At 36.7% G+C, this 72,089-nt stretch overlaps 3 protein-coding genes across 3 annotated transcripts in view; all 3 read left to right on the top strand.

The window, feature by feature from the left end:
- The window catches only part of LOC132549896 (kinesin-like protein KIF27), a 31,995-nt gene extending 4,160 nt beyond the window's left edge, over positions 1–27,835 (top strand). The window contains exons 8-36 of the mRNA XM_060213871.1: positions 2,545–2,640; positions 3,012–3,133; positions 3,860–3,961; positions 4,244–4,324; positions 7,316–7,446; positions 7,844–7,979; positions 8,434–8,517; positions 11,060–11,146; positions 11,354–11,489; positions 13,752–13,897; positions 14,340–14,521; positions 14,846–14,967; positions 15,308–15,470; positions 16,036–16,132; positions 16,496–16,599; positions 16,830–16,937; positions 17,400–17,499; positions 18,822–18,964; positions 19,264–19,360; positions 20,227–20,331; positions 20,470–20,684; positions 20,881–20,992; positions 21,114–21,251; positions 21,904–22,094; positions 24,282–24,376; positions 25,823–25,928; positions 26,788–26,969; positions 27,328–27,462; positions 27,795–27,835. Coding sequence (XP_060069854.1) covers positions 2,545–2,640; positions 3,012–3,133; positions 3,860–3,961; positions 4,244–4,324; positions 7,316–7,446; positions 7,844–7,979; positions 8,434–8,517; positions 11,060–11,146; positions 11,354–11,489; positions 13,752–13,897; positions 14,340–14,521; positions 14,846–14,967; positions 15,308–15,470; positions 16,036–16,132; positions 16,496–16,599; positions 16,830–16,937; positions 17,400–17,499; positions 18,822–18,964; positions 19,264–19,360; positions 20,227–20,331; positions 20,470–20,684; positions 20,881–20,992; positions 21,114–21,251; positions 21,904–22,094; positions 24,282–24,376; positions 25,823–25,928; positions 26,788–26,969; positions 27,328–27,462; positions 27,795–27,835 — 3,557 coding nt within the window. The remainder of the gene's footprint in view (positions 1–2,544; positions 2,641–3,011; positions 3,134–3,859; positions 3,962–4,243; positions 4,325–7,315; positions 7,447–7,843; positions 7,980–8,433; positions 8,518–11,059; positions 11,147–11,353; positions 11,490–13,751; positions 13,898–14,339; positions 14,522–14,845; positions 14,968–15,307; positions 15,471–16,035; positions 16,133–16,495; positions 16,600–16,829; positions 16,938–17,399; positions 17,500–18,821; positions 18,965–19,263; positions 19,361–20,226; positions 20,332–20,469; positions 20,685–20,880; positions 20,993–21,113; positions 21,252–21,903; positions 22,095–24,281; positions 24,377–25,822; positions 25,929–26,787; positions 26,970–27,327; positions 27,463–27,794) is intronic.
- Positions 27,836–39,921: 12,086 nt separating this feature from the next.
- LOC132549895 (toxin CaTX-A-like) lies at positions 39,922–41,917 on the top strand. The gene has a single exon (XM_060213869.1). It carries the CDS (start codon positions 39,922–39,924, stop codon positions 41,371–41,373), a length of 1,452 nt encoding a protein of 483 aa, XP_060069852.1. The 3' UTR covers positions 41,374–41,917.
- A 4,135-nt stretch (positions 41,918–46,052) lies between these two features.
- LOC132549894 (toxin CrTX-A-like) lies at positions 46,053–66,663 on the top strand. The gene is made up of 2 exons (XM_060213868.1): positions 46,053–46,115; positions 61,530–66,663. Exon 2 carries the CDS (start codon positions 61,540–61,542, stop codon positions 62,896–62,898), a length of 1,359 nt encoding a protein of 452 aa, XP_060069851.1. The 5' UTR covers positions 46,053–46,115; positions 61,530–61,539; the 3' UTR covers positions 62,899–66,663.
- The last annotated feature ends 5,426 nt before the right edge of the window (positions 66,664–72,089 follow it).

Genomic DNA, 72,089 nt, shown 5'->3' with positions numbered 1-72,089 from the left:
AATGAAGGGCTATCAAATTTGTTCAAATTCATTATCTTGACCTCATATAGAAAAACATTGGAGTCAAATATGTCAAAATTAAGTGTAGAGTCATGATTGTGGAAATAAAGATATCTTAATTTGGTAGTAACTTGCTCTGATGTTCATGATATTGAGATGAGCAATACAGGCCCATTGAGCCTCCTCTTAAACATGTCACACTTTTTGGAGATAAAATATATTTATTTGAAATCTGTTGATACGAGGGATTGAACATTTTGCATGACTTTTTGAAAATATCATTGTTCTTTAACATGTGCTGAACAACAGCAATAATGATATTTTATCATTTTGGTGTGAATGCTGGTATGGCTATTATCACTGTATACAAACATTATATACACACAATATTAACTCGGAATGTTACGGCTGTCTGTATTTCAGCTGTCAAACTACCACAAGGTTTGTGATTTAGATGCTTCTATTTTGATTTGTGTTGCACATGTGTATGATGTGTATGTTTTAATTTTATTACTTTGTTTCTTTTAGATAATTTCTTGCTTGAGAAATTAACAGTGTGTTTGCACATTTTTGATAGATAGTTAAAATGTTGTCTCCTTGTCAGGTTATTTATGTGTTCTGGCTCTGATACTTGTGAAGCTTAAATTTAAATTTATTAACTTTCTGATTTTTAAAAAGAGATTCAACTTTCAATTTCCAGATATCGTTGTTTATTTATGAACTTCCATTTCCTGATATTTGAGATGATTCTATTTTTATTTCCCTGAATGGCTGTAGAAATTCAATAGGTAACTTTCTGTAAATTTCTGTAGAGATTGTGTATGAATCTTGATTGGTTCCTGTACTATTGTAGTCATGTGACCATTGTTCCCTCAACCTTTCCTTTGCACTTCTCCCATGTTATTCACAGAGTTGACTACCGGCTACTACGTAGGAGATCATCTCAAAATTTCCTTGCTGTTGGCAGGGCAATTAAGTTGGCATACAAAAAATAGTGAATTTTTTATGATATTGATAAAACTTTTAGACTTTCATTTGAGAAAAAAAGTGATAGGTGTTGAAGAAAGTTTAGGTTACATGAGAAGGATGGATCATCCAGGAGCAAGTGAAACATGTGTAAATTAATTTGGAATCTGAATGATAATACCAATTATGTTGTATTGTTTACCATGAAAAGGATACAAGTGGTCACAATCCTAATTTGTTTCTCACTGGTAAAACCATTAAAAGATACAAGTGGTCACAATCCTAATATGATCCTTCGCTGGTAAAACCATTAAAGGATACAGGTGGTGACAATCCTAATTTGTTTTCTCACTGATAAAACCATTAAAGGATACAAGTGGTCACAATCCTAATTTGTTTCTCACTGGTAAAACCATTAAAGGATACAAGTGGTCAAAATCCTAATTTGATCCTTCACTGGTAAAACCATAAAAGGATACAAGTGGTCACAATCCTAAATTGATTTAGTGCACTAGTTTGACTAATAATCCAATTTTTTCTTTTTCTTTGCTCTGAACTAACAAAAATAAGTTAATACTTTGAATGCAGGATCATCACATCATTTTAATCTCTTTGTGATTCTTTTTCTTCTTGAAATTTCTTAGAAAGGCTAGTCAGTTGTTCAAATTAAAGAAACTTTTGATTTGATAGAAGATATTGAAGTATAGATAAATATACTATGTAGTTGAAAATACTTCCTGATTACATAATTTGGCGATATTCATGGTAATTGAAGATAGCACAAACCTGAAAACCCAGTAAGTATTTTACAGAGAATCAAATCACAGACAATGCTTTTTTAATGCCTGTTTACATGGATTCCAATCTAAAGATATTTAATCGCTGTGAATTAGAAAAAACTGGGACAAACATGAAATGTTAGCCTCACAAAATTAACTTCTTATAAATATATAGGGTAACATTTGGCTTCTAAAATTTTGATATATGTACTTTTTGATGGTTTTGACATTAAAGTTTACTGGCCATGTTGCATGTTCTGATTCCAAACAAAAACAGAATAAAGTAAAAAGGAATTCCATGTTCTAGGAACATATCCTGACAATAGGGATTCCTATGGTATGTTAAGGTGCCTTTTGTCTAAGAGATTGAAATGGTTGAACCAACTTAACCTATAAGATAAATAATGGGTACAGATCAGGATGGACTGCTGAATGTTTAACACCTGCAGTCTGACGAGGGCAGTTGAAAGATCTGAAACTAACTGGGTGACTGTCTCTTAATTTCAAAATCACTGCATGGCCCAAGGTTGATGTAAAAATTCCTAAACTGTGCATTATGAGCTTTACATATGAAACATTTCAACATTTGGTACAGGTATCATTGAATACCGCTTGGATCATTTCAACTTGTTTATGTAAAAGCAAGCAGGAACAGGTTATAGAATATGAAAGAGGTGTCCCAAGAAAGGCCATGCTTTATTTTGGTTTCTCATGATTAAACATTCTTGTTTTTTTTCAGTTGGATTATTTTTACCTATGATAACAATTTCTTCAAAAATCTATCCCTCATTCTTTTCAGATATTACTCACTGCATGTCAGGAAAGTTCCACTTTGTGGATCTGGCAGGATCTGAACGTGCACACAGGACTGGCAACGTTGGGGACAGGTTCAAAGGTAGAAATTGAAAATCAGCACAGTTTTCATATATTGCATAAAAAAAGAGATACTGTAATCATGAGACATTTAACAAATTTAAGGTCAGTTTTAGTAACAGCAATTTTTAGGCAAGTGTTCAAATAAGGTAATAGTCATGTAGGTATAATAGTTTGGTCAGTAGGATGAGTATAGAGACCTCTTCAAAACAAGAGGATGCCACTGTGTATTTATTTTTTCTCTAACATAATCCAACGAGATAACACAAGCTGTATGCTAAGTTTATAATCTTTGAAATTGTTTAAATGAATTAGATATTGTCCACATTGTATTGGTTGTTCTATATACATGTAATTACATTGTATTTATTGGCCTGTAAAACTAATACTCAGAGTCTGTACACATCAACTCGGGTCTGCTGGCCCTGGGCAATGTGATAAGTGCTTTGGGAGATCCGAAGAAGAAATCAAGCCACATTCCTTACCGAGAATCAAAGATCACCAGGCTCCTCAAGGTAATCCTTGATATAGTCACTCAGAAGTGTTCTTCTTTAACAATTTTATATTACAAGTGAATAATGAAGTTTAAGTAAACTGAGAATATGAACAAGTCAAATTTTTTGTTTCTCACTACAACAGAAACCTTAAGGCTGAAGTTTATGCTTTATTTAAATATTACAAATGCAATCAACTTTAATCCTAATGCTAAAGACTGTCTTGTGTTGTCAATGGTGTAATATTTTATGTACTGAATATGGGAAAACCTATACCCAGAAGTATTTTTATTCTGAAAATGTATAACAGCATTTATTTCAGTTTAGCTTATACTTTAACTGAAACCTACAAAAAGGTGAAATGGATCCGACTTAAATTATGATGAAGGTTTCCCAATGTACTGTACTCAACTATGATGTAAAGAGTCTGTGTGACACAAACGTCATTTGTCTGATGAAGATGACAATGTAATCATCTGACTGAGTGTATTTTAAGAGTTGATACTTGTTAAATGGTACACTCCATTCTTATCGGGACAGTTTTAGATAAGTCAGTTAGGTACAGAACTGTTTTTAGATAGGTAAGTTTGTCATAGGTTCTGGCAAGGACTGATAAGACAGGTTCTGACTGGGACTGGTAAGACAGGTTCTGACACAAACATTGAGAAGAAGAGGCATTTTGGACTGGTTGATTATTTAAGTGTATTAATGTTAACATTTCATTTTCTTGTGATGTTGCTGTTTCAGGACTCCTTAGGGGGAAATGCACAAACCCTGATGGTGTGCTGTATCAGTCCTGCCACAGCAAACTTTGATGAATCCCTGAATGCCCTTAAGTATGCCAATAGGGTGAGTAAAGCAGATGTTACAACAGACCAAAGTTATTTTGTCTCAAAAGTAATGTTCAATAAATAATGTTTTGATTCAGGTGAAGACAGTTTAAATGAATTGTTTTGAAGGCAAGATCTAACTCTGCTAATTTTATTGAATCAATTTAAGTACTTTATTCAGTGGTTTTAGACATGATCACACCAGGAAAATTTTGCTCTCTACTAATCATGTAGTCTAGTTTTATGTTGACAGGTACAATCTGATTTATTGAAGATTACAAGTCTAGGTTTATGTTGACAGGCACGGAACATCAAGAACAAACCCATTGTAAACAGAGATGTTCAGGCTCTGAGGTTTGAGGAGATGCAGTGTGAAATCAAGGTACCTTCATATACTCCATCACATAGTAACTTCTACATAATTTGCATTCTCATATTACACTCATAAACTTTTCACATAATACTGTAATATTATTATACAGTATATACTATCTTCCATTATGTTACGACAAAACAGTCACATAGCAATACTGCCACACAGCACTGTAACACAGCACTGTCACACAGCACTGCCACACAGCACTGCCCCATTACACTGTCACACAGCACTGCCTCATTACACTGCCACACAGCACTGCCCCATTACACTGTCACACAGCACTGCCTCATTACACTGCCACACAGCACTGCCCCATTACACTGTCACACAGCACTGCCTCATTACACTGTCACATTACACTGCCACACAACACTGCCCCATTACACTGTCACACAGCACTGCCTCATTACACTGCCACACAGCACTGCCCCATTACACTGTCACACAGCACTGCCCCATTACACTGTCACACAGCACTGCCTCATTACACTGTCACATTACACTATCACACAGCACTGCCCCATTACACTGCCACACAGCACTGCCCCATTACACTGCCACACAGCACTGCCCCATTACACCGTCACACAGCACTGCCTCATTACACTGCCACACAGCACTGCCTCATTACACTATCACACAGCACTGCCCCATTACACTGCCCCATTACACTGCCACACAGCACTGCCCCATTACACCGTCACACAGCACTGCCTCATTACACTGCCACACAGCACTGCCTCATTACACTATCACACAGCACTGCCCCATTACACTGCCACACATCACTGCCCCATTACACTGCCCCATTACACTGCCCCATTACACTGCCACACAGCACTGCTCCATTACTCTGTCACATTACACTATCACACAGCACTTACTCATTACACCGTCACACAGCACTGCCTCATTACACTGTCATACAGCACTGCCTCATGACACTGTCACACAGCACTGCCTCATTACACTATCACACAGCACTGCCCCATTACACTGTCACACAGCACTGCCTCATTACACTGCCACACAGCACTGCCCCATTACACTGTCACACAGCACTGCCTCATTACACTGTCACATTACACTGCCACACAACACTGCCCCATTACACTGTCCCACAGCACTGCCTCATTACTCTGTCACAAAGCACTGCCCCATTACACTGTCACACAGCACTGCCTCATTACACTGTCACACAGCACTGTCTCACTACACTGTCATATTACACTGTCACACAACACTGCCTCTTTACACTGTCATATTACACTGTCACACAGCACTGCCCCATGACACTGTCACACAGCACTGCCTAATTACACTGTCATATTACACTGTCACACAACACTGCCTCATTACACCGTCACACAGCACTGCCTCATTACACTGTCACATTACACTGTTACACAGCACTGTCTCATTACACTGTCACATTACACTGTTACACAGCACTGCCTCATTACACTGTCTCATTACACTGTCATATTACACTGTCACACAGCACTGTCTCATTACACTGTCACATTACACTGTTACACAGCACTGCCTCATTACACTTTCACATTACACTGTCACACAGCACTGCCTCATTACACTGTCACATTACACTGTCACACAGCACTGCCTCATTACACTGTCACATTACATTGTCACACAGCATTATCACATAACATTGTCATAATACAATGTCACACAGCATTATCACATAACATGGTCTAATTACACTGTCACAATACACTCACACAACATTACAATGTCACGCAGCATTATCACATAACATGGTCTAATTACACTGTCACAATACACTCACAAATAACATTGTCATATTACAATGTCACACAGCACTGTCACATAACATGCTCTCATAACACTGTCATGTTACACTCACATACAAATTATTAATTAAAATTATTATTTTTGTTTTATACACAACTTTGCAGTTTTACTTGGTTCCATGGCTGTGTCATGAGCTACAAGTTCCTTCCAGGTTCACAAGTTCACACTAAGGTCAATCAGTGTAGACACCCAGGCATATTTCACTATTAATATACAGTAACTTTCCAGGGTAAGAAATTCTTTGAGCCAATCAGTATGTATGTTCAATTGAACTTTGGAGGAGGTCATCTGTATTTTTCCCAAGAACCTACAGCTCTAAAGGACTAACTAAAAATAGTGTAATTAGTATACATACAGGACCAGATGAATGCATTTGCATTGCATGACACCAGATGTTTGTCTGTCCTAGATTTTCAGCATCAGTTTGGGCGAATTTTTTGGGGTGGTCCTATCAATCTTTATCTACTCAAGACTTCATTCATTTGCAAGCTAACCCACCTCCATTCCCGAATCTTTCCCGTCTCTAGTTTTGTTTTGCATAGTTCTTGAATATGTTAGATGTATATAGTCAGGCAGTGGAAAGGAATCATGTACTTTCATTGTAAAAGTTCTCTAGTATGTTAGCAGTTCTAGAGTGTTTTACCTGAAAAGAGGTTGTTTCTGTAGTTAGGCATGGCACAGGGCATTTTACTCCCTATCAGATCATTACATCTTGATTTCATGTCAATAGATTATAACAGATCTTTATATTTCACTAGGACCTACAGCCCCTACATGGGCTCTGAGACCCCTAATTCCCACATAGGTCACAGCGCTGTCACATTACACAAAATATTGTCACATCATACTGTCCTGTTTCAGTATTACATAATATTGACTCAAATCATCACCACTCAGTTTCAGTATTCATTATCATAAACTTTATCAGTTGAATTATACAAGATGCACATTGTACCTAGTAGTTTCATCCTGCCACAACTCTATCCTTTTTTATATATAAGAGTCACTTTCATGTGAATTAATTTTTTTGACCTTCACACACTTTTAAAAAGTGATCAGTTTCTTGTCTTTTTTTTTTTTTTTTACTTCATTATGACTATGCTATGCTCTTGTTGACAATGATTAGTTTGTTCCTACTTTTTGCTTTTTTGTTGTTAGGCCTTACGTGAGGAACTTGTACGCCAGCGAACATCTATACTGAGTAATGGCGGAGCAGGAGACATGGTTCATGCAGAGAAGGCGATACAGGATGCTGCCAATATGAAACACTTAGAGGATCAAGTCAGCAGGTATTTATAGTATACAGTTATAATTTTACTTAAATATCCAAATAAATGTCAGCAGGTGTTTATAGCATACAGTTGTTAATCTACTCATATATTCAAGTAAACACAGCAGATGTCTATAGACTGAAGATGTTATTTAAACTACTAACAAATTGAAATAAAAGTTTTTGTTTTTTTTTATAATTTGTTTAACCTCTGTTAATATTTAGATATCAGTGTAACTGTGTTATGTTCTTGCATGATTTTTAAACAATAGTACATAGTGTATTGATTATTGTGTTAGCCAAGGATCTTAAAGCATTACATTAAACGTCAGCAGAATTCCCTTGTTACACTATACTCAATACTGCTCACTTAAGCTGTTTGTTGACATGCCTGTAGTCAGGGTTTCGGACTTTAGATTACAGACGGAGTGCTCCCATTACAAGATGGTAGCTGATGAGGCATACAAACAGCTGATGGAGATTCAGGACCGTGACATTTTATCTCAGAGTCAAGATTTCCGTCTTAAGGATTGGTTAGATCTCATGGAGGAGGTAGGTAGAATAAAGTTGATTGGGAGAAATCAGCTTATCTGCTTACTGTGTACTTGGAAAGTTTTGTCTCTGTTTAATTTCTTCCTTTTCGTCCATGAGTCAAGATGGCAAATATATGTTTCACTCATTTAATTTTATGTAAGCCACAGATTGTGAAATGAACAGGAGGCAAATTTGTATATAATGGTACCAGGGGAAAAATAAACTGGGGCAAAAATATCCCAGTTTACAGTAATCAATATACTCACAAATTGTCATTGTTTTAAACTAACTGTGTTCATGTCTGCTGATGTTCCCCATCATCAAATGTAGAATGATAGGCCCACTTTTTGATTGTTTGTTGTATGAAGATGATGAGGTACTGAAAGTCAAAACAGAGAAAAAAAAAATCATATTTCATAGTTCTAATGAAGATCCTTACGTTGATATTGTTTAATGTTATCTTGTTCACCAGATAAAAAATAAAGTGCCATCTACCCTGACAAGAGAGGAAGTAGAGAATGAAACCATCAAAGACTTACAGACACAGCTCTCTAAGGTGAGACAGTACTATATTTTATCAGACACAGCTGTCTAAAGTGAGACCTTACTATATTTTATCAGACACAGCTCTCTAAGGTGAAATAGTACTATATTTTATCAGACACAGCTGTTTAAGGTGAGGTAGGACTATAGTTGATCAAACACAGCTCTCTAAGGTGGGACCGTACTATAGTTTATCAGACACAGCTGTCTAAGGTGAGACAGTACTATATTTTATCAGACTCAGCTCTCTATGGTGAGACCGTACTATATTTTATCAGACACAGCTGTCTAAGGTAAGGTAGGACTATAGTTTATCAAACACAGCTCTCTATGGTGAGACCTTACTATATTTTATCAGACACAGCTCTCTAAGGTGAGACAGTACTATAGTTTATCAAACACAGCTCTCTATGGTGAGACCGTACTATATTTTATCAGACACAGCTGTATAAGGTGAAACAGTACTATAGTTTATCAGACACAGCTGTCTGAGGTGAGACAGTACTATATTTTATCAGACATATCTGTTTTAAAGTGAGACCTTACTATATTTTATCGGACTCAGCTGTCTAAGGTGAGGTAGGACTATAGTTTATCAAACACAGCTCTCTATGGTGAGACCTTACTATATTTTATCAGACACAGCTGTATAAGGTGAGACCGTGCTATAGTTTATCAGACACAGCTGTTTAAGATGAGACAGTACTATATTTTATCAGACACAGCTCTCTAAGGTGAGACAGTACTATAGTTTATCAGACACAGCTCTCTAAGGTGAGACAGTACTATAGTTTATCAGACACAGCTCTCTAAGGTGAGACAGTACTATAGTTTATCAGACACAGCTGTCTGAGGTGAAACAGTACTATATTTTATCAGACACAGCTCTCTAAGGTGAGACAGTACTATAGTTTATCAGACACAGCTCTCTAAGGTGAGACAGTACTATAGTTTATCAGACACAGCTGTCTGAGGTGAAACAGTACTATATTTTATCAGACACAGCTGTCTAAGGTGAGACAGTACTATAGTTTATCAGACACAGCTGTCTGAGGTGAAACAGTACTATATTTTATCAGACACAGCTCTCTAAGGTGAGACAGTACTATAGTTTATCAGACACAGCTCTCTAAGGTGAGACAGTACTATAGTTTATCAGACACAGCTGTCTGAGGTGAGACAATACTCTATTTTATCAGACACAGCTCTCTAAGGTGAGACAGTACTATAGTTTATCAGACACAGCTCTCTAAGGTGAGACAGTACTATAGTTTATCAGACACAGCTGTCTGAGGTGAGACAATACTCTATTTTATCAGACACAGCTCTCTAAGGTGAGACAGTACTATAGTTTATCAGACACAGCTCTCTAAGGTGAGACAGTACTATAGTTTATCAGACACAGCTGTCTGAGGTGAAACAGTACTATATTTTATCAGACACAGCTGTATAAGGTGAGACAGTACTATAATTTATCAGACTCAGCTGTCTGAGGTGAGACAGTACTATCTTTTATCAGACATAGCTGTTTTAAAGTGAGACCTTACTATATTTTATCAGACTCAGCTGTCTAAGGTGAGACAGTACTATAGTTTATCAGACACAGCTGTCTAAGGTGAGACCGTACTATATTTTATCAGACACAGCTGTATAAGGTGAGACAGTACTATAGTTTATCAGACACAGCTGTCTGAGGTGAAACAGTACTATATTTTATCAAACACAGCTCTCTAAGATGAGATAGTACTATAGTTTATCAGACACAGCTGTCTAAGGTGAGGTAGGACTATAGTTTATCAAACACAGCTCTCTATGGTGAGACCTTACTATATTTTATCAGACACAGCTTTATAAGGTGAGACAATACTATAGTTTATCAGACACAGCTGTCTGAGGTGAAACAGTACTATCTTTTATCAGACATAGCTGTTTTAAAGTGAGACCTTACTATATTTTATCAGACTCAGCTGTCTAAGGTGAGACAGTACTATAGTTTATCAGACACAGCTGTCTAAGGTGAGACAGTACTATAGTTTATCAGACTCAGCTGTCTAAGGTGAGACAGTACTATATTTTATCAGACTCAGCTCTCTATGGTGAGACAGTACTATAGTTTATCAAACACAGCTGTCTAAGATGAGACAGTACTATAGGTTATCAGACACACCTCACTAAGGTGAGACAGAATATTCTCAAAATACAGACTATACTTTATCATACACAGATGAGATAGGCCCAGAATACAGACTATACTTTATCATACACAGCTGAGATAGGCCCAGAATACAGACTATACTTTATCATACACAGCTGGGATAGGCCCAGAATACAGACTATACTTTATCATACACAGCTGGGATAGGCCCAGAATACAGACTATACTTTATCATACACAGCTGAGATAGGCCCAGAATACAGACTATACTTTATCATACACAGCTGGGATAGGCCCAGAATACAGACTATACTTTATCATACACAGCTGGGATAGGCCCAAAATATGGACTATCATTAAAAGCCATGGGTTTTTATTGCGAATGAATAATTAATTTCAGTGTAAGGAAGACCTAAAGAGTGATGAGGAAATCTTTGCTGAGAAAAGTAGAGACCACACTCAGATGATGGACCGACTGGAGGAGTTTGTACGTATGCCACAATATTTGGGTCTATATTGTTTACCCTTTAGTTCTACTATCTAAATATTTGCAATTTTTTATTTTAAAATTAAATATAGAATTCTTTTTTTTATGTTATAATTCAAGTCCAGTATATACTTTCAAATAAATTAAACTTTAGTCTACATTTAATATGATAATTACAGTGAAGTACAATTGTATGCTGTTTTACAGGAGAACATCCTAGAGCAGCGGGATCAGGAATTGTTAGATGCAGATGAACGGATCAAACAGCAACAACAACAGTTACTGGAACAGCAAATGAGGATTGAGGAACTTCAACGAGCTCTCAAGGTAAACGTCAGGCAGACAAAATAAAAAAACTCCAAGGATAAAATAGATGGAAAACTACTAACAGCTTTACTCTGAAAAAAAAAACTGAAAAATTAACATGTTATTATCCAGATAAACCTGTTTTAAAAAAAAAATCCATGAGAAGATTATATTATCCTTTATCTGTTCTTAAAATTTTATTTACCAAGTGTAGTATTTAATTTTTTAATTTAACTATAAATCTGAAATCTAAAATCATGCTTTCAGTTTTAATCATTTTTAATTTGCAAAAACCAGCTTGAAAAAAACCGCTTGATGATGATGATATTTACTAACTTCTACTTCTTCCAAGTTTGACTTACATTTTTGCTTTTTTTTTGTTTACAGACAGAGGTAAACCACTTTTATGTATCATAGTATGTAGTTTTGACACACACTAATTTTTCAACTAAATTTCTGCATCATTCCTAGATATTGTATTCCATAATTTCATTAAGAACTAGTTAAACTTTAGGGTTAATTAAAGGTAATACCTACTTATTTCAGTTTGAATTAGGATAATTTATTTTCAGGTTTACCATTTCTCATGTACACACAATTTTTTAGATAGTTTGTACATTTGATATTATTTATATGTTAAAAATTGCCATATTGATAGAGTACAGTCACGTCTCAATTCCTGCTAGCTAGCTCATTATAACTGGTTTAAAGTCGCACCTCTTTTGCTGCCAAGTGGCTCATTAGAACCAGTGTAAAGTCTCGCCTCTCTCTCTGCTAGCTGGCTCATACGACCGGTGTTGAAATATCAGTCCTTGAAAACAAGGGGCAGAAGTTGCTGAATAGTTCATGCATCTGATTGTCTTTATCACTAACCCTCCACCTCTGGGTTGTGGGGTCAAGGCCTATGTGAGGCAGTTGCCAGGTACTGGCCGCAGGTCGGTGATTTTTCTATGGGAACTCAGACTTTCCTCTACCATCCAAACCTGACAAATCCGTCGTGATCCTGTTTGTTAATAGGACATAAAGAAATTGGAAGCTCAACCAAACCTTGAACATAATTTTCACTTTTTAAAATGTAACTCTGAAGTGATGCGTCTGTTGTCTATAATACACTGTGGTACTCTTGTCTTTTAAATTAAATTTCTATACGTTTAGATATTTCATGAGGAAAATTTTCAGGGAGTATCAGAGGATAAATATATTGGATGGCTCTATCTAGAAATTAGTCTTAACTTTGATACTTCTATCACTTCCTTGTATGAGATATTTAAATATGTAGACAAACCTTGCCTTATACCACTAATCTATTAGACCTAATCTGATAATTTAGTTTCTGCTGACAAATATTTCTTTTCTACACCTTTCATTTGCTTTCTTTATAGGTATGCTACACTGTCTCACACAAATTATTGAAAGTTCAAAGGATTACACTTAAAGTGATGTTGGTTAATTTTTATTATCATTGAACATCATCAGCTCACCTGTCAGGAGAGCAAGCAAGCTTAAACATGGTGTGGCGTCCGTTGTTCAGTGTCAGCTATTCCCTTAAAACAACATCTTCTCAATAGCCAAAAGGCCTAGTTTCATGATATTAGGCCTACTGTTCTACCAGTAGCATTCCGGGGCATGGGCAACCAATTTCCTTCAAATGAATTACCTTGAGCCACTTTAAAATTCTCTCAGGTCAGATGCCTTAAATTCTTTACCAGGTACTCCACAAATTCTTCTCAAACACATGGGAGCTATATATGCCCATTGAGCCTCTTGTTTTTAAACACTTATTGATTACTATGCACATTATGAACTGTTCTTTATTTGATGTTTCATCTCTAGTTTCTAATCTCTTTAACAGCTTTGTTATTGTTTCACAAGTGAATGTCATAAAAATGTCTGAAGATTTCTCTTCCCACATTATGCTTTAACACCCTATGGAAAATTCAGTTGATACAGGAAAAATCTGAACTTAACACAAACGCTCAGTCCCAAAATATGGTTAAATCAGAATAAAATGGGGTTATCTGCCCTTAAAACTTTACAACAACCACCTTAGATTACTTGCCATGATTCAATAATCTTCTTGGTGAATATAATGAACTCTTTAGATATATTAAATAGAGGGCTGTTAACAGAGTACAGGTATATCATGTTGTGATCACAGCTCCCATTTTATTTTTTTTTTACAGATTTAAAGTTCAGATATTGAATGATAAAATTTGGAATTAAGAATAAAAGCTGGAAACATTTGTTTTATAATCCATGTTCATCAAAATGTTAGTCTTAACAGTGAAAATTTGGTTACCTATCTTTGTCTATTCTCAGGACACCTTCCTCAGCGAGAGCAGTGTTCTGGATGATGATGCTGTCTCAGCTAGTGCACCGCCAGCTCCTTTGTCTGGTCGAAGGCCAAAATCTGTTCCTGCCCACATGCATCGGCAACCTGATACTGTTAGTATACAGATAATATTCAGCAATGTTTAGTGTTCTATCTGCTGACAGTAATATTGGATGAAGTGCCCTATAATACCTTGTTTTGATACTTAGTGCCTACTTTTTATCTTTTATTGTTCACAGCACTTTGGAATATACATCAAAAATAAGATCTCTCATACAAAATGATAATATTGTTGCATTTCATTTCACAGCATCAGATACATGTCTCTTTGTAAAAGGCTTTTCTTGTATTTCAAAGAAGTACATTGCAATCTTTCAGCTAGTGATTAAGCATTGATATTTCAAAATATATATACTCATATATTGATATGGTAGGCCAAGCTGATCATTAGTGACTATATATGCCAAACAACAATTGAAATTGACATGTCAGGTAAAAATATGTTCAGAAGAAATTTTATGTACATTGTTTTGAGTTTTATCATTCATAATCCAGATCAACTCTGGTCTGCGACCCCCTTCAAGAAACATCAAGACAAGTCCTGCCCTGTTCACTCTTGAGCGAGTGATGAAGAGTTTCCGGGCACGGAGTCAGCTGTTGGTGAGCCGTTTAGAGGACACTGATGAAGTCCTACATCCAGATTTTGGCGAGCCACCAGAGGAGAGAACAGCCTCTGCGTATGTAAATTTAGGGACATATTTATGGAGCAGTATTAATTGTAGCAAATAGTCAAAAAAATATAAAAAGCATCAGTTTGAGAGGGAAAGGACTTCTTATATTGGGAAGCTATGTTAACGCATTGGTAGCAAACATGGAGGAGAATGACGGGAGGACATATGTACATTTGATCTCCTGAAAATGTTTTATTTTTATACAAGAAGACATAAATCTTTCTCCATAGTAACAAATTTTTGTTTTACGTTTTAATGCAGTATTTTCTCTAGAAAGAGTTTATAAGATTTAAAAATTAAGATAAGTAGGACTTTATTGTATATATTTAGATCTGGATCACGGATCACCAGAAGAGGGACATTCAAGGTTGGAAAGGAGAGAAAAACAGAGGAGAACAAAGAAAATAATTCCAGTAGTGTGAACATTCCAGAGATCAGACTCAGCAGGCCAGGTAATATTAATGGAGGATCAGAATAGGATATTGTAATCTAAGTGCCCAGCTATGCCTCAGTCCATAAGTCAGTGTGACATCTGTTTCCAAACAATATCTCAAGTTATATAAGTTCAATTTCCACTCAAACTACATACTTCTCCACCAAAGAGATTGCTACACAGTTCCTGAGGTCAAAAGTCAAGATCATTGTTACTTTAAGAAAGTTGTTGAAATTGTTTCCAAAGAATATATTGATTTTCGCTGGACAGACCTCATTGAAACGTCATACAATGCAATTTAATTTCTGAGTGTATGTTTTGTTTTATACATATTATTATATATTTGTGGGCAGATTCAGTACGGTCCAGCTTGTCTTCATCGGCGGGAGACCTAGAAGGACATTTCCTGAAACAGAGTGAGGAACTACGGAAAAGTACTAACACACAACGTCAGATCAAGGAGTCGAACCTGAAGATGATTGAGTCACAGCAGAAGATGAGGGATCTCTCCATAAACATCAAGTATGTCAATACTAACACAGTTTCATAGATTAAATAATGTAGTAGCTTGTAAAATGTAGAATTCATAGGTAGCCTTATGTTACAATTATTTGCAAAGATTGTTATTCGAAATAGATATCTTATAGTCTTCATTTTGATTTTGTTAAGTCAGTGATGCGTCCGTTGTCTGTCAACTTTTCCTGGAAATCGCTACAAATTATGAACACCTGAGCAGATTTTAACCAAATTGGTCTGAGGTGGCTTGGGAAAGGGGAATTAATTTCATATAAATGGGTGGTCCTGGCATCCTTGGACTTGAGGAGTGCAACCAAATGGGGAAAATTTATAAATTTCTTTAAAATCTATGTTGTTCCTCATGAATTTTAGGATATTGTTCGAATAAAAGGAGCCATTAAGAAAAGGTTCTTATGCATTGAAGACAAGTAAAAATTTAGCGTTATTGTAATTTGAAAATGTTATGCAGTATTACATAATTGACAACATTTTCTCTTCAACCTAATGTGTATCTTTTGTTATTTTCCTATGGAACCAGAATCTGACTGTTGACATGTGTACTTGCTTCTAGGATGAAGGAACAGCTGATTAGAGAACTTGTGAAGACTGGAAAGGACTCTGAGAGCATGAATAAACAATATGCTGAAAAAATCCGAGCTTTAGAAAAGGTCTGCACTGTTACATATATTGTTTGTAACCAATAAGGACATAATATTTCCTAATCAGTGATAACCATGATTTTAACACAATGTGTCAGAATAATGATCACATGTAAAAGCTAAGTCTGTTCTATGTGTCAATAATGTCTCCATTCACCGAAACAGGGCTATGTTGAACCATTAGTCAAATATTTCATTTGGCCCGGTTGACTTGGACGTATTGGTGTTTTACTCTAGTTCATTCCATTCAACTGGGTGAAACAGTATTGTGATATCTCGACATTCCAGTGATAAAGCTTTTGTTTCTCACATATGAAAATTCTGTGTGCTTTTTAAACTCTAAACTTCATATTTTTCCCTGATTTATTCCAGGAAAAGGAAAAAGTGAAAAGTGACCTTTCAGAGACCCAAAAGGTTCTGGCAGATATTGAGGCCAAAGGTCAACAAGAGTCCTCAGAAAAACAAAGATTGCAATCGTATGTAGCATTCTCATTCAAATAATTATCAAATCGATTTTAAGAATTATAAGTAAGACTGAGATATATTAATGAAAATATTTTCCTCTGAGTAAGGTTTGGTTGGAAATGTTTGATGGTTAGTTCAGTATGTCAAATTATTCATGCTTCATTTACCAATAGAGTAATTAACTTAGAAGTATGTGAAACCTAGAATGAATCATGACAACATTCCTAATATTTTATTGTAGTGAATACAGGAAAAAAATTGAAAGTGCTAAAGCCAGGATATCAACTCTACATAAACGACAGAAAGACACTGAGAAAATTGCCAACTTTACAATGCAGAATGAGAAAAAGTAAGGAAACTTATGACAGGGTTAAAGAGCTTTAGAATTATACATTCATCAGCAGCAAATATGTTAGGGAAGGGTACAAGAATGAGGTTGTGTTAGAGTATCCAGAAAAACAATTCAAAAGACTTAACTTAAGATACATTTATGTATCTTAAAGTATTAGTTCTAATGAAGAGATAAAGTCTTTGATCAACAAAGTCTTGTCATTATTTATACCCTAAGATGAAACATCAAACTGCAACAGACCAATGTATGTTGATGTCAAAGGTTATTTTTAAACTACAATAATTGTATCAAAAAACCTATGTTTTCTAACTGCCATGTTTCAAACTTTAAAACTGAACATGTGCTAATAATTTGAATGGGATGAGAATCAAAGGACACCAATTTGGAAAATTGAAAACCAATATTAAGTAGATTCTATATAAGTATATGATGCTGTGACTGTGATATTTCTGTTAACAGGATCCAGGACCTGGAGCTTAATGTTGACAGAATGAAACAGCAACAAGAATCTCTAAATAAACGCCTCAAGGAAGAAACAGAAAGGAAAAGCAAACTGGAGGTGAGTTTTATTGTCTTTAATCTAGTATTTAGTGTTATATTTACCAGTCTGATTGGACACATTGGGCAGTGATTCAATTGCAGGCAGGGGCTAAATTACTCAAAATAGTAATTGATTATTGATCAAATACTTGGGTTAATTTTCTGTAATTACTAATTACAACATTGAACTAATTCACAAAATTAATAATCAGATCAAGTCAGTTGCACCCTCTGAGCAGTCTAAGGCAGTATGAACACTCCTGATCAGAGAAATGTATACAAATCATTTTCTTAAACTTTTTCCAGGCAAGAGAAAAATATGTTATTGAAATGTAATTACACTGTAAACTTTCACTGCAAACAATTACAAGTAATTAAAAAAGTCTTTAATTATAATGACATAATTACAGTTACCCTTTGCCTGTTTAATTGAACAGTAAAAATGTGTTGTTGGTATATTTTTCTTTATCAGACATTTTCTCTACAAGTAAGACAGATATGATGATGAAGTTAAACATGATATTCATGTTGTGATGTTGGAGCTTGATTACAACAAACAAATGACAAAAAGTAACATTGAATAAATGCAAAGAATATTATCATTGGGCATTTCGAAATTTTCATGAAATATGAGCATAACATTATTCCATGTTCAAAGGTGATGGGGTTGAACCATGAGGTATGTGAAAATCTGTGTCACCCTGATGCTTCTAGTCACCCACATTTCATCATGTCCTCTAACATGTCTGCAAGTGTTTACAAGATTTGGATTAAGAGTTTCTGAGACACTGCTAACATTTCAATGGGGCAGGCTTCTGATGTGACAAGTTCACTGATCACATGCAGTCAATATGATTAAAAATGCAAGATTTTGTACTGTTGTTTAATTAATTAATGTTTAAACACATCAAATTGTTTTGGGTTTTTTCTGTGTTATCTTCAAATTAACCTTTGGAATAACATAAGCGTTTTTCATCCGACAAGTTTGAAACCTTATGTCCTTTACTTATACATTGTAATGGGAAATCATCACTGATATAAAATCATACCAAAAAGGGACTTTGTAATATCTGCTGAATGTGTACTGTCTTATCTGCTTTTATGATATACAAGGAATACATACTGGCTTCTCCACTTCTTATGTTTCCTGTTTTAGATATAATGCAGCACCAGTGTTTCTGATATCTAGGATACATGAGTGAAGAATATAGTTATACAATTTATTATTTATATATTTTTTCATCAGAGTTTTAGAATATAGAGCATCACAGTTGTATGTCTGTAAATTTTTCATTAATACCATTACACGAAAAATTAACATGATTTTTAATTGCTTTTTAGAGAGAAATGCAGAAAGAAGTCCATAGAGTGAAAGAACTGCAGTTGAAAAATGAACAGCAGCAAAAAATTCTGAAGCGTAAAAATGAAGAGATAGCAGCAGCTCAAAGAAAGCTGAGGAGTGGTTCTCTTCCTCCTATCAATATGTAAGTAACACCTATTGTTTGTCTATCATTCCTTTGGGAACCTTCCACCTTTCTGTACAGAATAGAACCTCACTTCTTCCAACTCACCTACTTGATTATCTCCTGTTTGTCCAACTGATCACTTGGTCCTGACCATGTCTCTCTTCATTCTTCATTACCTCAGATACTCAGTAGGTCTCAAACAGATAATTACCCTTGTTCATTTATTTAGATTTTATGACATTATAACAAAATCCTTTAACAGATCAGATGTGGTATCCAATGTAGACATCTTGAATCAAGCTTGATGTTGTTTTCAGTGAGGATCATGACAAGATTGAAGAACAGAAGCGTTGGCTTGACAATGAGGTAGAGAAGGTGGTAGAACAGAGACGTCAGATGGAGGCTCTCCAGGAGGTAAGGGGTCAATAGGTCAATGGGACCAGAGCATTCAGTACTAGTCTCTGTTGTGACCAACTGTAACCTTGTCATTTGACCATTGCGGCATTACTAAGTCTCATAACATTCTGATTGGCCCGCTTGACTTTAACTTTACTCTTTTTTTTTTGGTAACTTTTTATTTTTAAAGAATTTTCATTATATGTACATCACATATGACAAAAAACAACCACACACATGTTCCCTCACATCCTCCTCCTCCTCCCCCTCCTCCTCCTCCTCCTCCTCCTCCTCCTCCTCCTCCTCCTCCTCCTCCTCCTCCTCCTCCTCCTCCTCCTCCTCCTCCTCCTCCTCCTCCTCCTCCTCATCATCATCCTCATCATCATCATCATCATCATCAACTATGTATACATTGTTATCATTATACTGTTATCATCATCATCAGCTGCAGCATCAATACACAATCATCACCATATACATGTATAACCATCATCATCCTCCTTCATATACATATCATCATCATCATCATCCTCATCATCATCATCATCTTTACTCTTAAGACATTACAAGGGAAATGACAAGCTTTAACAGATAGGAGGTTTTTTCCTGTATTGAATTCCAAAGTTATGGATGATTTACAGAAGTACAATATGTTATTGTTATCAGAAGTCATAGGTCAATCAAAACTTTATATGCTAAAATACTATCAAAACAGTTTTTACTAACAACACTAAAAATTGTCTTTTCATGATAACTGGTATTGATAGGTGTTATCATGGGTACAACGTATATGATTTTTATTAAAATTTTTCTTTCAGTAACACATATCTATATACATATTATGTCTTTGATATAATGATTGTTACAATTGTTAACCTAAATAGGAGCTGAAGAAAAGAGAGGCCATCGTTACCAAGAAGGAGTACATGTTGGCCGAGAAGAGTGAGTTAGAGATGAAAAGATTTCGATCCAGCCAAGTTATTAACAAGGTAATCTCTCGTCAGAACATCTGTTTTAGTGTTTATGGTAAAATGTTTTACTTCCTGAACTGTTCCTTTTATTATATGTTACTTTAGTGACTGCCGAAACTGACTATTTGATCCCTTATCTATTGTTGACATTGGTAGAATATCTTAACGGTATCAACAAAATTGGACTCTGTGGACAAAAAGTTGGAGGAGAAAAGTAAGGAACTGGCGCAGACACCAGAGGAACATCGGGCACACGTTAAGGAGGAGATCCAGAAACTGTCAGACAATCGTGAAAAACTCAACAAACAGCGGCTTGTACTGGAGAAGAAGCTCCAAGACGGGCGGATTCTGTCTGGCCCGGAGGAGAGAAGGTAGGTTACAGAAAAAGTTTTGGTAATGTTTGTTTATCTAGTCCTTGTTTAGTGTAGGCATAGTATGTCTTTACGAGGCACCAACAAAATGAGTGAGAAGTTTTAACCATAGAAAAATTACCCAAACAGTCCCTTGTGTGTTTGTGGATTGTCAATAATGTTTTGGTGTGTAAGTTATTTTGTCTGTTTATTATAGGATGATTGAACTGGACGAAGCTATTGATGCCCTTGATGCGGCCATAGATTATAAAAATGAGAACATTAACAGTCGTCAGCTGGAGATCAGACACTCACAGATGTTGTCCCAGGTACAGTACAAAAATTGGAAAGCAGCAACCCGGTAGTATTTACTGTCATTAAAATTCTGATCTGACCCCTCACTTAAAGAGACAAAATTCAAATGTGATGTTTGTCATTGTTTATCCACAGAGTGAAGACAACATGATAAACCGTCTGAACTCCTTGTCAACAGCAGAGACAAGGACGCTCCTGTCACGCTACTTTGACAAGGTCATTTCACTTAGAGAAATGGAGCGCAAAATGAGTCTCCACAACAGTGAGCAAGAGGTGAGAGTTTGACATTTGAGCAGTAGCTAGATCATGATTTTGTTGTATAAGGGTAAGACAGGAAACAAGTATAAAAACATTGTTGTTCATGAGTAAGCCGGGAACACCTCTATACAATGACAAGTCTATGTTTTGTAGTTCATGAGTAAGCCGGGAACACCTCTATACAATGACAAGTCCATGTTTTTGTTGTTCATGAGTAAGTCAGGAAACACCTCTACACAATGACAAGTCCATGTTTTGTTGTTCATGAGTAAACCATGGATTACATTTAAATAGTTGCAGCTAGTCTATGTTTTGTTGTACTTTGTGTTTTGATACAAATTAAAGGTAAGATAGGTTTTTATTTTCTACTAGATGCTATATTATACATTGATAAAACCATGCCAGATAATAACTAAGTAATTTTGACAGGATCAACTGAATTTAAGGTTATATAACAAAGTTATAATCCGTTGTAAATCCTAAGAAAAACATTTTAAAATTACTAATGCAAGTTCTGAAATAAACTCTAAATGCAAAGGATTAATTTCAATTTTGAGAGAAGACCCTTCTGACTTGGTTATTTTGAATGTGATAATTTTTATGCATTCTTTCACAATATAATTTTGAGGATAAAGGTTGACATAAGGCTGACTGATTTTATCACTAGGTGAAGATAGATGAACAGGAAAGACTGATCCATGAGTTGGAGTCCTCCTTACAGCGGTCACAGGTGGACATTGACCGGCGACTGACCAAGCAACAGAAGGAGTATGAACAGAAGATACAACTGCTAATGCGACAGATCACAGAGATGGGTGGGGCAGGAGGTGGATCTCAGTCAGATAATATGGACTCTAAGTAAGTTATAAAGTGGTGGGTGGGGCAGGAGGGGGATCTCAGTCTGATAATATGGACTCTAAGTAAGTTATAAAGTGGTGGGTGGGGCAGGAGGGGGATCTCAGTCAGATAATATGGACTCTAAGTAAGTTATAAAGAGGTGGGCAGGACAGGAGGGGGATCTCAGTCAGATAATATGGACTCTAAGTAAGTTATAAAGTGGTGGGTGGGGCAGGAGGGGGATCTCAGTCAGATAATATGGACTCTAAGTAAGTTATAAAGTGGTGGGTGGGGCAGTATAAAGTGGTGGGTGTGGCAGGAGGGGGATCTCAGTGGTGGTGGGCAGGGGTGTGGCAGGAGGGGATCTCAGTCTGATAATATGGACTCTAAGTAAGTTATAAAGAGGTGGGTGGGGCAGGAGGGGGATCTCAGTCAGATAATATGGACTCTAAGTAAGTTATAAAGTGGTGGGTGGGGCAGTATAAAGTGGTGGGTGTGGCAGGAGGGGGATCTCAGTCTGATAATATGGACTCTAAGTAAGTTATAAAGTGGTGGGTGGGGCAGGAGGGGGATCTCAGTCTGATAATATGGACTCTAAGTAAGTTATAAAGTGGTGGGCAGGAGGGAGATCTCAATCTGATAATATGGACTCTAAGTAAGTTATAAAGTGGTGGGTGGGGCAGGAGGGGGATCTCAGTCGGATAATATGGACTCTAAGTAAGTTATAAAGTGGTGGGTGTGGCAGGAGGGGGATCTCAGACTGATAATATGGACTCTAAGTAAGTTATAAAGTGGTGGGTGTGGCAGGAGGGGGATCTCAGTCAGATAATATGGACTCTAAGTAAGTTATAAAGTGGTGGGTGGGACTCTAAGTAAGTTATAAAGTGGTGGGTGGGGCAGGAGGGGGATCTCAGTCTGATAATATGGACTCTAAGTAAGTTATAAAGAGGTGGGTGGGGCAGGAGGGGGATCTCAGTCTGATAATATGGACTCTAAGTAAGTTATAAAGAGGTGGGTGGGGCAGGAGGGGTTATAAAGATGGGTGGGGCAGGAGGGGGAGGTGGGTGTGGCATCTCAGTCTGAGATAATATGGACTATAAGTAAGTTATAAAGTGGTGGGTGGGGCAGGAGGGGGATCTCAGTCTGATAATATGGACTCTAAGTAAGTTATAAAGTGGTTGACGGAGGGGGATCTCAGTCTGATAATATGGACTCTAAGTAAGTTATAAAGTGGTGGGCAGGACAGGAGGGGGATCTCAGTCTGATAATATGGACTCTAAGTAAGTTATAAAGTGGTGGGCAGGACAGGAGGGGGATCTCAGTCAGATGATATGGATTCTAAGTAAGTTATAAAGTGGTGGGCAGGAGGGAGATCTCGGTCTGATAATATGGACTCTAAGTAAGTTATAAAGTGGTGGGTGGGGCAGGAGGGGGATCTCAGTCTGATAATATGGACTCTAAGTAAGTTATAAAGTGGTGGGTGTGGCAGGAGGGGGATCTCAGTCTGATAATATGGACTCTAAGTAAGTTATAAAGTGGTGGGTGGGGCAGGAGGGGGATCTCAGTCTGATAATATGGACTCTAAGTAAGTTATAAAGTGGTGGGTGGGGCAGGAGGGGGATCTCAGTCAGATAATATGGACTCTAAGTAAGTTATAAAGTGGTGGGTGGGGCAGGAGGGGGATCTCAGTCAGATAATATGGACTCTAAGTAAGTTATAAAGTGGTGGGTGTGGCAGGAGGGGGATCTCAGTCTGATAATATGGACTCTAAGTAAGTTATAAAGAGGTGGGTGGGCCAGGTGGGGGATCTCAGTCTGATAATATGGACTATAAGTAAGTTATAAAGTGGTGGGTGGGGCAGGAGGGGGATCTCAGTTAGATAATATGGACTTTAAGTAAGTTATAAAGAGGTTGGCAGGACAGGAGGGGGATCTCAGTTAGATAATATGAACTCTAAGTAAGTTATAAAGAGGTGGACAGGGCAGGAGGGGGTCTCAGTCTGATATTATAGACTCTAACTAAGTCATAAAGAGAGGCGTTTAGGAATTCAACTAAATAACACAAGTTATAAAAAAAAGGACTAAAGAGGAAGGGGATAATTAGACTGAGGGAAGTTTTATATTATTGTTACATATAAAAGTGTAGATAAAAAAATGTGACAGATATTCTGATTGAAACTGTTTTGACATCCTGTTTTATATGATACAGGTATCAACAGCTTGAAAAGGAACTTTACTATTACAAGAAAACTAGTCGAGACCTGAAGAGAAAGTTACGAGAGATTCATGCATCAGGTGCTTTAGGTTTGTACCTAATAATGATGTATATCAATCATCAATATTTGCTGGAAAACCCTGTTAAATTTTAGAAGGGCTTTCCTACGCAACAGGCCAAACAAACAGATTTTGCTTTGCCAAATCGCTATATGTTGTAGACACAGATATTACATCATTGTCAAATGTCTATGGTTTCTAATATTAGGTTTATGTAATAACTTGTTTTGTATAAGATGGTCTTGTATTGTAAGAAAATGATGATGATTTAATAGATGTTTAATAGCAAAGCTTATGACAGCTTCCTACAAAGCTCCCCTCCAAGTACAGGCAGATCATACACTATCGTCCTGTTCACAACTTATTGACCCTGATGTATGCCATATTTAGGTTGATTCAAATACTGAAGTAAACTTTACAATAGGTTATGACCAATTTCTATAAGAGGAACACTCTGGATTAAGTCATACATGGGCTTATCCTGGAGTCAATGGCATCAACTTTGGTGTTCTAGACCTAGTTTAGTGTTGAGTAGTCAGATAATCAATATATCCAGTATTATTTTGTACTTGGTATGTCCTGTGATCAGGAATTCCATAACATCATAATTAAATATCTTTAGAATGCTGTCACATTTGCTAACTCCAGCTAAATCTCCTTGTTTTGAAAACTGAAGTGACAGGTGCTTCAAACTTCTGCTGGCCATTGGATCGCTGCATTTGGTTCACAGTTTACATTCGCCCTAGTTATCCAGATGCATCTTTCATTTATATCATTGACAGAAAAACTGCTTTTAAAGATATTAATTACCAAAGCATGAATCAATTTAGACAAATATCATTGTCATGGTTAGTAATATTTTTTTCTGTTTTAAGAGATATATAGTGACTGAGTAGCTCCACATATCTGGGAAATGTTTTCCTTAATACTAGAAATGTGTGGTTAATGGAAGTAAAGGAGGTTACTAGTACATATGTATAATTTTCAACATATACAATGGATGCCTCTATGTTAATATGTGTATTCAGTGTTATAACAACCCATATCTTATCCTTTTATAGGCGTGCTAGTGAAAGTCTTATAACACCAAGTCCTACACTTCATCATATTCAGAGATTTCAAGGTTAAAAAGTCAAAGGTCAAATTTGACAACTTCTGCGATTAAAGCATTCGCCAAAGATATTTTATTTACCATGAACAAATTTAGTTCATATTCACACTTAATTATGATAACATGAACAATTGCACCTAGTCATCGGTGTGGGTCAAAACCTCATTGTACATTGTTACTATATTTAAATGAATAGAGTGGAAGCGTTCATGTCTTACAGCCATTTTCTTGTAATTTCATAAACTAAATAAAGCAAAACACACACCAGTCCTGTATAGTATTTTTTAAGACTGTTCACCACCGATTAGTGTGTGTGCAGAAGATCATCCATACTTATTTGTGATGTGGTGTATATATGATTACAGGAGACGATCACATGAGTTTACACGGCTCTGTCCAGAGTTCAATGGGAGATATAGATTCTCAAGTGAACCACAGTCAGTCACACAACAGAAACATAGACAACATTAGGTAGGTGATCTCTTCAATACCAGGTAGGGTCATACGCCAGATAGCATTAGACAAAGTTGGTGTCTACACAAAGTAGGATCATACAAGGTTGGTGTCTACACCAGGTAAGATTATACAAAGTTGGTGTCTACACCAGGTAAGATTCTACAAGAGTGGTGTCTACACCAGGTAAGATTATACAAGAGTGGTGTCTACACCAGGTAAGATTATACAAGAGTGGTGTCTACACCAGGTAAGATTATACAAAGTTGGTTTCTACACCAGGTAGGATCATACAAGGTTGGTGTCTACACCAGGTAAGATTCTACAAGAGTGGTGTCTACACCAGGTAAGATTATACAAGTATGGTGTCTACACCAGGTAAGATTATACAAAGTTGGTGTCTACACCAGGTAAGATTCTACAAGAGTGGTGTCTACATCAGGTAAGATTATACAAGAGTGGTGTCTACACCAGGTAAGATTATACAAAGTTGGTGTCTACACCAGGTAAGATTATACAAAGTTGGTGTCTACACCAGGTAGGATCATACAAGGTTGGTGTCTACACCAGGTAAGATTCTACAAGGTTGGTGTCTACGCCAGGTAAGATTATACAAGAGTGGTGTCTACACCAGGTAAGATTATACAAAGTTGGTGTCTACACCAGGTAAGATTATACAACGTCGGTGTCTACACCAGGTAAGATTATACAACGTCAGTGTCTAGACAGAATTTAGAAAGTGGGAATTGATAAATGTAGTTAAGTATTGATGGACTTTAGTGCTAACTATAAACTTTGATAATTTTTTACTCATGGTGAAAGTATGATAATTATATTGAAGTCACTGTTTCCTTACTGTTGATCTGGTATTATGTAGCCATTCCCTGCAAGGAGAGAAGTCAAGCTCGCGTCCAAATTCTGCTCGATCTGTTCCGCACATTCCTGCCAATGCTACCCCTGTCAAAATCTCTAGGAAGGATTTGCGTCTGATGTCTGATACAGAAGTCAAACTACGGAGGTCCAATCTTAGCCAGAGTGGCAGTTCTCAGCAACTTAGAGGTAAAGCTATGGCTTGTTAGCGTGACCAGGTTGAGGCTGCATGGAAATATTTCAGGATGAACAAATATGCAGATGTTCGTAATGGTCTGTGTAGAGCTCATACTACAATGTCAGTTTTTTCAACCAAGAATAAAATTATAGAATATGAATTACGTATATTCCATATGCATAGTTATGTATTTAATAGAATAACATTCCTGGAAATATATGTGTACATAGACCTTGAGTTATGCAGTAATTCTGAACTTAGTGATATCCAGCCAGTCTGTTTTGGACATGTAGGACTTGCTCCTTCAAACTACACATATTCCTCAGTCTAGCATCATTACCAATTGATACCTGGTGTTTTTTCCTGCAGATTCAGGTGGTCCAATCATTTTAACCACTTGCGAGAAAACAACGTTACTTGTCAAACGTTATGCACGTTACCTGAAAAAATTCACTGATATAAAGAAATATGCATCACATATAAGAATCATCATTGAATACATAAGTAAATCTTCAGTGATTAATAACGATTATGGAAGAATCAGAAATATCACATATTAGCTCTTTTGGTGACCTGGTAAACCTTGTCTGAGTGGCTACTTTTTGTCAGTTGAAGAAAAACTGTCCCAAAAACTTTCCTTTCCGGTAACTAGAGTTTGTCCATGAGAGCACATATTGTCCTTGAATCTTATTCCTGCCATGAACTAAAACTGTGGTCTTATTATGGAATATTATGAAATGAGCAGAAAATATAAAGAACCAGACAAATTTTAGAAAACGCTCTTTAACTTGTAATTTATAACTGGTTAAAATGTTCTCTTCTGTTGTGAATTTCAGATTCACTCGATTCCAATGCTGATAACAATCCATGGAGTTGAGGGAATTTTCTAGCAAGAAAAAGAAAATTCTATGAAAGATAGAAGCCATTGTGTTCAATAGCCACCGATACTGCCTGTGTGGAATGAATAAGGACAACACTATCATTTACAGTCAAAATTGACTAGTGCGGCTGAAGGTGGGCAAAACTGGGTATGGTACAATCAGTGACTGCAAAAGTGGAAGTTGCACAAAATATTTATGGACAAATGTAGAAGTGACATTGATAATGGATGTGCTGATATCTATATTTGTGGTATTTCAGCTTAATGAATGGATGCTGAAATTATAGACACAATGTTGTGATGGAGTGGAATGATTTTTTTTTAATGAAAATTAGAAGAAAATTGTTAAAATTATCTGTTATATTATGTTGAGTGGAGAGGTAGGATGACATCAAAATAGAAAAATCACCGACGTCTCTCCATGATTCTGTTTTAATGGTACAAGGTAAACATGTAACACCATTGTCACATTATATCACACAACTTTTGTAAGACAACAATAATTGTCACACTGTGGTGAATAGCCATCATACAAAAGATTGGGTGTTGAAGACTTGGTAGAATGCAATGGTGCTTTTTATTTCCTTTCATCACAGCATTCTGCAACTCACCGAAAAAAGCAAAACAGCCCCCGAAAGAAAAACAGTAGATTATAGATAATTGTTTAGATACGTTAATGAGATATTAAAGTTAGAAAAACAAGCTGCATGATAGATCTGAGATCAATTGGTGAGTAAAGGCTTGCATTCTGTCCTCTTTTCTACGTGATCCTAAGAAGGAATGGAGTAGTGTTGTGAAGTTTGAGTACTGCTGATTCTCTCAAATGCTGTTAAAAGTGTCTTAATAATTGATTTTGTAATCCCTTTTGATAATAATATAATATTACATTATGAATATACATATCTGGTTCTAGCCGTTAACAGAATTCATGTCAACCAATCCTTAGATCTACCAAATTGTCTTTCTCATCCTTGAAGACTGACTTATTACTGTACTGTATATATTAGACATAGCATAGTTAAAGACATACTCGGGTTATATTCACTCTTGCTCTCTGCACCCTTGTAAACTTTGAAGGCGAAATTGAAAGTTCCATGTGCATGACCTTGTGGATGAGACAAGAAGACTAGTTTGATCGTTTGATGTACATTAAATGAATCTGTAGGTCGCATAACAGTATATTTTAATGGCTTTTAAGTTGGATGTCCCTCCTTTGTAATCTTCAAATGAGTGTATCAGTCTGTGATTTGTCAGTTTTTTTCTTCTGAAACCTGTTCTAGACCGATCAAATTACTTTAATTGTGCATTCACTTTTGCAATGAAATGTTTCAGGAGTGTAGAGAATGATAACGAGCATAAAGCCTGGAGTATCAAAAATCGCTTAGAGAGAATTTCTCTACATGTTTCAGCTCCATTGCCCTCAGTATAGCTTCTAAACAGAAATTCTCACTAAGGATTTGAACAGTATTTAGTGAAATCACATGAAAATTTTTCTATTAATGATTAAAGAGTGATATTAAAAGATGGCTACCTTTTTTTAGCCAGTGACATAATTGTTGTCAACATTTCACTTTTGGGGCAATTGTAATCTGTAGGGGAATCACTGCTGTAATGTGGGAGAATTGTGATGTATACAGGAATTACTGCTGTGATGTTGGACAATTGTGATGCATTTGGGAATCTTTGTTGTGATGTGGGAGGGTTGTGATGTGTAAGGTAATCATTGTTGTAGTGTGGGAGATGTGATCATTCAGTGGGAGATGTGATCATTCAGTCGGTGATGTGATCATTCAGTCTGAAATGTGATCATTCAGTCGGAAATGTGATCATTCAGTCGGTGATGTGATCATTCAGTCTGAAATGTGATCATTCAGTCGGAGATGTGATCATTCAGTCGGAGATGTGATCATTCAGTCGGAGATGTGATCATTCAGTCGTAGATATGATCATTCAGTCGGTGATGTGATCATTCAGTCGGTGATGTGATCATTCAGTCGGAGATGTGATCATTCAGTCGGAGATCATTCAGTGGTAGATGTGATCATTCAGTCGTAGATATGATCATTCATTCGGTGATGTGATCATTCAGTCAGAGATGTGATCATTCAGTCAGTGATGTGATCATTCAGTCGGAGATGTGATCATTCAGTCGGAGATGAAGTCAAAAAGTGTTCATGTTTGTAGTTAAGTATAGCATGACTATATTCATTATGTTAACAGATGTATAGAGTGGATTTCCTGCATAACTTTTATCTCTTTGTTTATGTGACCTAGGTCAAATATTGATTTGTATTACATGGAGATAATATTGTATGTTTGTATACTATATAGTAATTATACAATGTTTGACATTGTTTGATACTGTCAGACATTGTTATTTGCAGCACAGCACATATCAGTAAGTGTTACATCATCCATTATACACCTTGTATCAGACTTTAATATTTGATACATTGTAAAGACGATGTTGGTTTTGTATTGTGACTGTATGGTAATTATCGGTTAGCCGTCCTTTCTGCTTTGATTTTTGTGTTCCTTTGCTTTGACACAGTATCAATGCTGTCCGTCCACATAAATTATACATATCTTAGCTTTCTAGACATAAAAACATTAAGTGTATCCAAATTTATTTTTAATGAAGGTTAATATAAATGGTAATAGTGGTTTGAAATACTGAGGTACAACTGTTTAATCAAGGTCAACTAGGGAGTAAAGGAATGTTCATATACCAGGTACATATAACATAAAGTTAATTACCATGTTACAGGCTTTAGGCAGCATTGCTGTGATCCCACCATTTTATGGGGGAAGCATGTGTTACCCATAGTTGTCTGTTGGGTCCCATTACATCCCTACCAAAATCACTGTTACTTCTTTCAGAGCTTCTCCACAGGTCTGGTTCATATACACCCCATAGTATAATAGTATCAAGTTCTACTTCACACCTTATCATACTAAGTAGATGATAGGTCAAGGTTTTAGAGTAAAAGGTCACATTTGACAACTTCTGTAAACTCATTCAACAATGATACAATGTACTTATATTCATGGCATGGGGCATAGATGTCTAGCAGACATTTTTCAGTTCAATATGAAAAACTTATGTAGTTCAATGCTTCCTTAGTTTAAAAGCATTTTATTTATTATAACTAAAGTCAGACTTTATCTGTATCATAACAGACTTTAATTTGAGTCCATAATCAGGATTTTATGTAAATGTTGTTGTTACCTATATATAACACAGGTAGGTCACAGTCTGTAGTATATGTAATGTATTGACTGTGTATACTATGGGGAGGTCACAGTCTGAAGTATATGTAATGTATTGACTGTGTATACTATGGGGAGGTCACAGTCTGAAGTATATGTAATGTATTGACTGTGTATACTATGGGGAGGTCACAGTCTGTATTATATGTAGTGTATTGACTGTGTATACTATGGGGAGGTCACAGTCTGTAGTATATGTAATGTATTGACTGTGGTTACTATGGGGAGGTCACAGTCTGTAGTATATGTAATGTATTGACTGTGGTTACTATGGGGAGGTCACAGTGTGGTGTAAATATAGATTATTGCTGAGCATATTTTGTGTGTGTTTTATCATCTATTCTATCACAACTGCTACCAATATTTGAATGTATATTGTGATCTATTCAATCTCAAACTGTTACTATTATTTTAAACATTTGATCTATTCTGTCATAAACTTACAGATATTTTACCTCCAATTGCAGAATCTCTGACCATCCATAAAATTGATTAACTATTAGTAAATGTTCACGTCCAGATCCTACTAATTCACAATGCCTAACAATGTGTTTTATGTTTTTTGTGAGTTTTAGGTGTTATGTATACTGCCAACACCACTAGAATCTGACACACACAATGCCCAGGCAATATAAGCTACAAAGGTTCATGTTAGGGGGCTGTGTTAAATGTTTTTATAGGTTTTGTTAGCTGTTATTTATTTCTGTTGCACCTGAGATATATACTATGTACACATTCCAATACACGAGTTATATATACTTTATATGGTTTTAAAAATGATTCAGACAATACTTTAACCAAATGTGAATTATAATTTATGTATAGTGTCAATAATTATCCTCAACTTAAATATTTGAATTATATATAATAATCCATGTTAAGCGCTGGTATATGACATGTGTAATTCAACTTTCTTGTGCAATTTATTTTGCTAAAATTGTAATTGAAATAAAATCGCAGAAGTAAATTTTCAGGAATTAAGACAGGGATTATAATACATTTATAGCATTGTAGAATCTATTGTGATGGTGAAATCTTTGAAAGTTGGCAACTGTAACAATGCTGATATAGAGAGGTAAATGTTAAATACAGGCGTTTAACCCCAAATTATAAATGAGTTGAAACGACAAGAAAATGGTAGCGACATAGTGCACAGAAACCAAGGGTCTGTTCACACAAGACATGATGTTGTTAAAAGGTTGATTTTCCATTAGGTTTATCTACTTTACCTTTAGAAATTAAAGTTTATCTAAATCTTTTTTACATATGAGAATGTTCAATTAACATCATGTTTTCTACAATACAACATTAGATTATTAGAATTGTTCTTAGAATGACATAAAGAAATAAATTCTGCCTACACCAACATTTGTGCCCAGGATTACTGCCCGTTCTACTGATCTGCCACTAGGATTGGTCTGCAAAGACCAATCAGTTGGGACCAAATCTAACCATGATATTTCTATGAAACTTGTAGTATTTTATAATGGTTTGTGATAAATTTGTCATAATATTTATTTTTCTACATTTGTAATTTCAATGTCGTGGAGTAAGCTGACTGTCTCGGACTCTGTACATCTGTTTCTAAGTACCAAACATCAATTGGTACTCAGAAACACATTCTTATGTGATTTCTAATCTAATCTCAATGTTAAGGAGTTATAAGCTGTACATTTCGACTGTATACCCATGTTACCTGTTTATAGGCTTGCCTTATACAATATCCATCATATTGTTGTGGAGCTGTTAACTGTTCTCTAGATCTGTTTGTAATACTGGATAAAACGCGATGCATGTTTTCATATTATGGATATTCCATGAAAATCAGTCTTAAGAGATAAAAAGGTTGTACCTATATCTCATTAAGGAATAAAGATCTTGTCATTGATAAATCTTTGAATTTGTATTATTGTCCAATTTTCATTTTTGAAGAAATCCACATTCATGAGCGTCTGTTAGAGAAGAAAGTCATCATTGTCTTATTTATAGTGTGTAGCCCAACTAAAAGAGAAGGAAGGCTTAGCTTTTCAAAACAAAACTGGAATGAGAAAAATTCTGAACTCTTTCAGGTGTTCAGTTTATCTACATTTGATAGTTTATGATAATACTAATATTTCAAACCCCCTAGTCTGAATGTGACAGTATATGAAAAAACTTGTATCTTAGAAACCATACTCTGAGATAGTAGCATGATAATACTAATATTTCAGAAGTCATATTTCTGCAATAGTCTATATGAGACTTGCTGATGAGCATGCTTCCTGCTAGTTATTTATAAGACCGAAATCTGTTTCAAAGAGCTTGGCCCAGTTCTGTACCATCGGCTGTGATCATAAGTAGCTTTCATTTATTACATCTTTTCTTTGGCTGATGAGCCAATCATATTACAGGGTCATATTTGTTTATTGTCATTAAAGTGTTGTACAGTGCAGCCATATCAACTGGTTTATATGTTTTAAATTATTCCGCCAAACCATTCATTCCAACAATCTCATCAATTATGTTCATATTGTTTATTTTAAGTTAATTCATAGTTCAGTATATGATTTATGACAAAAATATGAATAAATGTAGTGTTTTATTGTCACTTTCTTGGCTACAAGTGAAGTAAAATATGAATAAATGTAGTGTTTTACTGTCATTTTCCTGGCTATGCGTGAAATGAAAGTTTTAAACTTAAAACTCTTAATAGTAGCATTGCCAGCTAATTTTGCAGTGGCTTCACACAGGACTGGTAGTGTACTGTGCGAATCATATGCTGTGTTATAGGTCAACATAATCTTTTGTTTACAGTAGATTGTGTTTAACTTTTTATAGTGCTGCGTGATGTTCAACAAGTGTCATGGTGTAAGCAGTATTATTTGTCAGAATCTTGTGTACTTGTTTGTTCATTTATTTAATTTTTATTTCAAGGAAATGTCTGGAAACATTAATAAAATATATAAAGTTATAAAATTTGTTTGTTTTTAGCTGACTTTCTTTTTGGAAACATATGCCATGGTGTGTGGTTGGTTATCTTTTATCATTTCACTGTCAGCTTTCTGTGTGTAGCAAAGTAGACTATATCCTCAAATTCATCTTTAAAATTGACCTTTATAGGTCACAGGGGTCATATGTATTAAAATCTTTGAATAACTCATATAAAGCTAGGAGTTAGAGGGTATAGATATTTGGATAGCAGTATGATAGAATGTAGGGTTTTATGATTTTTTGACTGAATTACCTTGATCTTTCAAGGTGACATTGGTCAAATGTTACAATATCCTTCTACATAACCATATGCCTTGATATCATGCCATCAGTAATCCGGGGAAAATTAGCTTGGCTAAATAACAAAGTCATTGCAGCTAAATTTGTTGAAATATTTCAAACAACTTCTATAAAACCAAAAGGCTGAGGATCATTATATTTAGGCAGTTACATAATGATATGAGGCGCTATTAAATGAAAGAGCTGACCCCACTACAATATCATAACAGTTGGATATGTTCATATTTTTTGCACACTATCATTGTTAATTTTGGTAGTCACTGTTTCTTGAGTAGTACTGAATATTTTCCACATTTCATATGATGGTTCCTCTTGTTTGTTCCCATCTTAGGTTTCGATTATGAAAGATTATTTTCAGATTTTCTTGACAAGTCCTGAGTAAATCTCTGTCCAATTTAACATGTAGGTTTTTCTCGGTCTGTAGTTAGTATCCTTTTAAGTTTTAGACTGGTCCTTCAGAGAAAGGAAAGGGCTACCAGGTGTACAGGTCGCCATCTTTGTTGAGAAGTATTGAATGGATCATTCTCAAATTTCCCTTTGACCTTAGTTGTACCATATCAGGAAAACAAAATGCAGAAAGATCTTTGATTTTGACAATAATAGTTTGTGATTTATTTTTGTTGAGAAGTACTAGATGGCACTTTCTAAGTTTCATATGCTCCTGAATTGTGCCTTTAAATACATTTTGGGACTGACTTGAAAAACAAAATGGCAGCCATCTTTAAAGGTGATTGTGGAAATTTGTTACGGCTCTTTTGTTGAAAAGCATTCGATGGATTTATCTTGAATTTTATATGTAGGTTTGCCTTGATCTCAAGTGGTGACATTTTAATTCTAGCCAGAAAATAAATGACTGATGGTAGACAACCATGGATTTTGACTATGAATTTTTGTTTTGACTATTTCTTGAAGAATACTTGATAAATTGTCATCAAATGTCTAGGTCACATGGCATGAAGTGGCAGTGGTGAAGGATTAGTCTTGTCAATCTATCAACTTTTGTTCAACTACAAAACTTTAGGCAATAGGAAACCAGCATTTGGTCAGGAGATACCTTGGTTCCAGTACAATATATTTGGTCAGGATAAAAAAATGACCATGACTTATTTTCAAGGTCACAGGTAAAATAGATTTAAATTTACATAGTCTTCTCAAAATCTAAAAGACTGGGTATTGATTAGAAGTTCATACAAAAGAACAAATACATTATTAAATGTGATATCTGGGTGACTACACAGTACCTACAGCAGACAGATGTCCAGTGTGAAGCATAGTAGTACTGACTATATAGTGCTATGTACACTAAGGTAGAAAATATGTGACAAGATTATAGAAAGACTACAATGTATTCAATGCCTTATGCTTGGTTTGGCACTCTTGTCATAGATGTATGAGAGTCTGCCCCTCCCTCCCTTGTCCCTTCTCTGATAATTCTGATATTCTCTGAAAGAATTTCCCTAATGGGTCCCGCCATTGTGGTCAAACATTCATAAAAGGTACTTCAGACCAAACTGGAAGGACTTGTTAGAACTTACATTTCCCCAAATGGGCCCACCCCACCTGCCCCAGGTGGCTGGGATTCACCCTTTATACAGAACTTAGTCCCCTTCACCCAAGATTACTCGAACCAAATTTTGGCAATATCCATTTATTCTTATAGGAGGAGTAAGATTTTAAAGAACTTTCATAATTTTCCCTTTTGAACCCCACCCCTATGGCCCCTGGGAACTGAGAACCAATCCTTACACAAACTGTTCCCCTTCACCCAAGGATACTTCTGACAAATAACTAATCATTCATAATGGAAAAGTAGGATATCAAGGAATTTGCTATATTTCCCCAACTGGGCCCCACTCAACCATGCCAGAGGCTGGAAGCAACTGTTTATACAAAACTGATTTCCCCATCACCCAACCATTCTTCAGACCAAACTTGGGGAAAAAACCAATCATCCCAATGAAAAAGTTGACAGACGGACGGACAAAGGACGTGGCGGTATACCATAAGCTCACTTAGCCTTTCGGGCCGGTTGAGCTAAAAATCAGTATGTTATTGGTTTACTTATTCAGTTCAGACGACAGAATATGAGTAACAGGAAAAAATTGTTTCCATAAATTATTATTTTTTCCTGAATTAACTGATATTTTGTTTTTTGTGACAACCCCATTTTTAAAATAAACTTTGGCATTTCATTTTACAAAGTAAGGGTATGATACTTGGATATAAAGAAAAAAAATAATGTGAAAATGCCAAAGTTTTCGTTTGCTTATACAAGTTTTACACAGCAACAAAAGAAAAAAATCAAATCAAATGTTCCAAAGTTACGGGAAAATATTTTTTTTGAAAAAGCGATTGGTTTCAGCTTACGAGGGCAGATGGAAGGGTGCCCAATAAAAGAAAAAGAACAAGTTAGAATTCTTATTTTTCTGTAGCAATGCCTGGATTCTGTCCAAATTTGAAGCATTCTAGTATAAAAAAAAAGAACAGAATTTTTAATAAGTTCTGAGTTTTCCATTATATGTTTCCCCACCGATATCACACACGTCTCTTGAGCACTAGAATGCAAAAATTGAATATTGATGCATTTTTTTAAAACATAAAACTTAATTTGAGTGGACAGAAAGAATATGGGTTCATAGTCAATGTTTGGAAAGACAGCATAAGATTCATAAATCATTGTTTAAAAACAGAGGAAAATAAAATCGTTGAGTAAACAAACTTTTTCAAAATCAACTGAAACAACATTGTCTTTGTGATGAAGTTGTGGAGTTGAGGATTTCAAATATTTATATATTGTCTTTCTGTATTTTAAGACACTGACCATGTATTCTATTAATCCTGCAACATTGATTGAAAATCAGACTACTGAAACTCAAACAGTTTTGTTGTTCAATATACATGTGTTTACTTGACATTGACGTTACGCTGAATTTTGCCTGATGACGACGCCAAAGTAATTGCTCCGCACGGAAACATAGTTCCAAAATTCATCGGATATAACAGCGAATTTTCATAGATAAACATGTTCGTTACAACATGCAAAATCTCTCATTTCAACAACTATTTATGTTTCTAAACGTAATATTCAATAAATGTGACAGGTAAAAATATACTTCACCATAATATATCTAGTCTAATATTATGTTTATATTAATAATACATTGTATTGATGTGAATACAGAGGCAAAGATGTCTGCGTTCACTACTATCCTATTAAATCCTATTAAAAATAACAAAAACATCTAGATTATTGTACAGCTTGGTAGTTTCTATAATGCTACGAAAAGCACGACACGTGGATATAAATGAACTTGTGCCTAAATTATATTTGATGGAAACATTTTGTAGACAGTATTGTAAACATTACTAGGTAAGCCAAGTTGTAATTTATTTCATGTAGAAATGTCGATCCTTGTGAAATTAGTCCCGTGATAACAACACATTTGTATCGCAGATTCCCGTGTAATTTTACTGAACATAATCTACTGATGTGTAGGACAAACAACTACCTCCTGTCTTACCAGATTATCTTATTTATCAAATTGCTATCTGATTCAAAAAATAAAATATGTTGTAAAGAAAATTTGATAAGATATTTGATTTACTAAATAAAATATATTATTTGATAATAAATATCATATGTAATTTGGTCAAGTACAATGTCTATAGATAAATAAAAGACATCTTGGCTTGTAAAACATTTCTGTTCTTGCTGAGCGTCGAACCTGTTGTTTTTGTGCTATGTGCATTTGGAAAGCTGACAAGATTCGTATGTGGAATGCTATCTCTGTCCCTGACCTTGTGCATTAAAACGGAGACTTCCTGTTTTGACGACGAGAGAGGGTATGTGATTACAACGTACTTAACATAAGGTAAGGGACTTGTGTTAGTTATTGGTATGTTTTTTCATACACCTCGCGCTTTGGTACTGTGTGTTGTTAAACAGGTAGGACACATCCTGTGACTTATATCAAGTATCGAATAGATACGCGTTTTTACATTTTAATAACAATTATATTTGTTCAAAAGATGATAGATAGATCAACAGTGGGGATCACCGTTGAAAGACGTCCTAGGCATGTACGTAATGTGCCACAACAGACAATAATGTTTCTTTGGCAGGGAAACACTAGTACATGTAATCATACAGATTCGTTTTTCAACCATATCGTTACTTTTATCAACACTGTACTTTAGAATGATTTGATATATGTTTCACTTTCGTTTTAGTTAAGTTTTACTGACTGATTAATATTTTATGAGGTCTTCTAAAAAATGTTATAATATATATATATATGTATGTTCCATTTATAATCCCACGTTTTAAAGGCACAGTGTACAGTAAACACATTGTGCCTCGTGCGTCCGTGCGTCCGTGCAAAGCTCCTGTACAATGTATTTCAAATATAAACTTTATATTGCAATTTCAAAACAAAATTAGAGATTTTTGTTGGCCTGGATAGAAGTGTCCGAAGGGTCTTACATTAGGAAGCAGGAGTACGTGGAAAAACGCACGTGGTTGAGCAGGTGACATCCCACCTTTTCACGCACAAGCAGGGAATTGAATTCTGATCTTCTAAGTAAAAGGCGAGTGTTTTGCCTCTATGTCGCCCAGCCAATCGACATTCATGAAGACCTGAACATATTTAGTTCTTATTTACAACACAGCACGACGCCGAGTTCTACACCTTGCAAGATTTTGGTGTTCGAGAATTAAGGTCAAATGTTCACCCTTAACCACTTTGAAATACAATCCTTGTGTATGAAATAATTCCTGAACCCTGATGGCACAATAACATCACACAATCTAGTACTACTCGTTATCTGACAACATTTTGATGGTCAATGTTTAATCTCAGTATCGACATAAAAACAGACAGAAAAAAGTAAGATATCAGATGAACCTCTAGGCAGATTAAGTCCATATTCACAAAACCATAACACTATTGACCTCTACACCTTCATTAGATTTTAGGGCTGATTGGTCAAGCTGAAAGGTCACACATGGACACTTTTTGAAATAAAATCTTGTATAAAAGACATCCTATGAATCCCTCACGCCATAGTAAAACAATATCAAATGCTACTTCTATGTGAATTTTTTTGGAGGTCATCGGTCAAGTTTAAAGGGGTTAAAGGTCAACTTCCACTTTTGAAATTAAAACATGGCGCACAATATATCTTGCGAACCCCTCTAAAGGTCGAGTTGTAAAGAGAGTGGTGGGAATAATGATATACAACTCTGCTTACTTTGTTTGGTTCGTTAAAAAGTGTATTGCATTTATGTCATATTTCACTTTCGTTTTAAAAAAAATGAAAAATAATGATAGAAAATTGAATAAAGTTCACTTTATGTTGACAGTCTTGCGTACCTAGTGTATATCCTTACCGGTGACCTGTTTCCTACCACCTATTCATCGTAGTGTCCCCTTATTGGAAAGTTCGTTGAACTGTTGTTTAAAGAACCCCTTGATATGTACATGTATTTTTGGCTTTGAAAAAGTGTCTATACATATACATTGGGGAGTACAAAACGTAGTTAGATGTATGAAGTTCACATGTTCACGATTTTTAATTTGCTTTCTATAGAATATAATGAGATCACTATGACGGAGGTCGAGGCAGTGTTGGGGAAACTGAAAGAGATTGGACACGATCTTGGGAAAGAAAGGGTTGCCGATGCTCTGGCAAATATCCTGAAAGATCTGTCGAAAAATGGAGGAAAGATGCATACGATTCTCACCCAACTTGGCTGTATTGGGTTTGGTGTCAAGAACATGCTTGACGGGGACATTGGAACAAAATTGATTGGTTTGAATTCTGTCGTGTCTGCTATTCAAGTGTTAGCTCCAGTTTTCGAACGCCCTGCAAAGGAGTTTGCAAATTTCATATGTTCTATTTTCTCATCTACGGATCGAAACAGTAGTGATGTTTTATGTCATGGTAGTCTTCGGGGTGCTAGCGCGATTGATATGCTGGCTAAGGTAATATCAGGCACTCATGATTCCTACGGATATGATGTGATGAAAGCCGATGTAGATGGCGCATGTCGAGTGTTTTCCTTTGCACATCACGTTCTTATTGGTGTGAGCTCTGATTCTGACGAGTGTCCGAACAGAAGGGAAATATCGGATGTGATTAATACAATTGGCATAAACAACGGTGTGAACACGTTAGGAAAAATAGCGTCAAGAATTGTTTCATTGATGGAAAACGAGCCTACAACACAATCAGAGAGAGAACTGTCCATGTATAGCGAGAGAGTTATCAAGTACATCGACATGTACTGTCACCTTGCAATTCTACGTGACGCAGTCATGCTGGAGTTCTACGCTTTGCTTATATCCTCAGGACATTCTGACCGCCTGGCAAAAGGTGTCACGGAAGGAATGGAAGGTGAGCACGAGCGGGACAGGAACTTGATGAAATCGTTGGTACTCCCTAACCAAAAACATGTTCGGTTTGCCTCATTCTTTGATCCTGACCGTTGGCCGTTCACTTTTAAATTCATTGAAGGCTACAAGGATTTCTATACAATGGACAATCTGGATAAGGTACCAGTTGTCATGAACACTGTGAAATGGATGAATTGGTTTGCAACACACGACACAAAACCAGCAGTATGTCTCCGTTCCTTGAAATCCTCGTTGGAAAGACCACTGGACAAATTAAAACACAACTTCGTCTTACTGAAGAAAGAGGGATCTTCCTGTTACTATATTTGCCCTCAAGGTAAGAAGGATATGTATGTTGTTATGAGGAATGACGATAAGAAGTGGGTGGAGGTCAGACGAGGAAAGCCTGGCAAAGAAGGCGAGTGGAATCTCTTCAATGTTCAGGACAAAGACTCTGTGTATATTCTCTCCACCAGGCGATGGCCAGTTCATTTTCTGAGTATGTCCGACACGTGGCTTGGCTGGATACATGGAAAGACAGCGTCTGTCTCGGACCCGTCTGTGCAATGGATAATACAGTACAACGGATCGAGGGCGTAAGGCGTTGTTAGTCAATTGCCCTCCTATTTTCTGCAATGGCTTTAGTGCATAGACAGTACTGGCATGTAATTTTGATACCTTTATAAAGGAACTCCGGTCGCGATTTTGAAAAAGTTTTGTATTTATTCTGTCAAAATTTAATTACTCCTGTTACGTTTATTTTGAATTATTTGAAGATTTGAAACTACTATATATGAGCTGGCGAACTAATGATGGTAGAGCCCGCAAATAGAACCAGCATCAAAGATGTGCGAGAAAAATGTAACAAATATAACTTTTTTGTATCTCGTTAAATAGCTCTTCAATTTATATTAGCCATGGCATAGATATGATATAGTATGTTCTTGAATCATCAGAAATCTTTAGGAAGCTGGATTGTTACTATTGAGACGTGGAAAACTTCAATACGGGAGAAGGCACCAGCAGGTGACTTGACATGACACAACCTGTTTCTTAAAGTGAATGTGGTTAACAATATGGACAGGTGTGATGATCTCCTTTATTTGGATATATGCAGTGAGAAAATAAAGAATTTAGATATCAATGTCGTTGGAGGTTCTCATGAGTAAATCGACAGTATTGGTTATTGTAATAGTTTACACTTAATTAACACATGTTGATGTCGGGTTTATTTAACAGGTCTATACATCATGTATCACTTATCTGGTTTATTTTGCTTAAAGTTATTAATTTAAACTAACAAAAATTCAAAACCCTTTTCCTATTTCTGCTATTAGGCTCCGCCCCTTTCACCAGGGGAGTTAGTTGCACTGTTTGTGCTAAAATAAGTTTCGTCACCTAAGATCACCTATGGACAAAAATAATTAATTCCAACACAGGATGAACTTTTAAAGAGTTTCCACTATTCGATCCTATCCCCTCACGTCCCTGGGTGCCGAAACCCACTATTCATACAAAATTGATCCGAAACATTTCTCGGACCACATAATGACAGATATCAGGCATTCCTACATAGAATGGTTTCAAAGAATATACTCTATTTCTGCTATTGAGTCCTGCCTCAGGCGGCTGAGATCCGCCGTTTATACAAAAGACTTATTCCCCTTCTCAAAGAATGCTTCAGAACAAATCGAGACAACATCCAGGTATTCCTACAGAAGAAGCAGGATTTTTAAGAGTTTGCTCTACTTCTCATGTTTGGCCCCGCCCTTCCTGCCCAAGGGGCAGATACCTACCATCTCCATCAAATTGATTCCAATTAACCCAAGGATACTTGATACCAAATCGCCACAACATCCAAATAATCCTGCAGAAGAGGAAGTATTTTTAGAATTTGCTCTATTTCCCCTTTTTGGTCCCACTCCAGGGGCCTAGACCCACAGTATATACAATATTAATTCCCCTTAACACAAGAATGTTTCAAACAAAAGTTTGACAAATTCCAATCATTCCTGAAAGAGGAGTAGGAGTTTAAAGAATTTCTTTTTTTTTTCAATTATTGGGCCTTGCCTAAGGGGGCTGAGAACCAAAATATATACAAACATTGTCTCGTTTCCATGGATGCTTCTTACCAAATTTTGTCAAAATCTGTCGAGCCGTTCGTTACTGGTACCATTTTTTTGTAAATAATTGACGGACGACGAATACCATGCTATAAGCTTACCTGTCCTTCGGATCAGAAGGTGAACTGACATATTCTCTACAATATTGTATTTTGACATTGTTCACAGTTAATTTGATATTTTATTTTCTGTTTTATGACATTTTGATTTCGCACTTTTTCGTTAATGTTACTTTATTTTGGTGTATTTTCTAAGGTTTTGACTTCGATAACTTCTTTTGTGTTGATTGATATTTTGATATTTATCGTAGAATTCGATATTACAAATAATAGTATTAGTTTCTTTATACGTGTTCGATTCTTCTTAGTTCGTATGAACGTGATGATATAAACTTATGTATGGATGTATTTTAGTCGATTCCCCATGTTTATGAAACGTTTAAGGTAGTACTGTGTTTAACTCTAAATTTGTTTAAAAGACGCTGTTCACTTGTGTGTCTTTGAACAACTTTTGAGATAAGTGGCTAGTAGGCACAGCTGGTGGACGTTTAATCCCCGAGGTGGTCCGTAACCTGCACGAAGTGTTTTAATTCAATCGAATAGGGACACGGTTTAGAACATTCATCTGTATGTGACGTTTAAAATTATCTTATATATGAAAACTATTGCACCTCCATGTCCTGATTTCAACCTTTCTTTCGATCTCTTTGGAATTTCCTCAGGCGCCTCCAAGGCTTAAAATTTAGGCCCTTAACTAATGAGTCCTCGAAGGAGTAAACAGCTGTATGATGCAGTTGAGTTCATTGTTAGGCTTTACTGTATCAAAATCTAAATTTGTATAACAAGTTGATATTAAAGAAAAAAGAACTTATAGATACAATTACGTTTGTCCTACAAAGGAGGATCACGCATCCGTGAGGAAAATGAATGTAGTTGGAGCCAAAACATGTAGTATATCTTCATGAACGATCAGCAGTTTTAATAACCTAAATACAGGTTAGCTATTTATAGATTGCAATTACAGCGAAACATTGGTTTATCAGGATGTTTCAAATTGATCTACTGCCAAGGTTTAAAAATGCGGTTTTCGTATTATCCTAATCATTGCTCGTCTCCGTTTTTCGTCATAAATTTCCCTTCTGAAACCCGTCGTGAAGACCCTTGCTATTAGTGTCCCCTTGCACTCCCTACGTGGGGACCTTGGCTGTTGGTGTTCTCTAGTACTCCCGTCGTGATGACCCTGGCTGTTAGTGTCCCCGAGTAGTCCTGTCTTCAGGACCCTTGCTGTGGATTTCTCCTTGGACTCTTGTCGTAATGACCCTGGCTGTTGATGTCCCTTAGGCCCCCTGTCGTGAGGACACTGGCTGTTGATGTCCCCAGGACTCCCTTGCAATTTGTGTCCCTTTCTATTGCAGTCGTGAAGACACTCGCGGTTGGTGACTCCTTCGACTCCCGTTGTGAGGACTCTTGTTTTTGGTGTCAAAAAGGACTCCCGTCGTGAGGACCCTAGCTGTTGATGTCCCCAGGACTCCCGTTGTGAGAACCCTTGCAGTTTGTGTCCCTTTCTATTGTAGTCGTGAAGACACTCGCGGTTGGTGACTCCTTCGACTCCCGTTGTGAGGACTCTTGTTTTTGGTGTCAAAAAGGACTCCCGTCGTGAGGACCCTTGCTGTTGGTGTTTCCTTGGAATATTGTTGTGAGAACTCTTGATGTTGGTGTCAAAAAGGACTCCCGTCGTGAGGACCCTTGCTGTTGGTGTCCCCTAGTCCTCCTTTCGTGAGGACACTAGCTGTTGATGTCCCCTAGTACTCCTGTATTGAGGACCTTTGCTGTTGGTGTTTCCTAATACTCATGTGTTGAGGACCTTAACTGTTGATGTAACTCAGGACTCCCGTCGTGAGGAGTCTTGCTGATGGCGTTTACTTGGAATCTTGTCGTGAGGAGCCTTGGTGTTGGTCTTACCTTGTACTCCGGTCATGAGGTCCTTTGTTTTTGGTGTCAAAAAGGACTCCCGTCGTGAGGACCCTTGCTGTTGGTGTTTCCTTGGAATATTGTTGTGAGAACTCTTGATGTTGGTGTCTCCTTGGACTCTTGTCGTAAGGACCCTGGCTGTTGATGTCCCCTAGTCCTCCTTTCGTGAGGACACTAGCTGTTGATGTCCCCAGGACTCCCGTTGTGAGGACCCTTGCAATTTGTGTCCCTTTCGATGTCCCTCAGGTTGGTGACTCCTTCGACTCCCGTTGTGAGGACTCTTGTTGTTGGTGTCAAAAAGGACTCCCGTCGTGAGGACCCTTGCTGTTGTTTGTTTTCTTAGACTCCCGTCATGAGGACCCTTGCTGTTGGTGTCCCTAAGGACTCCCGTCTTCGAATACATCTCGTCTGTTTCAACTTTTGATACACAAAATTGTGATATTTATACTCCGTGATTAAGAGCAAATGTGTTTGGGTGGCGCAGTGGTAACGCAATAGCATTTCACCAAGGCGTCGTGGGTTCGATTCCTCGATGAGACTTGAAATGGTAGGGGATATCCTGCATGATCATGTGGACTTTCCTTGGATACTCCGGTTTCCTCCCACAAATAAGACTCCTCGCGCATATACATCCAAGCCAACAAATGTGATTAATTTAAGATGGAATAATTTGTTTCGCAGGTGTTGTAAAATAAACGAAGTTGGATAAAAAAAAAGTCAAAAAAGAAAAAATGTTGACGTATATTAAAGATCATATATATATATATATATATATATATATATATATATATATATATATAATAATAATAGAAGACAACCTTAAGATTGGAAACAGATGTTCTTATTGTTCATAATACAGTATTGCTATTGCTACCTCTAGCCGTGGAACATTTACTATGATTATTAATGCAGTAGATTTTTGTTTTAAGAATGGATTAAGATTCACAACAGTGAACATGGCGTCAGTGTGGTGAAATCATATTTAGAACAAACTTATATATTTGGCGCTTTGGATTGTTTATATTTGCATGTTTATTAATTAGTATCAAAATTAAAACTAAAGAAGAATAATAACTTATTATATGAAATACATGTTTCAGTCCCTTCTGAGTATCGAACTCAAAATTATGTGTTTGTGTTTTGTACAGAACAGGTATTTGGACACGACACGATTCCTCCGTCGTTACCAGTTAGCAGGGACTTCCTGTTAAGACGATAAGGTACGCGCATACAACGTACTCTACACCGGGTAAGAATATGTAATTATTTGTTCTTAAAACTGGCTGTGATATCATCTATTGTTCTTACATTAAGTATAGTTATTAGAAATCTAAGAGTATGGTCTACTTCTGCTTTATAGTTACGTTTTACTGTAGAATAGCTTGTAACTAATCTGGTGTGAATTATGAAGGCGTAAGATCGGAGCACAATGAGATAACTGTATCTTAACAGTATATATATCTAAGCAAATTCACTATTACTATCAAAACAATTGGTCAATGGTAGGTCTCTGTTCACTTATTTCCTATCCATTGTAGTAGTCCCAATCATAAAAATGAGCTCAATTTTATAATGTACCAAAGTTAGTTTATGTCACAATGACAAAATATTTTAGTTAGGACAAAATTACCGGGTTTGGGTCTCGGGAAAAAGTACCTATGACAGGGACATTTTATATGCAACTGCTCTTACACTGCGATTATTATTAAAAATCACGCCGGACTTGTCTGAAAGATAATCAGTTGACCTCTTGACATGCTATGTGTTTGGTTCTTGTGGAGCAATGAACCTAAATTATCTAGAACAATTAATAGTTTAACTTGAAACACAATGAATTAACAAACCAGTATTATAAGCAACGACTAAATATACTCTGTCGATCTATTTGATGATAGCCACCAAATTTTATCTTTTAATAGTAAATTCTTTAACCCATCTCTAGAGGCCTTTTGCTGCCGGGGCTGATAACTTTTCCAATATTTGAAAAATCTTTATTAATCATAGTTTCTAAGAATTCTCAGAATTTCTTTATATACTCGATTGCATGTAATAATTTTTGATATTATTTCTATTTAATTTTACTTCCACTGTAACAATATGTATTCTACATTTAGTTGAATTCCAATTTCATTATTCAATTTCCGTAAAGTACCCTAAATCTGACCTAGATAATTAATTTCTTATATCATATATCCATTCGTTGCCCCGTTCAATCAATACAGTTGTCTGAATTTTAGGTTGATATCAATTATCTTAAAAAGTTCAAATTTTGAACTAATTGTAAAGGTAGACTGTCTAGATAGTGATAAATCATAACATTTGGCGTGCATTTCTTAACCAAAAGCATTCTCTATCAAACACTTACACGCAAATGTTCAATATCAGTCACTTTATGAAAACCTTATCTTTTTTACAACTTGCTTGATTTTTCAATCATATCTTCAGTTCCCATCTTAAAATCCAGCCTGAAGGATTGGTTTGTGAGTATCATTCACAGGAGATATGAGATAATTTGAATTAAAATTATCACCGTTTTTTTTTAAATAGAGCAAAGGTAATGAACTTTTGTCTTTTAAGTGAACTCGGCCGATATTTTTAATCACTTCTCATTCTCTAAATAGATCTACTTTCGTTTCAACTGATTGCTAATGACGGCAGTAGGGAACCTGATGTTTCTGGCACAGGTTCATTTGGTGCACTCACATATGGAATCCTTATCACCTCCCTGGTACTTCCCTATTGGCACCCCATTTCAGCAGTGGGTTACTGGTTGATAACGTCACGAGTCACATCTATTTATAGAATGATTGCATAACGTTTTGAAATTTTCAATCGGAGAGCTCCAAAGGTAACAAGATAGAGGTAAGTATAAATTCCGTCCCTTAAGATAATATAACAGACCTAAACGCTTGACCGTCATACATAAAAGTACTTGATGTGGTTGTAGACATACAAAACTCATACTTGCCAATGTCTGCTTTTCATATCTTTTATGTGTGTGGTGCTGTTTACGTAGTGCTATCTATACAGGTGTTGATCTAGTATACACACACACAGATGACATGTCATCGTGTTATCTTAAAGTAGGTAAATCAAATATCAGAAACACATTTTGGACAAACATTTAAGTAATATGTATTATAGAATCTTCAAACCACCATCCAGCGATAGAACACACTGAATACAAAATGGCTAATTACAAACAAACTTTAGCTATACGTTGCTTCACTTGATTGCCCTTTAAAAATGTCCCCGTCGCGACGGAATGAATATGGGTCGGAGAGCCATCCCACACCCATTCTTACATAAATGACATATTCTATTCATATACATCGAGATAAAATATTTAACTACTACGAGTCGTCTACCACTCATGTTACAGTATTAAAACGATATGTGTGCATGATTTCCTACAACATGGTGTCACAAATTGGACCTAACTATGATAGTGCACCCTCCTATTTTGACATCCGCCAGTGCCCGTTTCCATAGCTGATGATTCCATCGTCGAGCAAATAACGCTTGTCATCGAATGGTGACGATCCAATTTTGTTCTTATTGATATTGTGCAGCTGGTGGTCATAGCTCCTTATTTGTGTCATCTCTGACATCTGTCGCGTCCGTCCAAAGAGGAACTGCTTTGTTTGTATTGTGTTTGATTCTTTATAACGCTTTTCTCCTTTGACCTCTTTGTCTCGACATGAAAAGTGGGTTTCATGCGCTCTCCATCTACATATTTCGTTGATGTTTTGTCGTAGACGTAGACATACATTTTGGATTTTAATCATATAAAGTCCTGTATGACATTTCCGTTCGTTTCGTCCTTCACCTTTCCAAATACCTTTTTATTCGTCAAGCTGTAGAAAGGATGTTCTCAATCATATTTTGTAGAACAAAAAGGAGGTGATCTTGCCACATGTCATCGTGTAGGTCATTCGTACGAAAGACATATGCCAGTGAGTCTGTAGCTGTGGAAAAACAATGTTGCGTTGGATACGTTCTTACACCTGACATAGTTGTGGTGGAAGTCGTAACTTAAGGGTCTTTTTTAAATATCTAGAACACTGTAGCCGACGTAGATCAGTCGGTTTAGGTTCAAATGTTTCAACATAGAATAGACGACATAGAATTAGTGACCTGCATTTGGTCGGGGTAGTGGGGTTCATGGAGCTCATGGGGATACTCAAGGTCTACTTCAAGGATATAACCTTCGGGCGAACTATCCGAAATATCCATTAAGTCAATGTTGTCTTTTTCTTTATCGCTTTGCGTACAAAAGACATGAGTTGGAAAGGATGGTGACAACCCACCAACAGAGATTATTTGCGTCTAAGTACGCAATATATATATATCTTCATATGTTGGGGTCATACTCAAGGGCATAAGGGTTGTCAGCTGCGGTATGACGATAGGTAACCATTAATACCACCATAAATACCATAATACCACCACGTAGACCTTTCCCTATAAACAAATGCAGATCGATATTGGTGAGGAGCTCAAGCGGAACGCCAGTCATTTTGAGTGCTGCTTGCCAGGCCAGACCTGACGAGGTGTAAAAGCGAGTAGCATCTAAACCATATGATTCTAGACACAGATTAAAGAAATTCTCAAAGACATCCGCTTATCCATATGTAACAGAAAGATCGTAAAGATCAGAGTAATCTCCGATAATCTGCATGTGGAAGTTTCTCATACAGTCTGGGCATGCTGGTATGCCTTCTGTGTTAGATATTCCCGACAAACTTCTGTGAAATGCCTCTTTAGGAGGACCTGTATGGTCCGTCAAAATAGTTGTATGGTTATACTTGTTTTTGTGAAAAGTTGTCGATGTTGTCCTGCCCAAAATGGTCGGTCATATGTTTGAAGTTTCCCTTGCTTTCCTGTGCCGAATCCCTATCAGTTTTTTTTTAAGGAAGCTGGGAAAAACTGAAAGCTACCTATAAAATCCGTACACCTTAATGGAAAGGGGAAACATTTTCCATATTGCTTGGAATACATTTGATCTCTTAGGTTTGCACTTAACCTATTGCGTGCACGATGAGATGGGATTTATACCCTCTCAGACTGTGAAAGAAGACGGGAATGCGGCCTGTGTATTTATACTTTATATTACAGTCAGTGTGGGCTGCACATCGAAATGCACCAGTCACGTAACAATGAGCACGCACTTGGTCATTTCCAAGCTTTTTCCCACAAATGTGGCACATGGCTGCCTTCTTAATTGCTTGCCGGTCGCTTTCCGGTCTTGGCCTTTGGTTCTTTTCCAGTTCTACTAGTGCTATTTTTTTTATTTTATCTTTTTTTTTTGTTAATTTTTTACCTTAACTGCTAGATATTCACAATAGTTTAACGTATAGGACTTCCATTGAACTGAGTCATTTTAGTATTTATATATACTATATAATAAGAAAAACATAATTAGCTTGTATGTTTCGGTCAGATTTAATTAACCCTAGATGGTATTTGAAGTTCAAAGTTCGCCTTTTTTATAATTCGCCTTTCTTTTACAGCTAGAGCATCATGGCAAATGCTGATGCAGTATTTTGAATTAACAAACCAGTATTATAAGCAACGACTAAATATACTCTGTCGATCTATTTGATGATAGTCACCAAATTTTATCTTTTAATAGTAAATTCTTTAACCCATCTCTAGAGGCCTTTTGCTGCCGGGGCTGATAACTTTTCCAATATTTGAAAAATCTTTATTAATCATAGTTTCTAAGAATTCTCAGAATTTCTTTATATACTCGATTGCATGTAATAATTTTTGATATTATTTCTATTTAATTTTACTTCCACTGTCACAATATGTATTCTACATTTAGTTGAATTCCAATTTCATTATTCAATTTCCGTAAAGTACCCTAAATCTGACCTAGATAATTAATTTCTTATATCATATATCCATTCGTTGCCCCGTTCAATCAATACAGTTGCCTGAATTTTAGGTTGATATCAATTATCTTAAAAAGTTCAAATTTTGAACTAATTGTAAAGGTAGACTGTCTAGATAGTGATAAATCATAACATTTGGCGTGCATTTCTTAACCAAAAGCATTCTCTATCAAACACTTACACGCAAATGTTCAATATCAGTCACTTTATGAAAACCTTATCTTTTTTACAACTTGCTTGATTTTTCAATCATATCTTCCGTTCCCATCTTAAAATCCAGCCTGAAGGATTGGTTTGTGAGTATCATTCACAGGAGATATGAGATAATTTGAATTAAAATTATCACCGTTTTTTTTTAAATAGAGCAAAGGTAATGAACTTTTGTCTTTTAAGTGAACTCGGCCGATATTTTTAATCACTTCTCATTCTCTAAATAGATCTACTTTCGTTTCAACTGATTGCTAATGACGGCAGTAGGGAACCTGATGTTTCTGGCACAGGTTCATTTGGTGCACTCACATATGGAATCCTTATCACCTCCCTGGTACTTCCCTATTGGCACCCCATTTCAGCAGTGGGTTACTGGTTGATAACGTCACGAGTCACATCTATTTATAGAATGATTGCATAACGTTTTGAAATTTTCAATCGGAGAGCTCCAAAGGTAACAAGATAGAGGTAAGTATAAATTCCGTCCCTTAAGATAATATAACAGACCTAAACGCTTGACCGTCATACATAAAAGTACTTGATGTAGTTGTAGACATACAAAACTCATACTTGCCAATGTCTGCTTTTCATATCTTTTATGTGTGCGGTGCTGTTTACGTAGTGCGATCTATACAGGTGTTGATCTAGTATACACACACACAGATGACATGTCATCGTGTTATCTTAAAGGTAGGTAAATCAAATATCAGAAACACATTTTTGACAAACATTTAAGTAATATGTATTATAGAATCTTCAAACCACCATCCAGCGATAGAACACACTGAATACAAAATGGCTAATTACAAACAAACTTTAGCTATACGTTGCTTCACTTGATTGCCCTTTAAAAATGTCCCCGTCGCGATGGAATGAATATGGGTCGGAGAGCCATCCCACACCCGTTCTTACATAACTGACATATTCTATTCATATACATCGAGATAAAATATTTAACTACTACGAGTCGTCTACCACTCATGTTACAGTATTAAAACGATATGTGTGCATGATTTCCTACAACATGGTGTCACAAATTTGACCTAACTATGATAGTGCACCCTCCTATTTTGACATCCGCCAGTGCCCGTTTCCATAGCTGATGATTCCATCGTCGAGCAAATAACGCTTGTCATCGAATGGTGACGATCCAATTTTGTTCTTATTGATATTGTGCAGCTGGTGGTCATAGCTCCTTATTTGTGTCATCTCTGACATCTGTCGCGTCCGTCCAAAGAGGAACTGCTTTGTTTGTATTGTGTTTGATTCTTTATAACGCTTTTCTCCTTTGACCTCTTTGTCTCGACATGAAAAGTGGGTTTCATGCGCTCTCCATCTACATATTTCGTTGATGTTTTGTCGTAGACGTAGACATACATTTTGGATTTTAATCATATAAAGTCCTGTATGACATTTCCGTTCGTTTCGTCCTTCACCTTTCCAAATACCTTTTTATTCGTCAAGCTGTAGAAAGGATGTTCTCAATCATATTTTGTAGAACAAAAAGGAGGTGATCTTGCCACATGTCATCGTGTAGGTCATTCGTACGAAAGACATATGCCAGTGAGTCTGTAGCTGTGGAAAAACAATGTTGCGTTGGATACGTTCTTACACCTGACATAGTTGTGGTGGAAGTCGTAACTTAAGGGTCTTTTTTAAATATCTAGAACACTGTAGCCGACGTAGATCAGTCGGTTTAGGTTCAAATGTTTCAACATAGAATAGACGACATAGAATTAGTGACCTGCATTTGGTCGGGGTAGTGGGGTTCATGGAGCTCATGGGGATACTCAAGGTCTACTTCAAGGATATAACCTTCGGGCGAACTATCCGAAATATCCATTAAGTCAATGTTGTCTTTTTCTTTATCGCTTTGCGTACAAAAGACATGAGTTGGAAAGGATGGTGACAACCCACCAACAGAGATTATTTGCGTCTAAGTACGCAATATATATATATCTTCATATGTTGGGGTCATACTCAAGGGCATAAGGGTTGTCAGCTGCGGTATGACGATAGGTAACCATTAATACCACCATAAATACCATAATACCACCACGTAGACCTTTCCCTATAAACAAATGCAGATCGATATTGGTGAGGAGCTCAAGCGGAACGCCAGTCATTTTGAGTGCTGCTTGCCAGGCCAGACCTGACGAGGTGTAAAAGCGAGTAGCATCTAAACCATATGATTCTAGACACAGATTAAAGAAATTCTCAAAGACATCCGCTTATCCATATGTAACAGAAAGATCGTAAAGATCAGAGTAATCTCCGATAATCTGCATGTGGAAGTTTCTCATACAGTCTGGGCATGCTGGTATGCCTTCTGTGTTAGATATTCCCGACAAACTTCTGTGAAATGCCTCTTTAGGAGGACCTGTATGGTCCGTCAAAATAGTTGTATGGTTATACTTGTTTTTGTGAAAAGTTGTCGATGTTGTCCTGCCCAAAATGGTCGGTCATATGTTTGAAGTTTCCCTTGCTTTCCTGTGCCGAATCCCTATCAGCTTTTTTTTAAGGAAGCTGGGAAAAACTGAAAGCTACCTATAAAATCCGTACACCTTAATGGAAAGGGGAAACATTTTCCATATTGCTTGGAATACATTTGATCTCTTAGGTTTGCACTTAACCTATTGCGTGCACGATGAGATGGGATTTATACCCTCTCAGACTGTGAAAGAAGACGGGAATGCGGCCTGTGTATTTATACTTTATATTACAGTCAGTGTGGGCTGCACATCGAAATGCACCAGTCACGTAACAATGAGCACGCACTTGGTCATTTCCAAGCTTTTTCCCACAAATGTGGCACATGGCTGCCTTCTTAATTGCTTGCCGGTCGCTTTCCGGTCTTGGCCTTTGGTTCTTTTCCAGTTCTACTAGTGCTATTTTTTTTATTTTATCTTTTTTTTTTGTTAATTTTTTACCTTAACTGCTAGATATTCACAATAGTTTAACGTATAGGACTTCCATTGAACTGAGTCATTTTAGTATTTATATATACTATATAATAAGAAAAACATAATTAGCTTGTATGTTTCGGTCAGATTTAATTAACCCTAGATGGTATTTGAAGTTCAAAGTTCGCCTTTTTTATAATTCGCCTTTCTTTTACAGCTAGAGCATCATGGCAAATGCTGATGCAGTATTTTGAATTAACAAACCAGTATTATAAGCAACGACTAAATATACTCTGTCGATCTATTTGATGATAGTCACCAAATTTTATCTTTTAATAGTAAATTCTTTAACCCATCTCTAGAGGCCTTTTGCTGCCGGGGCTGATAACTTTTCCAATATTTGAAAAATCTTTATTAATCATAGTTTCTAAGAATTCTCAGAATTTCTTTATATACTCGATTGCATGTAATAATTTTTGATATTATTTCTATTTAATTTTACTTCCACTGTCACAATATGTATTCTACATTTAGTTGAATTCCAATTTCATTATTCAATTTCCGTAAAGTACCCTAAATCTGACCTAGATAATTAATTTCTTATATCATATATCCATTCGTTGCCCCGTTCAATCAATACAGTTGCCTGAATTTTAGGTTGATATCAATTATCTTAAAAAGTTCAAATTTTGAACTAATTGTAAAGGTAGACTGTCTAGATAGTGATAAATCATAACATTTGGCGTGCATTTCTTAACCAAAAGCATTCTCTATCAAACACTTACACGCAAATGTTCAATATCAGTCACTTTATGAAAACCTTATCTTTTTTACAACTTGCTTGATTTTTCAATCATATCTTCCGTTCCCATCTTAAAATCCAGCCTGAAGGATTGGTTTGTGAGTATCATTCACAGGAGATATGAGATAATTTGAATTAAAATTATCACCGTTTTTTTTTAAATAGAGCAAAGGTAATGAACTTTTGTCTTTTAAGTGAACTCGGCCGATATTTTTAATCACTTCTCATTCTCTAAATAGATCTACTTTCGTTTCAACTGATTGCTAATGACGGCAGTAGGGAACCTGATGTTTCTGGCACAGGTTCATTTGGTGCACTCACATATGGAATCCTTATCACCTCCCTGGTACTTCCCTATTGGCACCCCATTTCAGCAGTGGGTTACTGGTTGATAACGTCACGAGTCACATCTATTTATAGAATGATTGCATAACGTTTTGAAATTTTCAATCGGAGAGCTCCAAAGGTAACAAGATAGAGGTAAGTATAAATTCCGTCCCTTAAGATAATATAACAGACCTAAACGCTTGACCGTCATACATAAAAGTACTTGATGTAGTTGTAGACATACAAAACTCATACTTGCCAATGTCTGCTTTTCATATCTTTTATGTGTGCGGTGCTGTTTACGTAGTGCGATCTATACAGGTGTTGATCTAGTATACACACACACAGATGACATGTCATCGTGTTATCTTAAAGGTAGGTAAATCAAATATCAGAAACACATTTTTGACAAACATTTAAGTAATATGTATTATAGAATCTTCAAACCACCATCCAGCGATAGAACACACTGAATACAAAATGGCTAATTACAAACAAACTTTAGCTATACGTTGCTTCACTTGATTGCCCTTTAAAAATGTCCCCGTCGCGATGGAATGAATATGGGTCGGAGAGCCATCCCACACCCGTTCTTACATAACTGACATATTCTATTCATATACATCGAGATAAAATATTTAACTACTACGAGTCGTCTACCACTCATGTTACAGTATTAAAACGATATGTGTGCATGATTTCCTACAACATGGTGTCACAAATTTGACCTAACTATGATAGTGCACCCTCCTATTTTGACATCCGCCAGTGCCCGTTTCCATAGCTGATGATTCCATCGTCGAGCAAATAACGCTTGTCATCGAATGGTGACGATCCAATTTTGTTCTTATTGATATTGTGCAGCTGGTGGTCATAGCTCCTTATTTGTGTCATCTCTGACATCTGTCGCGTCCGTCCAAAGAGGAACTGCTTTGCTTGTATTGTGTTTGATTCTTTATAACGCTTTTCTCCTTTGACCTCTTTGTCTCGACATGAAAAGTGGGTTTCATGCGCTCTCCATCTACATATTTCGTTGATGTTTTGTCGTAGACGTAGACATACATTTTGGATTTTAATCATATAAAGTCCTGTATGACATTTCCGTTCGTTTCGTCCTTCACCTTTCCAAATACCTTTTTATTCGTCAAGCTGTAGAAAGGATGTTCTCAATCATATTTTGTAGAACAAAAAGGAGGTGATCTTGCCACATGTCATCGTGTAGGTCATTCGTACGAAAGACATATGCCAGTGAGTCTGTAGCTGTGGAAAAACAATGTTGCGTTGGATACGTTCTTACACCTGACATAGTTGTGGTGGAAGTCGTAACTTAAGGGTCTTTTTTAAATATCTAGAACACTGTAGCCGACGTAGATCAGTCGGTTTAGGTTCAAATGTTTCAACATAGAATAGACGACATAGAATTAGTGACCTGCATTTGGTCGGGGTAGTGGGGTTCATGGAGCTCATGGGGATACTCAAGGTCTACTTCAAGGATATAACCTTCGGGCGAACTATCCGAAATATCCATTAAGTCAATGTTGTCTTTTTCTTTATCGCTTTGCGTACAAAAGACATGAGTTGGAAAGGATGGTGACAACCCACCAACAGAGATTATTTGCGTCTAAGTACGCAATATATATATATCTTCATATGTTGGGGTCATACTCAAGGGCATAAGGGTTGTCAGCTGCGGTATGACGATAGGTAACCATTAATACCACCATAATTACCATAATACCACCACGTAGACCTTTCCCTATAAACAAATGCAGATCGATATTGGTGAGGAGCTCAAGCGGAACGCCAGTCATTTTGAGTGCTGCTTGCCAGGCCAGACCTGACGAGGTGTAAAAGCGAGTAGCATCTAAACCATATGATTCTAGACACAGATTAAAGAAATTCTCAAAGACATCCGCTTATCCATATGTAACAGAAAGATCGTAAAGATCAGAGTAATCTCCGATAATCTGCATGTGGAAGTTTCTCATACAGTCTGGGCATGCTGGTATGCCTTCTGTGTTAGATATTCCCGACAAACTTCTGTGAAATGCCTCTTTAGGAGGACCTGTATGGTCCGTCAAAATAGTTGTATGGTTATACTTGTTTTTGTGAAAAGTTGTCGATGTTGTCCTGCCCAAAATGGTCGGTCATATGTTTGAAGTTTCCCTTGCTTTCCTGTGCCGAATCCCTATCAGTTTTTTTTAAGGAAGCTGGGAAAAACTGAAAGCTACCTATAAAATCCGTACACCTTAATGGAAAGGGGAAACATTTTCCATATTGCTTGGAATACATTTGATCTCTTAGGTTTGCACTTAACCTATTGCGTGCACGATGAGATGGGATTTATACCCTCTCAGATTGTGAAAGAAGACGGGAATGCGGCCTGTGTATTTATACTTTATATTACAGTCAGTGTGGGCTGCACATCGAAATGCACCAGTCACGTAACAATGAGCACGCACTTGGTCATTTCCAAGCTTTTTCCCACAAATGTGGCACATGGCTGCCTTCTTAATTGCTTGCCGGTCGCTTTCCGGTCTTGGCCTTTGGTTCTTTTCCAGTTCTACTAGTGCTATTTTTTTTATTTTATCTTTTTTTTTTGTTAATTTTTTACCTTAACTGCTAGATATTCACAATAGTTTAACGTATAGGACTTCCATTGAACTGAGTCATTTTAGTATTTATATATACTATATAATAAGAAAAACATAATTAGCTTGTATGTTTCGGTCAGATTTAATTAACCCTAGATGGTATTTGAAGTTCAAAGTTCGCCTTTTTTATAATTCGCCTTTCTTTTACAGCTAGAGCATCATGGCAAATGCTGATGCAGTATTTTGAATTAACAAACCAGTATTATAAGCAACGACTAAATATACTCTGTCGATCTATTTGATGATAGTCACCAAATTTTATCTTTTAATAGTAAATTCTTTAACCCATCTCTAGAGACCTTTTGCTGCCGGGGCTGATAACTTTTCCAATATTTGAAAAATCTTTATTAATCATAGTTTCTAAGAATTCTCAGAATTTCTTTATATACTCGATTGCATGTAATAATTTTTGATATTATTTCTATTTAATTTTACTTCCACTGTCACAATATGTATTCTACATTTAGTTGAATTCCAATTTCATTATTCAATTTCCGTAAAGTACCCTAAATCTGACCTAGATAATTAATTTCTTATATCATATATCCATTCGTTGCCCCGTTCAATCAATACAGTTGTCTGAATTTTAGGTTAATATCAATTATCTTAAAAAGTTCAAATTTTGAACTAATTGTAAAGGTAGACTGTCTAGATAGTGATAAATCATAACATTTGGCGTGCATTTCTTAACCAAAAGCATTCTCTATCAAACACTTACACGCAAATGTTCAATATCAGTCACTTTATGAAAACCTTATCTTTTTTACAACTTGCTTGATTTTTCAATCATATCTTCCGTTCCCATCTTAAAATCCAGCCTGAAGGATTGGTTTGTGAGTATCATTCACAGGAGATATGAGATAATTTGAATTAAAATTATCACCGTTTTTTTTAAATAGAGCAAAGGTAATGAACTTTTGTCTTTTAAGTGAACTCGGCCGATATTTTTAATCACTTCTCATTCTCTAAATAGATCTACTTTCGTTTCAACTGATTGCTAATGACGGCAGTAGGGAACCTGATGTTTCTGGCACAGGTTCATTTGGTGCACTCACATATGGAATCCTTATCACCTCCCTGGTACTTCCCTATTGGCACCCCATTTCAGCAGTGGGTTACTGGTTGATAACGTCACGAGTCACATCTATTTATAGAATGATTGCATAACGTTTTGAAATTTTCAATCGGAGAGCTCCAAAGGTAACAAGATAGAGGTAAGTATAAATTCCGTCCCTTAAGATAATATAACAGACCTAAACGCTTGACCGTCATACATAAAAGTACTTGATGTAGTTGTAGACATACAAAACTCATGCTTGCCAATGTCTGCTTTTCATATCTTTTATGTGTGTGGTGCTGTTTACGTAGTGCTATCTATACAGGTGTTGATCTAGTATACACACACACAGATGACATGTCATCGTGTTATCTTAAAGGTAGGTAAATCAAATATCAGAAACACATTTTTGACAAACATTTAAGTAATATGTATTATAGAATCTTCAAATCACCATCCAGCGATAGAACACACTGAATACAAAATGGCTAATTACAAACAAACTTTAGCTATACGTTGCTTCACTTGATTGCCCTTTAAAAATGTCCCCGTCGCGATGGAATGAATATGGGTCGGAGAGCCATCCCACACCCGTTCTTACATAACTGACATATTCTATTCATATACATCGAGATAAAATATTTAACTACTACGAGTCGTCTACCACTCATGTTACAGTATTAAAACGATATGTGTGCATGATTTCCTACAACATGGTGTCACAAATTTGACCTAACTATGATAGTGCACCCTCCTATTTTGACATCCGCCAGTGCCCGTTTCCATAGCTGATGATTCCATCGTCGAGCAAATAACGCTTGTCATCGAATGGTGACGATCCAATTTTGTTCTTATTGATATTGTGCAGCTGGTGGTCATAGCTCCTTATTTGTGTCATCTCTGACATCTGTCGCGTCCGTCCAAAGAGGAACTGCTTTGTTTGTATTGTGTTTGATTCTTTATAACGCTTTTCTCCTTTGACCTCTTTGTCTCGACATGAAAAGTGGGTTTCATGCGCTCTCCATCTACATATTTCGTTGATGTTTTGTCGTAGACGTAGACATACATTTTGGATTTTAATCATATAAAGTCCTGTATGACATTTCCGTTCGTTTCGTCCTTCACCTTTCCAAATACCTTTTTATTCGTCAAGCTGTAGAAAGGATGTTCTCAATCATATTTTGTAGAACAAAAAGGAGGTGATCTTGCCACATGTCATCGTGTAGGTCATTCGTACGAAAGACATATGCCAGTGAGTCTGTAGCTGTGGAAAAACAATGTTGCGTTGGATACGTTCTTACACCTGACATAGTTGTGGTGGAAGTCGTAACTTAAGGGTCTTTTTTAAATATCTAGAACACTGTAGCCGACGTAGATCAGTCGGTTTAGGTTCAAATGTTTCAACATAGAATAGACGACATAGAATTAGTGACCTGCATTTGGTCGGGGTAGTGGGGTTCATGGAGCTCATGGGGATACTCAAGGTCTACTTCAAGGATATAACCTTCGGGCGAACTATCCGAAATATCCATTAAGTCAATGTTGTCTTTTTCTTTATCGCTTTGCGTACAAAAGACATGAGTTGGAAAGGATGGTGACAACCCACCAACAGAGATTATTTGCGTCTAAGTACGCAATATATATATATCTTCATATGTTGGGGTCATACTCAAGGGCATAAGGGTTGTCAGCTGCGGTATGACGATAGGTAACCATTAATACCACCATAAATACCATAATACCACCACGTAGACCTTTCCCTATAAACAAATGCAGATCGATATTGGTGAGGAGCTCAAGCGGAACGCCAGTCATTTTGAGTGCTGCTTGCCAGGCCAGACCTGACGAGGTGTAAAAGCGAGTAGCATCTAAACCATATGATTCTAGACACAGATTAAAGAAATTCTCAAAGACATCCGCTTATCCATATGTAACAGAAAGATCGTAAAGATCAGAGTAATCTCCGATAATCTGCATGTGGAAGTTTCTCATACAGTCTGGGCATGCTGGTATGCCTTCTGTGTTAGATATTCCCGACAAACTTCTGTGAAATGCCTCTTTAGGAGGACCTGTATGGTCCGTCAAAATAGTTGTATGGTTATACTTGTTTTTGTGAAAAGTTGTCGATGTTGTCCTGCCCAAAATGGTCGGTCATATGTTTGAAGTTTCCCTTGCTTTCCTGTGCCGAATCCCTATCAGTTTTTTTTAAGGAAGCTGGGAAAAACTGAAAGCTACCTATAAAATCCGTACACCTTAATGGAAAGGGGAAACATTTTCCATATTGCTTGGAATACATTTGATCTCTTAGGTTTGCACTTAACCTATTGCGTGCACGATGAGATGGGATTTATACCCTCTCAGATTGTGAAAGAAGACGGGAATGCGGCCTGTGTATTTATACTTTATATTACAGTCAGTGTGGGCTGCACATCGAAATGCACCAGTCACGTAACAATGAGCACGCACTTGGTCATTTCCAAGCTTTTTCCCACAAATGTGGCACATGGCTGCCTTCTTAATTGCTTGCCGGTCGCTTTCCGGTCTTGGCCTTTGGTTCTTTTCCAGTTCTACTAGTGCTATTTTTTTTTATTTTATGTTTTTTTTTTTGTTAATTTTTTACCTTAACTGCTAGATATTCACAATAGTTTAACGTATAGGACTTCCATTGAACTGAGTCATTTTAGTATTTATATATACTATATAATAAGAAAAACATAATTAGCTTGTATGTTTCGGTCAGATTTAATTAACCCTAGATGGTATTTGAAGTTCAAAGTTCGCCTTTTTTATAATTCGCCTTTCTTTTACAGCTAGAGCATCATGGCAAATGCTGATGCAGTATTTGGAAAACTTCAAGAGATTGGACACGATCTGGGGAAAGAAAGGGTTACTAATGCACTTGCCAAAAGTCTTGAATACAAGTCGACAACTGAAGGAAACTTGAAAACAATTCTCGCTCAATTTGGTTGTATTGGAATTGGTGTCAAGGATATGCTTGACCCGAACATCGTTAAAAAATGGTATGGACTGATTTCCATCGTGTCTGCTGTTCGGGAGTTAGTGCCTTTATTGACACCCGCAGCAAAGGAGTTTGCAAATTTTATACGTTCCATTTTCATATCTATAGATAAAAATCCGAGAGGTCTTCAGAGCGCTAATGTAATTGATATACTGGCTAAAACTCTTGATTCCTTTGGAGATGATGTGATGAAAGCCGATGTAGATGGCGCATGTCGAGTGTTTTCCTTTGCACATGACGTTCTTATTGGTGTGAGCTCTGATTCTGACGAGTGTCCAAACAGAAGTGAAATATCGGATGTAATCAATATGATTGACATAAAGAACGGCGTGAAAACGTTGGGACAAGTAGAATCAAGAATTTTTTCTTTGATGGAAAACGAGCCTACAACACAATCAGAGAGAGAACTGTCCACGTACAGCGAGAGAGTTACCAAGTTCGTCGACATGTACTGTCACCTTGCAATTCTCCGTGACGCCGTCATGCTGGAGTTTTACGCTTTGCTTATATCCTCAGGACATTCTGACCGCCTGGCAAAAGGTGTCACGGAAGGAATGGAAGGTGAGCACGAGCGGGACAGGAACTTGATAAAATCGTTGGTACTCCCTAACCAAAAACATGTTCGGTTTGCCTCATTCTTTGATCCTGACCGTTGGCCGTTCACTTTTAAATTCATTGAAGGCTACAAGGATTTCTATACAATGGACAATCTGGATAAGGTACCAGTTGTCATGAACACTGTGAAATGGATGAATTGGTTTGCAACACACGACACAAAACCAGCAGTATGTCTCCGTTCCTTGAAATCCTCGTTGGAAAGACCACTGGACAAAACAAAACACAACTTCGTCTTACTGAAGAAAGAGGGATCTTCCTGTTACTACATTAGCCCTCAAGATAAGAAGGATTGGTATGTTGTTATGAGGAATGACGATAAGAAGTGGGTGGAGGTCAGACGAGGAAAGCCTGGCAGAGAAGGCGAGTGGAATCTCTTCAATGTTCAGGACAAAGACTCCGTGTATATTCTCTCCACCAGGCGATGGCCAGTTCATTTTCTGAGCATGTCCGACACGTGGTTTGGCTGGATACATGGAAAGGCAACGTCTGTCTCGGACCCGTCTGTGCAATGGGTGATACAGTACAACGGATCGAGGGCGTAAGGTGTTTTTAGTCAATTGCCTTCCTATGTTCTGCAATGGCTTAAATTCGTAAACGGTTCTGGCGTCATCAGTTATACAGTTTTGGTGACGATTGATTTTTAATCATATATGACCTATATCCACCTGCTTATGAAGTCTGCCGGCAAGTACCTATTATAACCGTTGTTCAGGATTGCTTTATTAGAATTGCTATACATTTCATTTTTCGTGGAGGGTTCACGTAGATATTATTATCATTGCTATGTAAAATTGGAGTAAACTTTACCTTACAGTCAATGACCTTGTTTCAGTTGAATACGATTGTTGATTAATTGTAGTTCAAGTTATTAAACTTAGCTTATATCAGTAATAACCTGTAATATGTGTGTATAGCTGTCATGCCATCTATACCAAATATATAGGTTTGGAAATCATGTTTACGTTCACCCGTTCGAGTAACCTAGTCCACCGTCTTATCTTATTAGGTATAATTTTAAAGCATTGCGTAGTTTGATTCATGCATGAAGCTGATTGGCTGTCAATGTTTGACCAGTAACGTGATCTATGTCCAGTCTCATCTTTCAGTTAGATTGAAAGCGTTAGCCATTTTGTTTCTTCAATTCTATCAATTTTCTTCGATCTTTGACTACTTTACCACAATGTTATACCGTTTGGATTTATGGACCATACAACTTTGTGAGCTTATAAAACTTTGTACACAGTTGTGACTACACTATGTACTCATTTCAAGTATTATGAGATTGATAAACTTTCGTGAGTGCGATAGTGTCCATTATGGCGGGACGCCGAGCTCAGAGACAAAAATCTTCTGGTGAATCTGTGGACATGGGAAATGATATGAACTGGAGTACGTCTCGGTTACGACATGAACTTTGAGTGAAATGCATAATATCTTCACCGAATTTATCCCATCGTGGTTGCAACTATTTGTGGGGACATCTATGAGAAAAGAAGAAAATCTTATTTAAATGTGACAATCTAGCAACTGTACATATCATCAAGAAAGGAAGATATAAGTTAAATCAATTATGATGTTGATGCGACAGTTTACTTGGTGGCTATCCAATTCAACTTTGCTAATTTTGCTGAACATGTACCTGGTATTAGCAAAGACATTGCCGTTTCTCTATCTCGTTTACAGAAGGACAGATTCCGGTCATTAGTCCCAACAGCAGAAGCTCACCCATTTCAGTGCCCGCACCCCATCGCGGTGATGTGGAATGGTCCGACGATGTGACAAGTATCCTCAACAATACTTTTGCTTCGTCTACCAGAGGATCGTACTTGTCAGGTTACAAGGCTGGCTGTCGTTATTTGTGTTTGAACAACAGAACTTGGTCATATACGCCTCCTGTGTCAGAACAATTGTTGATGAATTTTGCGGCTCATTGCCATCAACATTGAAACCTAAGATACTCTACTATTAAGCTGTACTTGTGCCATCATTTCCTGTCATCAGCTGTAGACTGTCCTCTGTACACCCAGAACTTCAACTTCGCTCGTCTGCAATTAGTCATGAACGGCATCAAACGTATGGATGGGAGTCCCAAGTTATCTCGGTATACAGTGACCTTCCCAGTGTTACATTCTCTCTGCACACGACTTCGGAAAGGAGTTTTTAATATTAAACTGGACAGAATGATGTAAACCGTTTGTGTAGTTGCTTTCTTCGGGTTTTTGCGGTGTGGAGAATTTACATGTATGAGTCCTTTTGATCCTATGACAAATTTATGTGTAGGTGATGTAACAATAGCTGTTGATCACACTACATTGTCATTAAAGACGTCAAAAACTGACCCTTTCAGAAAAGGTGTGCACATCCGATTGTTCTGTACTTCTAAATCACTGTGCCCCAAGTGAGTTTTAGACAAGTATATACGTTCTAGACATCAGGATTGTGTCTCCTCAGCCGATGCATTGTCTGTAACGGCAAACGGACAACCATTGACAAGAACTGTGTTTATCAATATGTTAAGGCATGTACTTTCACTTTGTGGTTTTGATCACAATCTTTTTAATGGACACTCTTTCTATATAGGGGCTGCCACATCAGCAGCTTCAAAGCATATTGAAAATCATTTGATCAAGACTTAAGGCCGATGGTCTTCCGATTCATATTGTCGCTACATTCGACTTCCACGGAAGTTCTGTTATCAGCTCAGAAACGCTTGAGTGAACGATAGATATCTTACTAGTGAGGAAAGTGAACTATCGTATTTGTCTTACCTACATGAACTTGTTCAGATGTTCTTGTGTATACAAATGATTCGATTTACAATTATGTTTCCCACATATGTGGATACAAGATAATAGCATACTTTGAGAAGATCAATGGTACTTGTACATTTCAGTTTATTTCTATTGTTCTTTACCAATCAGTTTCGATTTAAACCTAGAACCTCATTTTATGTATTATCATGACAACAGCTCTTATAATTTGTTTATTTCTTTTAATTCTTATTACTTTGGGATTCTCACCTAGCACTTCCATTCGCACCTGGTAATTTTGGACATCATTCTTACAATGAATTTCCCAATTAATAAATTATGTGCAACATTATCAGTTTCAGAGAGTTTCAAAGCGCTCGTTGTGGCAGTATGCCTTCTGCCCGTAGATGTTACAACTCTTTGAGATTGATGTTATGAACTTATTTCATCAAGAAGCAACAACATTTCAATATTCTCTGTCAATAAAAATAGCCAATTTATCTTGTTGATTACAATAAGTCTAGGTAGTTTTAACATATCTTTAATTATATGATTTCACAGAGTTCCAGTACTCATTGTGGCAGTACCAACTTCCCTGTGGTTACTGTTAAAGTTACCTCCGTAAATTGGCAACTATACAACAGAAGCTCTAATATATTGCTGCTTGATGTCTTTCCTTTTTGGTCGTTGCAGAGCAATTCTGCTTTACACAGCAGAGCAATTCTGCACTATGTTTAGCCTTCGCTAACCATCTTTTTAACGAATCAGAGCAGAGTCTTCAATCCAAGTAGAGTTAGGTGTTTTGTATGTATGTTATATTACGTGTATGCATATATTTGTTGCCTATATTGAGTTTCGTTTGTTTAAATCAATACAAGTCAAGAAACTTGAATATGTGATACCTCACAAGGTCGGAGTAAAGTTCATACTCCGAGAAAATGATATTGGTCGAGTGAATGAAATATCACCTTGAAGAGTTAATAAATTCTCCTATTCACATGAAAACATGTCAATAAATGTTTTATTATATAACGACAATCAGTTCTTCTGATTGATCCAAAATTGAAACATAGGCTTTTAGATTAATTTTCCAGTGATACGCCCGACGGAATATTTGGACTGTTACATTCAACTCTTATATATAGAGCTGCCTCTTTCGGTGTAACATCGCTATAGTTTTAGACCCAAGAGAGGTGTTTTGATCAATCGGATTGTAGGAAAAGTGAGTCACACAATAATGCATTGATACCGGAGACTCATGTTTTCATGTCTCATGTTTGGTTGTAATTATTCTATGCTATGACATTTTGAATTAGTATTGTTTTGGTTTTGGTAAACAGGCCATGACAGCTCATTCTATCCGAGGTGCTTTATTCGCACTTGCATAGTCAGCATTGTTGTCAACCTTGTTACCATTTGGAAAGATGTCAGTAGTCATATTAACACATTAAGAGTAAAGGTGTTGAATAAGATAGTCGTCTTATCTAACTGCCGGAAGTTCGTTGTATTGACAGAGAACTACCTGTAGGTAATTGTTGATAACAAATAAAAAGCTAACTTTTCTAGAACAAAATGGTTGTGTGGTCCTTGTTTTTTTCCGAAGGTTTCCATGCAAATTTTCAATTTGTTCATATTTTGCCCAAATTTTATCGAATTTGAATTTTTCACTGAATTAGATTGTCACATGACACAACTCGGGGATTAATCTGAAGTCATGTGACTGGATCTATAGTTTCACTTTCATAGGAATATTCTAACCTTGAGAGTGTAAGCATAAACCACGGGATGGGTTTGTTTGAGCTTACGGATATATCTCAGCATGTTATATAATAATTTGGCCTACTCGAAATAGAATTACCAAAGTTGATAATCATATTGTATACAATTGTCCGGAAAAACCGATCATATAAAATAACCATTGCCTAGATGTAAACATAAATAAATTTACCCGAGTAAAATATGTGATTCTTGTACAATTCGTATCCATGTACACATATATTGCCATTTAGGTGATCATGATGAGAACTTCTAGCTGTCACTACAATTTTCGGGGGGATGTAGTGGCGGCGTAATGGTTAGACAAATGAGGAAGCTGTCGTATGATTGTTAGGAAGATTAATTTTCAGTTTGTCCAGAATTATCAGATTTTGTTTTAAATGTTTGATTGACAAATTATTTACGAAAGCAATTGCGATGGATGTGATGAGGAAACACATATGACAAAAGTATACAAATAAACCAGCAAGGATGCACGCGATCGTGACAGAACATATCTAAATATACATTTGGCTATTTTGCTTGTGAAAATGTAATAAATAGAATAGTTTATAGGGTCTTCAGTAATACCAAATATATTTCGCTCATGTGTCTAATAAATTTGGTATCTTTCACTCGTGTTTGGCACTCAAGAAAGATACTAAAATACTAAACACGTTTGTGAAATGTCTTTGTTATTACCGAAGACACGTGAACTATGTAATAACCCCGTAATGACCTACCAACATAGCCAAATTACAACCCTAACCGATCCATCCCATTCACAATACTAGCTGTGAACTGAATCTGAACAAGGTTAAGAAAAAAAGTACTGAGAAAATAAAGACTAATCCACTATGTAACGAAAGGAGAGATGTAAAAGCGACTGAACTACTACTAAACATTTACGAAACCAGGATAACAGGGATTGAACTATATGAATGTCATCGACACGACTTATGACTGTAACATAATCGACAAAACTGATAATGAGGTAACAAGGGAATCAAGAGGTAGGAGATGCAGAACGAAATATGTTTAACAAGAAACAGTCATGAATATACCGCTTATAACAAATTTATCATAAATAAACTGTATGACGAAGGAAAATCCTCTTCTTTATTTAAATCACTTTCGAAAAATAATATTAATTGGTAGGTGAAAAACCTGAAGCAGGTGTTAAATGTACTTCAGACCTCGTCAGTCGGATAGGCCGTTACATGCTGACATGAATGCTCGAATGCACATGAAAGGAAAATATCTTTATATAAAGCTAGTGTGTATTCGGAGAACATCTTATCACACTTTTTTCTGATAAATTGTGGTAAGCTGTACACGGTAGACTGCGTTGTCCTTATTGATATTTTAGAACATAAAACAGTTTACAAAAGGAAGGCCTATTACCTTCCTGATAACGTGAACATACGAACACTTTCACACAAAAACAATGCAAGCAGTTTCTGGACGACTTTTAGCGAAATTGGCAGAAAGTGGATGAACAGACCATTGCTCTACTTAAGAAACTTAAGACGTGAGTATTTATACAAGGTATCTATTAAAGAATCACTGTGCTTTGCATGGAAAACGTCTCTGTTAAGGAATGCCTACCTTTCGTTTGTTTTCAATACTCTAAAAGTAATAAAAAGTTAAAATAGGTTTAGACGTGCATATTATACATGAAAGATGGAATCCTTTGTGAGTCACTTGTTATGTACAGAAGTTCAATACTCATATACTGATATATAGTGTGTTTAGAAAACCTGATTGTAAGATTGTACAATAGACCCACAAGTGAATTTAAATACAGTAGAATTAGATACAATTATACCAAACAATGAATGCTAAGGGCATATACTTTTAAACTTATGAGGCGAATGAGGAAAATCAAAATTGATCGGGAATAAACACTAAACGAAAAAGAAACGCCGTGTAACCTAAAAAGATTCTTTTAAATTATATTATTTAATGTCACATTATTTCATTCATTTTTGTATACAATTTCATCTGTTTGGAACCATTTGTTGAAGGTTCTATCGATTATCAATGCTAATTACGCCAAAAATATCCCCCTTTTAGCGATGACCCTACTTGTATTGCGCAACACGGCCGGACATTTCAGTATCCTGTGTGTCCTCCATGCGCAGCTGTCGCAGCCCTGATTCTTCTATGCATCGAATTCATCAAGGTGTTAACCCTTGCAATGGGGATGTTATTCCATTCTTCATGCAAGGCACGTGTGAGCTGGACCAGATTAGTGGGGGCATTTGGACGTCTCCTAACTCTCCTATCCAATTCGTCCCACAAATGCTCAATTGGAGACAAATCTGGACTGAATGCTGGCCAATCGATTGGGATTACGTTATTGTTGGCAAGAAATTGCTGACAAACTCTAGCGACATGGGGCCGGGCATTGTCCTGCTGGAATATCAGGTTCCGTGCTTGCACACATGGCACGGCAACTGGGCGAAGGATTTCGACTCTATACCTTACGCCGGTTAAATTACCGTCAATCACGATCAGGGGTGATTTAAACCCATAGAGGATACCGCCCCAAACACATACTGAACCACCGCCAAACCTATCCAGCTCAGCGAAGCACGCGTCGGTGTAACGTTCCCCTCGACGTCGATATACACGACGTCGCCCGTTCGAACGATAGAGAGTGAACCGGGATTCGTCAGTGAAAAATACCCGTCTCCATTGCCTCATAGGCAAATTTCTGGGCGAGTGTGCTTGTAACCAAGCCAATCGGCGTTGGCGACGCGCAGGAGTTAGGGGCAGACCAACATAGCGCCGTCGGGCTCTTAGGCCATTGACGCGTAATCGGTTTCGAACCGTATCAGGATGAATATGGCGGTTATGACTGCCTATAGTGTTATTTGCAGTTTCGGTAGCTGTGAGATGGCGATTACGTAAGTGAGAACGTCTTATAAACCGATCCTGATGTGGCGTCGTGACGCGCGGACGTCCACTTCGCGGTCGGTCGATGACCCTCCCCGTCACTCGCACACGTTGGACAAGACGTTGAACTGTCCGAATATGCACACCAAAATGTGCAGCAACCTGAAGTTGGCCCTGACCCAACAAAAGCATTCCTATAGCCTGTCCCCGTTGAACTTCCGTCAATCGTGGCATGGATGTAAATTGCTTAATTCGAATCAAACTTTGAAAAATCAATCCGAATACTTGAACAGTATCAAATAGACTGAAAATTTCCATTGGCGAACTCAATGACCTTCCCCTGCACGGGATTCTTGTATTCTAGCACGTGCCTCGCACGGAGCGCGGAGGTCAGGTATTGTATGATTTTAAACACGTGTACATAGTGACCGCGAACAACTCACCAACCTGACCGAGTGTCATTATTCTAGGCCAAGCAATAAATCATTTGTAGTATATTTAGTGTACCCGGCGTTTCTTTTTCGTGTTATCATATTAAAATATAGATGGGGATATGCACTAGCTCCATGATTAAGATTTTTCATTGTCATAATCAGACAAAATAGATGATGAATTTCGTAATTTACATTTATATTATAATTTTGACTGAATTCTAAGTGCACGTGTTTATTCTGAACCGTGCCACTGTCGAATGAATCAGGTTACAGTATCAACCGCCTACAATATTAAAAATTGCAAGAAAGACACACACACACACACATATATATATATATATATCATCTTTTAATACGAAGATGACATACATGTCAAGATAATCTTAATAAACAACAAGACAAAGAATAAAAAAATAGAAAGATTTACGGGCTGATTCCTAAATCAGTACAAGGAGAGGAAGTCCGGGAGCTCCAGAATTCTAAACATCTAATAGAAATTCAGAAGTAGATGCAAATAATTTCTCTGTCCCCAAACCAACTTAATTAGACTCATTTCCTAACATTATCAAGATACTACTTGTCCCATCAAAGTGTCTGTTGTTTACAATTTTATCCCTCCTACATGTGTATCATCGTACCAACAGTCTGGTTTACTTTAAACACATTTGCCATCTTTGACTTACCTGTATTCGTTAACTTTTTTGTGAAAGTTTGACTTGACGGGTGTGCACCATGCCTACACGCACCCAAATAAAATAGTGTCAATATGCCTTGTTCCTTGAGCATTATCAGCTACATACAAACCAAACTTTTATATCCTTACTGCTCTGTTTATTTGTGTGCTCTGTTATTATCCAAGTTCCACATTTGGAATACCAAATATCATTTTCACTCTAAGACGATGTATTTCTCTAAACCCCTGTCAGAGTTGTCATTACTTACAATGAAAGGGCGACGCATTATAGGAGAGATCGAGAGTCAATCCTAGTGACTGTAATCTGATTGATATAAAGTGAATGAAACTTTTTTTATTTTCACTTGGGTTAATATATCATCTATACTTACCTTAAAATTCATTGCGAAAAGCAATGAAAGTAGGTGGTGAGTAAAGTATACCTATCGTATCTTAGCAACATAAATTTTGAAAAAATGTAATAAAAGTTTTAAAATCTGCTCAGTTTTTGCAGGGTACTTAAAATACACCAGCATTGTTTACCCCAATAATTTTAATTATTCTAAAAAAAAGACAGATAACATGGAATATGAAATTTTCAATTTCAAACAACATATTAACATATAAATACATATATGGCCGAGGTATTGGAAATCAGGCAGAGACAGGTTAATTCTTCTCCCACATAACCCAGAATACACTTACACGCAATATAGCCATTTGGTAATATACTGGACAAAATAAGTTAAGGATCATAAATTGTGACCATAATATCTTTAAAAATTCAAATCATGTATTGCCGGTAATTGCACTCGTAGTTTCTCCAATATGTACCTAAAGTCATGTCAAAGGTGAAAGCACGTGCATCTGAAGGTCTTGCCGTTCCCCTCTAGTTAACTATGGTGGTGTGAAAAACTGACTGGTCTATTACTACAGAGGAATCTTGCAGGTTTTGATTCTGTTACTTCTAAGCTAAAAAAAGTTGAATTTGGAAACATTTAATCAATTTGTAACGAAAACTTGAAAAACTAATCATGCGAAGACATTTAAATGATATGGAAGCCGCGCGAGCTATAGGGCTCCTTCAAGCTGGTCAAACTCAACGAAATGTGGCGGCACAGCTTCATGTTTCTCAGAGCGTGATTAGTAGGCTATGGAATCGCTATCAACAGACAAATAACGTCCGTCAACGCCCCAGATCTGGACGACCACGCTGTACG

Source organism: Ylistrum balloti, unplaced genomic scaffold (assembly GCF_031769215.1).
Source record: "Ylistrum balloti isolate Yb309-2 unplaced genomic scaffold, AGI_CSIRO_Ybal_v1 Utg370088, whole genome shotgun sequence".
Lineage (NCBI taxonomy): Eukaryota > Metazoa > Mollusca > Bivalvia > Pectinida > Pectinidae > Ylistrum > Ylistrum balloti.
The sequence above is the reverse complement of the archived record's forward strand: the minus strand, read 5'-3'. Positions and strand labels throughout refer to the sequence as shown.

What these genes read in the sequence shown, in the direction of transcription:
- LOC132549894 (XM_060213868.1), top strand. Translation starts at nt 61,540, where the DNA reads ATGGCAAATGCTGATGCAGTATTTGGAAAACTTCAAGAGATTGGACAC.
- LOC132549895 (XM_060213869.1), top strand. Translation starts at nt 39,922, where the DNA reads ATGTATGAAGTTCACATGTTCACGATTTTTAATTTGCTTTCTATAGAA.